The sequence below is a fragment of the Manis pentadactyla genome, chromosome 1, assembly GCF_030020395.1.
Source record: "Manis pentadactyla isolate mManPen7 chromosome 1, mManPen7.hap1, whole genome shotgun sequence".
Taxonomy (NCBI): domain Eukaryota; kingdom Metazoa; phylum Chordata; class Mammalia; order Pholidota; family Manidae; genus Manis; species Manis pentadactyla.
In genome coordinates this window covers 112,008,618-112,070,800 of record NC_080019.1, presented here as the reverse complement: position 1 = coordinate 112,070,800, position 62,183 = coordinate 112,008,618, and the positions used below count along the sequence as shown (strand labels likewise).

General features: G+C 37.1%; 1 long non-coding RNA gene across 1 annotated transcript; it reads left to right on the top strand.

Moving 5' to 3' along the window:
- Positions 1–24,951: 24,951 nt before the first annotated feature.
- LOC118932891 (uncharacterized) lies at positions 24,952–33,416 on the top strand. The gene is made up of 4 exons (XR_005032941.2): positions 24,952–25,041; positions 31,547–31,605; positions 31,895–32,060; positions 32,844–33,416. It is a non-coding gene; the product is annotated as an uncharacterized LOC118932891 (long non-coding RNA).
- The last annotated feature ends 28,767 nt before the right edge of the window (positions 33,417–62,183 follow it).

The following is a 62,183-nucleotide window of genomic DNA, read 5'->3' as shown; positions in this document are numbered from 1 at the left end:
CCAGCTGCCCGGCCGGGCTCCGGCAGGAGCGGCCGGCGCCTGCTCCGGAGGGGCGACTGCTTCCCCAGCGGCGAGGCTTGGAGCTACGAGCGCTAGTAAATTCATCACGGGACTGTGGCCATGTTGCGCCCCTCGAGTCGCCCAATACGATCCAGTTATTCACTTAGACAAAACAGCACCACGCAACCCCGCCACTTGGTGCACACTTCCAGGCGACGGGGAAGCGCGGCTCCTGTGCGGGACACGACCCGGGGAGGTGAGGTTTACATTCAAACTCTTCAGATTCTAAACTCTAACCCGAGAGTGCGCGCGCGCGCGTGAAGAGCCTGGAAACCTTGTTTTTCAAAGCCTCTGGAATAAACTTGTAATCAGAGCCTGCACCCTCCAGCCTCCCCCACCCATCCTTCCCTGGGCCGGGGGTACCCAGCGGCAACCGGGCCGGAGCACGAGCGAGTCTTCTCAGGCCGGGCTGGCAGGGTGGAATTCCGGGCCCTGCGGGACGGGTCCGCCCTATCCGGGTCCGCTCGCGTCCGAGGACGGAGGCCCGGCCGGCCCGGCTGGTTCCCGGGCCGCGGAGGAGCCGTTCCCGCACCCGCCCTCCGGCCCTCGCGCGCTGCCGGGTTTCCCGCGCTCTCCGCGCCCACGTCTCAGGGCAGCTAGGGCTCCAGCCCCCGCGAGGCCTGCACGGCCCAGAGCCGAGAGGAACCGCTGAGGCCCCTGCACTGCGGGCCGGGCGGCGCCGGCCGCGGGAGTCGAAGCCTGGGGGCCCGGGTCGCCTGCAGGCTCCGGCTTTCCAGACCACGCTTCCCCACGCGCCTTCGCGGGCCCCTGGGCGGCTCCGAGGCGCGGGCGGGCGGGCACGATCTATTGACTCTGGACACAGACGTCGAAGTAACCGGGAGCCGCTGGCTCCGCACAGTGTGGCCAGTTTGGGCTGTTCCCTGCAGGGCCGCTGCGTGGGGAATTGCGCGCCTGGGAGAGCGCGGGGAGCGCCGGGAGGCGTGCCTTCTCCCCGCCGGCTGGAAGGTGGTCGCCTGGAAGGGTTCAGAGATGGGGCAGCAGGCCCACCAGGCAGCGCGCACACGCGCTCTCACGGGTCAGCCAGCCCTGACTTGGAAAGCCGACGGGCGTAGGTGGGAGTTCAGGCTTTCTTAGTGGCCAAATCCCCAGCATGGTCTACCTTCCCACCCATGTTCAAACTTCTAGAACTCTCTGAGAGTCCCTCAGTCGTTGTTTCATGCTAAGACTGATATCAGGGGCTAGAAAAGGGTGTGCTTTTCTAACTACGAGCAAAGTTGGAGGGTAGCAGCAAGGCCTATGGGGCATTCTTCAATGGCTTCTTTTAAGTTTTGCTATATATAAAATGAAGTTACACATGCAATCACATGCTTTGTGTTTATATATTAGCAGTATTAATTTTAAAATATTAAACACTTCAGATATGCCCCACATTCTGTGATAATCTATCCCCTTCTCCCTCTGACTTTTTACTCTGTCAATATTTTAGAATTTCAGTAAATGGAAATGTCTCTAGTCTCTGAGTAGTAGGGTAGTGGAGTGAGGGGGAAGGGTCCATGGAATATTTGTGTTCCTCCTTACCAGTACCATGCTCTCAAAATTGCTTCTTGCATCAATCTAAGATAACTTGCATTTTGGATAAAATATTGTTATCTACTGGACTTCAAGATTAACCTAAACAGAGGATATTTTCCAAACGTACACCTATACAATATGGTAACTATCACTACACAGTTGGTTTCAACAGGCTTGTTTTCCCACCGGAATTCACATAGCACACCCATAAATACACTTACAGACCGAGTGCAAAAGCTGTATGTACATAAAAGTTTGAAAAGGTACTCAAAATGTGGTTTTATTTTTTGTTTCTCTATTTCAGAGGCCCAAGAATAGACAGTTGGTCTGGGTGGCTGACTGATACATTAAAGAGAAGAGAATATTGTGGTGACTTAGGGGAGAAAAGGAACATACTATTTAGGGGTGTGCCTGTGGAAAGAAGTCAATAAACCAAGGAAACTGATTCTAGGGAGAATTTCTATTTACACCTCCCCTTACAATTCTTCCTCTGAAGATTCCCCCTTTAACCTTAAAGAGTAATATTCTATTTGTTTGAAGGTAAAAAGAGGAAAGGAACTAACCTTTAATGAGCATCTTTTATGTACCAGATACTTTATATGATCTAATTCTCATAATAATCCTATATAATTCAAATTATTATGCCCCCCCCCCCTTTTAACTGAATAAGGGAAGATCCAGCTGTGTTAAATATCTGTGGTCACACAGCTGGGAAACAGTAGAGCTGGATTTCGAATCTAGCTGTATAATTCTAAAATCCAGCCTGGTCTTCAGAGTCCAGTGGATTGAGTCCAAATGGACTCAGGCAAGCATCATTGTTTACTGAATATTGTGGGTACAGGAGGAAATTGGTTGTGAACAGTGTGTGGTCTTGTCTTTTTCTTCTCTCCTTTTCTCTGGAAAGCAGCCTCTTAATTCTGGTTTTCCTTAGAATATTTTGGCTATGAAGAGATTGACTTGGGGCAGGGATAGTATTTATCTATGTATTTTTCCTGTGCCACACCAACATTGGACCTACAGTTTAAACTCAATTTTTTGAATATGTCTCAACTGGCATCAGGTTTAAGGCTACCAATAAGCTGACTTGATCAAGGTAATGATTTCAGGAGGACATACTTATGTGTTAAACTCTGTATCATTCTTAAAACTACAGCTACAGAAACCAAAAGGGTGGGAGGGAAATACAGTAATAACAGAATACATGACTGCTAATTAACCTTATTAACAACTGCAAACCAGTGAACATTTATATTTTTATTTTCTCAGAAAGGCAATTCATTATTTTTCCTTCTATTAACTACCTTTCCCCCCCAGATAATCACCTATATCAAAACCACCCTTTAAAAGGTCAGTAGGAATTATTTTAAGACATTCAAATATAAAAAAATGTTGTTATTTTAATAGGCACTGTGGATAGTTTAATTTGTATCTTGTATTAAATTAAACATATGGTGAACAGGGTATAATAGATTTTCTGTAATTTAGCTGCCAATGTGGCAACAGCAGCCAGTTACTCTCACCAGCAGACTTGTCAGTGGTTTGTTTACTAGCTTATTTGAATTAAAATAAAGCTTCGCTTCTGCTGACTGCACATCATTATCTATGAGACCATAATCCCGCTAGCAAATCCTATATCTTCCAGAACTGGCTCTTTTGTTTGGGATTACTGAGAGCTTAGCCTATAACAAAGAGGAATAAGGCATCCCTCTCATCCTCATAATTAAGTGTGGGGACTAATTTAGAAACAAACCCAGAAAGATGTACTATTTGGAGTTATATTTCTATTCAGAATGGAGGGGAAACAGGATAGGCCAAACACCTGATTGTTAACAGAATGTTTATACTATTAAGAAGTGTACTACAGGAATCCAACTTGTTAAAATTAAGAACAATAGCAAAAAAGGCACTGATGGCCTCTGCATGGGGCAGTAATTCTGTATGAAGGATCTGAAGGTATGTTTGAGAAGAGGAAGTATTAGGGTGTTAGGTGGGAGATGTGCTGTATGCTTTGTGCATACTATTTATTTTGCTCTTCAACTATCCTAATAGGTTGCACAATTAATAGTTGTTATGAGCAGAGTTATTAAATATTGAATAAAAATAATAACAAAACACTTTTTTATTCGCTAGAAAAATATGACTGTCACTGGAAATTGTTAACATTTTACTTCCATGGTGCATAAAATTTAGTCAAAAGTAAAGAGTATGTACTTTCCTGGGTCTTTCCATATACCCAGCTCAAAACAAATCCCTGTGAGTTCTGGTAGCCCAACGTTATCTGTGTTTAAGGAAAAAATTTCATAACTAGGATGTATATAAGCACAGCTTTTATAAACCACAATCCATTTAAAACTGATGTCTGTTAAAGAAGAGGGAAAACACAAGGGTTAATTTATCAATGTCTTTAACATTAATTGTCACAGATGGGAATTCTGAGGACCTCTGTGAAACCAAACCAGACCCTGGTGAATTATAAAGCAGGTCCTTAGACTTTAAAAAACATTTAAGCAAAGTGACAGTTCAGAACATCTGTTAGCCTTCTGTCTGAGTATAAACTAGATGTCATGGAGTGCACAGCTGTAGGCATTTTAGGCTTTTTTGCCAACATCTGTCACAGCAGTACAATAATATAGGTAATTATCAACACCTTATATAAACTGTTTGCTATTTTAATTTTTAGAAAGAGTAAAATTAGTGTTACAGTCCTTGGCAAAAATAACTGTGATGAATATAATCATTTTTCTCTAAAAAAGATGAATAAATGATCTGATCATTCTTTGAAAAACACACATTTAAATATTTTCTGTAGCCAATATGGGGTATTCTACCATTTTAAAAAGCAAAAATTCTAAATACTTTTTTAAAAACTAAAGACAGAAGTACACGTAAAATAGGGGGAAAGGTAGAAAGAGGCCAATAATTTGCTATTCAGAGCAACCAAAGATATACTTTGTAATATAAAGATAGGGGTTGTTAATACCACACAATTGTGGTGTTAATCAATTTCATATTCATAAAGATTAAAAATTCATTTTATAATGTCAGTATAACAAAATTTGAAGTGATGCATTATAAAAAATTGCCTTCCTCCCCTCTCCTTGCTCCTCTCAGTCTTAGAATTTTGCCAAGAAATGGCATATGGAACCATAATTCACATTCGGCATTTTAGTAACTAAAGTTAATTTCAAAGGGGTTAGCACATCACATAAATCCAAGGAATCTTCACTCTTTTAGGACCACCTGGATACGGATCATCTACAGTGCTCTTCCTAAGATACTGGGCATTATTCTCATATCTGATTCCCTTGACCTATACTATAGTTGTTTTTCAGTCTAAAGAATTTGAAGCAGCAAGACTATATTCCAAAGTACCTGTTCTGGGGAAGATGCCAGTCAATAATGTCTTATTGAAAGACCAGGCCCAGCTAGAGGAAATAAAGGAAGTGAGCTACAGCTGGATTTCATCATCTAAACATGCAATGTAATCTTAACCAATTCATTACACACTCCTTTTGTTTCCACTACAAAAGGGATGTTACCTTTGTCAGAGGTTGTAATTCCAGTATGTTCAAGGAAAGACAAGGGAGAAATTGAAAAAGTGCTATCAATTCTACTCACAGCCAGAAAGAACTGTAGGGTCAGAAGGTCATTATCACTGTTCCATGTACAGTTCAGACTAGACCACAGATAGCTAAACTTTCCCCATTGCAATAAGAAGGTATAATAAAAGAGACTCAGAAAATACTGAATAGGAATAGCATAGGAAATCATATTCTTGAACACACTTGATTTAACACATGTGAAGAAGTAAATGAAATGAATCTTGGGGCAGTAGTTGTGGATTCTTAACATTATGCTTTCTTAGAACAATCTTGTGGAGGAGGAAAATTTTATTAATGGGAGGCCATGATAGCAAAAAAAAAGTCACAAATGTCAAAGTTCGTACTCTCAATGTCTAGAAAGGGTCAAATGAGAAAGCTAGGGAGGAAGAAAATATGGATGTAAAAGGCAGACAACTGGACCCAAAAGGATTAAAAATGAAAGCAAGAGACTAAAGAAAAAGAAAAATGTGATAGATACCAACAGAGAATAATGCTATCGGGATTGTGGGGAGAAGCAAAAGATGATACTGATCATCAAGTGCAATATTAGGGACCAAATGGATATTGAGGGCCTGTGAGTCTTAGCACTTCATAAAGACAGTGATCAGCTGTAATAAATGAGTCTTGGAAAGATAAACAATTAAAAATAATAGCATAGAAGTATCAGTTTGAAATCTGTTAAAGTGGATTCATTTGATCATTCTCAATGCCATATTTCTTTACCAGCAAGGGAAAACCACTCTAGTCTGACATCTAGAAAAGGGAGAAAAAAGAGCAACCCATGTCCCAAGCAACCTGACAATACTTTATTTTTAACAATGGATTCATCTCCCTAAGGATATTACTTTTTCTATCTGGTTTTAAATGTTTGGAACAGAATAGCAGAACAAGGATATCTGTGACATCAGATATTAAACTTCAAAAATGATTGGACTAAAACAATCTTCACTACAGTGGTGGCTTATAAGGAAATAATACTATTTCAGCATTTTATTGTGAATTTGAACACACATTTGTCTATAAATATTCTTCATTGATTACTTGGCATTCCTTGATTGATAGCAATAATATTTTGTTAGGGTCCATTTTATATGTTGAAAATTATTTCCTAGAAGTCAGAGCCAGCTCTGATAAGCCCTCTGACGCAGACACAGTTTGCAGTCAGCATGCTCTCTTCCCTTTTTCGTGCTATCGCCTCTCCCCACTTGTGCCCACTGCCCTCGTCTTTCTTCATTAAGTATCTTAATCCAGGCTCATCTTCCCTAGGTAGTGTCCCAGGCTTGCCCCATCCTTTCCCTTTTCAAAATCTGAAACAAATGGCTATAAATGGAGTCACCAAAATCATTCATCATGTACTAATGACTGATAATAACAATGTGTTCTTTCTTCAAAGTTACTAGCTTTATGCGAAAAGCTCTTTGAAGGTAGGCAGGGCACAGATCTTGGTCATTTTTGTAGCCTCTGTATCACCCAGCACAGTGTTTTTCCCATAACAAATACACATTCACTTGAAAATGAATATTTGCTGAGTTTTATGTCTTCCTCCCTAAATTTAGTTGTATTTATACATATATCTGAGAGTACTTCTATTTTTTATTTAAAAGTTTTATTTTTATTTTTTAGGTTTCAGTAGCTAGAGAGATACAGTGGTCAAACAGAATTAGAGTCTTTGAAAGCAATACTAATTTTTTTCCCTCCTTACTGATGTTTATTACAAGCCCATTAAAGAGAAATTTTAAAAGAAAAATGTAATCTATAATACTACCACCTTAACACCATAAGTAACTTAAGTTTTCTATATTTCCTTCTGGTCTTTGGCCCACAGATATTTAAAAATTATATTTATAGCACACATAGTTTTGGGTTTTTGTGTCTTGTTAATTTTGCTGTGTTTTGAAACTGAATTTGTCATTAAGGGACAAAGACTTAACTCTCAATATTAAAATTTCTAATGGCAGAAATTTAGACCCCCACAAAATGTTTGGATTGGGAAGACTTTTCCAGAGCTTTCTAAGGCCAGCTTTCCTGAAAGTAGCTTATCTTTCATGTCTAAGTCACAGGATCCTCTGTTTTAGAAGGAGACATCTAGGAATTGAGGGCCTTAGAGAAAGAGCAGATCCAAAATGAGATTTAATAGTAGGCACTAGCTTCCATTTTGATTGTTGATAATTGAAGGCATTTATCTATCCTTCCTGGAGTCTGTCTAGTAAAAAGTCTTAGATCTCTGAATTTTTCTATCCTTATTCCAAATACATATGTCACAATAGTGTATGGTCAAAAGGCTTTGGATGTATAGGCCATATTCACTAGTGTAAAGAAAAATCAAATTAATTTTCCTATTAATCTGATCAGTCACTCTCTTGCAACGCAAGCCAAAAACCCTTCACAGAAGAAACACTAGAATGTTTTGTTAGTCAAAGAATCATACTGAATACTTTTAAGTGTTATATAATTAGTATTTTTACCACTATAAGTCAAAAAGATTTGGAGTTTAGCCTTGAGTGTCCATTACCAGCAAATGGAAGGATTAGAAGAATATGATAAAGTGGTTCATTAGAAATATGCACTTAAATGCAGTCCATTTCTCTCCTTTCCCCTACTCTGTTATGACCTTACTATCTGCTATGGTACTTACATATTCAGTGCAAGTAGTGTTCTCTTTCTCCTCAGACACATACACGCAGACACACACACACATATATGCAGGCTCACCCCTTGACATCCGATCACAGGAGGCTGATTAATTGTGCTGTGCAGTTCAATCCACCATTTCTGATTTAAGTGGGATGGCATCTAGAGTATTTTTCTTTCCTAACATGAAACTAAAGTCTTACAATAAGTAATATTATCAGTCTAAACATAGAAGGGGATTGCTTCCTTTTTAAAGGTTAGAGTTCTTAGGATCAAGACCCTCTGAAATTCTCCCCCTTATAACTCAGCTTGTCCTGAAGGGACCAGAAAATCAGGCCACAGAACAGACAGAGAAAATTGTGCTACATAAAAAATGCAGAACTGATTCCCATCTTGCACCTGCAGAATCTGCTGTCAGCTGTTAATTCTAAGTTCTGTGGCATTTCTTGATTCCTGACTGTTGGGCTAATTTATTAACTCCTTAATATCTTCAGCAAAGACTACATAGCCAAATATTTATGAGATCAAGAAAAACACAAGAAAGAAAGGGTGATTGAGCAGGCTGACTGAGTTTTGTGTTTACTTCACTATCATTGCCAAGAGTTGTCTTAATAGTGGCATGTCATCCAGAGCAGCATCTCAAAATTCAGCCTTGACTTCCTAGCCTAGCTTCCATTCATTGCACCTTCAGCAGCCAGCTAGCCATTCAGTACACCATCCTTATTTTAAGTTGCAGGCAAAAAAGCCAACAAAAATATGGTCACATTTTAAAGCCTTTTAAGCAGTGAGCACCTCCATCCTTTCCCAATTGTTTTCTGCATTTTCACATTCCTAGTTAATAGGTTTTTAAAGCAGTTTCCCCAACTCTTTTCCTGCCACATACTGTCTTGCCTGGCATCTGTGCAGCAAAAGGCTGTTCTTCAAGAGGCTTTTAAATCCATTGTACCACTTTGTGCCTTTCAGCTGCTAACTCTTCAGGTATGGGCTGTGTTTCTTGTTAGCATATTTTGCATGTTCCAAGCCATTCATAGCAACCACAGCCCATAGAAGATAAAAATAAAAATAATAAATACAATCACTGTAAGTGAAGTTTAAGGCTATGTTTGCATTTTTCTATTTGCTCAAGGTATCCATAGACATCTAACAAGAGGAACATTTTCAGGAAGTGTACAGTTTTGAGGTGAAATATAAGTACAAGGTTCCTTCCCTTCCTTTTCTTTCTTTTTTTTTTTTTTTTTTAGAATTAAAATTCCCTGGTAAGTCTTGAGGCTTCAGTTTGTTGAAACATTGGTATGCTATGTATTAAGCTGTTAGGAAATCCTCCCCATCTCCTTGTTCTTATTAGTAGAATGAGGGTAAGAAAAAGATGCAAATGATGAGCATTGGAAAACTTGAATATTGAGAGCTCATAAGGTTCTAAAGGTCTGTATTTACATTTTTCGTTTAACAAATATTTATTATCTACTATGTGCCAGTGATTGTGCTTAGGCATTAGATGTAAAGATGAACAGGAAATAATCTTTGTCCTAGAAGAAGCATGATCTAGTGAGGAGAAAGCCAAGCAAATAATCAATTAATTAGATGTGTGTTTTGAGAAAGAATCCTTTGTGACCTTGCTTGGAATTAATTTGTTTACCTCAGAGAAAATAAATTTAAGGTAAATATACTGTTACAATTTGAAGTAAATAAGCATTTTCCCTCCTGATGACAGAAAATAGTGATGACTAGCAATTGGTTTTAAATACTTACAATTGTATGTTCTTTTCAGGCTCTGCAATGATGTATGCTTTTTTTTCAACTTTGTGACTAGTGATCTCATCATATTGCCAAAATGAATTGAAGTTTTCTAAGCAAAGCAGCCATTATAAATTATTCAAATATTTAAGTCTATAGTATGTTCTTTTATCCTGATTTTGTCCAGCAGGTGATATTTTATAGTACATTACAGAAAACTAGATTAGCAAAGGCTTTCAAGGATGAAACTGTTTGTAACAACCACTTTTTCTTTTTCTGTGCTACTGTTCTCCCTATAAACTATATAGGCACAAATTATATTTCAATTATTTTCTCATCATCTCTTTATAATCCTCTCTCTTCCTTAAAGAAGGGTTCATGTCTTTTTCCTACTTGGTAGTCCCAGTGCCTATAATTACTGGCACAAAGGATATGTTTAGGAAGGAATGAACAAAGGAAGATGTTCAATTTTTTCTTCAAACTGAAGTAGTAAACAGATTTATTCACCCATCTGAGTCACTCTGTCTTTGAAACTATAAGTTATTCTTTTATTTCACACACTAAATAACACTACATAGTTGAGCTTTTAAGATGAACTGGTCACTCAATACATTCAATTCCTGACAGCCAGAAGTACCATATTTATTTTTTGCACTGAATATTTACAATAACACAACAAAGATACTTCCGTTCAATTACATTTGGATAGTGGTGTTGCTAAAAAGAAAGTATTTCACTTAAAGGTTCAACAGAATGAGAACTTTTATTCTACTTTCTCTAAAGAAAGATTGGCCTGTGTCAAAGTCACAATTACTTTTGATTAGAGATCTTACAATTATGGGTCATGTTGTGATCAATCATATCTTGCATTGGATTGTCTGCTGTATGTATTTTATAGTATTTGCAATCTTTTAAAAGTCTGAAACAAACAACTAATACAGAGTATAGGTGTGCATGCATTTAAAAAGAAAAAGAAAAACTTTTAAAACAGCCAATAGGCAAATGGTTTCTAAGTCTTTATTAAAGGAAAGAAAATTTGAAACTTTCTTATGATTTGTTTGCATTGATTAATTTATTCAATGTGTATTTACTGACTACCAGTTTTGTGAAAAAGGTTATGTAGTTGCTGTGAGGGCAACAAAAATGAACAAGAAATAGTCCTTGCCCTCAGGGGCCTTTTAATCTGGTGAACAAGATGACAGTATGCATATAATATGATTAATGTCTCAAGGGAGGCACATTAGGAAAGTAGGGTTTGAGCTGGATCTTGGAGAATTTAAGCCAGCAGAGATGTGAGGAAGCATTTAGAAGGAGAAAAAATGGCATATGCTAAGGCTTCATAACTGGAGGAGGATGGATGTATTGCGATAAAGGCTTAAATAGGTTAAGTATATATAGTAGAGACCTTTGGATACAAACCATAAAATTCAGTCTTAAATTCAGGTAATACTGAGCAGTTATTTAAGAAAACTTAAACAAATTTATTTAGGTATAATTGAAATAGAAAAAGCTGTACATATGCAATGTATACAAAAAGGTAAGTTAGGGGATAAACATACACACATAAAACCATCACGACAATATATGCTATGAAAATATCCATCATCTCCAAATGTTTCCTCTTGGTTTTTATTTTTATGTGGTAAGAATATTTATCATAAGATACATCAACTCAGCAAATTTTAAAGAATACCATGCAGTATTGCTAAATGTGAATTATTTAATATACAGTCAATTTGTATATACCATATTCATGTTGTATAAGTGAATAATTATACCCAGTTTAATACTTACTCCTAGCCCCTGGCAACTAGTATTCTGCTCTCTGAGCAGTTATTTTTTAATTCAGGAAATAGAAATGCCTTTTTTTTAGGAAAGTTAGGCTTTTATCTATTGGATGACTAGGTCTGAGAGAAGGAAAACTAGTGGGGGGAGCTGAGATGGGAGAGTTGTGAGATTCTAGGGTAGGAGTATCATATTAGGGTTTGGCTGGTCTCTCAAAAGAAGTAGATGAATACTGGATGAATATCCTAGCTATAGGAACTGCTAAAACTTGTCCTAAGTAGGAGTGATAGAAAGCAATAAAAAGGAATCAAGTACAGCACCAAAATTTTGAGCTAGGAAGACAAGGAAATTGGTGGTATTAGGAATACCTAAGAAGAAAGTCAGATGGAGGAACTGGTTTAGTGAGAAAGATATGACTTTGATTTTGGTTCTGTTGTATTTGAATTGCTGTTAGTATGTTCAAGTTGGTTATTATCAGAGAGTAATGAAAATGGAGGAACCTGGGAGAGAAGTCAGGGCTAGAGACAGAGATTTTGGAATAATTTGCATTGTAATGATAACTGAAGCTCTGCAAGGGAAAAGTCTTAAAAGAGACACAGGGTGGTGTGAGAACTATGGACCAAATCTAGCCACTTAGATTTGAGAAGATAAGCTGATAAGCAGGGACTGAGATAGAGTGTTATCAAAAAGATGTAAGGAGTACCAGAATTGGAAGGGTGATAGGGACAAAAAAGGAAGGAATTTAAAAAATGGGGTGAGGTCAGTAACACCCAAAAATACTTGCTTAAAAAAAAGTTCTCATTTAAAAAACATTGGCTATATTTTATTCACATAGTTTTGGTGTTATATATCTGACAGATATGTTCTGTATTTAGAAGGATACACACCAAACTCCTTGTTTGTTTGTTTTTAATAGTATTTTTTTGTTGACATATGTTGATATACAATATTATATTGGTTTCAAGAATACAACACAGTGGCTCAACAGTTATCTGTATTATTAAATCCTCACCCCCACTAGTGTGGTTACTATCTATCAACAGAGAAAGATGTTATGGAATCACTGACTACATTCTTCATGCTGCACTTCCATCCCCGTGCTGACTTCTATTATGACTGAGATTTTTGTGCCCTTTGTCCCACTCAATCACCTCAACCCCTCCCCCAACTCCTCCCCCATGATAACCACCAGTACAAACTACTTATAGTTATTAATCTGGAGGCATAGGGGGGATAGGTTTTCCTTTATATAAGTATACAAAAGTGTATCAGTCAGGATCCCAGGAGGGGACAGATGGCACATTCAAATTAGGATAATCAAGAAGGGTTTAATACAGAGATTATTTACAAACATGTGGGCAAGGTGTTGGAACACCACAAAGATTAGTTAGTTAGCAGGAGCTGCTAACATCCCTAGGCCCAAAAGGCTAAGGAGAAGGAGCAATTTCTGGAACTCAGGAAGAGTGGTAGAGTGAGGACTGTGACTCAAGGAAGTAACAAGGCGGAAGGGATCCCCAGGAAGGAGACTAGGAAAATAAATAGCCTGGCCACACTCTCCTTCCATGGCTTTCTTACTGTAGATTGGTCTAACTCAGTCAGAAGCTATATGTCCAAGGAGCATGTCTACACAAGGCAGCCTCCTGAGGTTGGGCAAGGGTCTGGATGGGCAAATGGAAGATAGTTGGTACAAACTGCATTGTGTGAATTTAAAAACAGAATTGTATTACTTCTCTGGTTTTATAAAGGTATGTGTAATTTTCTGCACAGTGTATGAATTCATATACTATAAAATGTATAAAGTACATCAGTGTATAATGATTAAAGAAAAAGAATCTAAAACCCCCACCAAAAATAGCCCCTAGCTTAGATGGTTTTCCAGTGGGATTTTACAAAACTTTCAAGGGATAAACAGTAATATTTTATGTAAATAGCTCCAGAAAATGAAAAATAAAAACAAAATAACAAAAAAGAGAAGTTGCCCGGTTGGCCAGCAAATTTTATAAAGCTTGTATAATCTTGATTATCAAATCAAGATAAGGATGAGGAAGAGATAAGACAGATAAAGAACATACAAGACAAGAAAAGCATAAACTTATATCACTTATGGATGCAGGTATAATAATCCTAAGTACTATATTAACCAATTCAACAGTTTATTAATAAACATTACATATTGATAAAGTATTATTTATCCTAAGAATGAAAGGATAGTGTAATATGAAAAAAATGTATCAATGTATTTCACTTTAATATGAGACCAGAGAAGAATTATCCTATGATTTAAAGAGACGCAAAAAGTATCCTATTTCTGATAAAAGTTGTGTGATAAAGTATTAAACTAATTTATGATAAAATTTACAGAATATTAGAAGCATCATGAAAATTCCTCATGAAAGTTCCTGGATTATTTACAAAAATTTTATGCTAAACTCACTAGAATAAATCAGAAACATTTCCATTAAAACAAAGAACAAGAAAAGGATGTTTACAATTTCCACTACCACTCAAACTTACCATTGGAAGTCTTGCCTATCTTTTAAGGTAGGATCAAGGCATATGGCATGTTAGGATTGGAAGAGATGAAACAGTTATTAGCAGATGATAGGATTGTCTATATAGAAAATCCAATTAAATCAATATACTATGAGTGCTAACAAAAGTTTAGCAAGACCAATAGAAATACATAAATCAACTTAAAAAAGGCACTCCTTTTAGACAAATTTTTCTTATAATAATACAAATAAGATATTATTTTAAGAAATATAAATCTTTACTTTTTTGGTTTTCTTTAGTAGAAAAACAGGAAAGGCCATAAATAAGACTTGAATAAATGAAGAGAGAGGCTGTTTTCATGGTTGGTATGACTTAATGTAGTAAACAATTTTCTTCTAGTACACATGCAAAGTAAATGAAATTCCAACCAAACTTCCAACTGGATTTTTGAGGAACACAACAAATTCTAAAATTCATATGATGGCTGAAGGCCTCAAACTTTCTAAAGAAGTACATAGAAAAGATGACCCAAATATACAGTAGTCATTTGTATTCATCAGATATCAAGACATACTATAAATGATGATGTTGATGATGATGTTGATGATGTTATTATTATAGCAATATTGTTATAATTAGACCAATGAAACAGCATTGAGATTGCTGTATATGTAAGGATTTCTTATGATAAAAGTTTATATCACAAAGCAATTGAAGAAGGACATTGTTTAGTAGATGGTGTCAGGATAACTATCTCATTATATGGAGAGATATAGAGACTTCTAATTTATACAAAGCTTGGCTACAGATAAGTTAAAGATCTAAATGTAAAGAGATAAATCTACAAAGATAATAGAAGAAAATGTGAAATAAAATCTTTGTGTCCAAGAGGAAGGGAAAAGCTTTTTAAACAAAAAAAAAGTACCAACTATAAGTAAAAAAAGAGTGGCTGAATTTGCCTACATTGAAAATTAAGAATTTTGTTAAATGTGGTGTACCATAGGTAAAGTTAACAAACAGGTGTTTGATTGGGAAAGTATGTTTGCAGTGTTTAAAACCAGCAAGAGTTAATATCCAAAATATGCAAGAATTCTTTTAACTCAAACAGAAAACGGAGGAAATCCAAGGGAAAATTCATAAGAGGGTAAATGGGTAGCTCACAGAAAAGGTCTGAATGAATAACAAACATATGAAGAGTTGTTAAAGTTCATTATGAAGAAGTGAAATGCAAATTAAAGCATCCATGAATTATCACTTTACAAGTATTTGCATGGGAGCAGGTAGAAAAATGGATAATACCAAGTGCTGGAGAGGACAAAGGGTAGTGGAGATTTTTGCACTGCTGGTGGGGTATAAAATGCACCATCACTCTGGAAAGCAATTATATGTATAGCAATCCCACTCATGGGTATACTTTTCCAGAGAACTAGAACAATTTTGATTGGCAACATGATCATAGATGCTATAGTATTACTAATGGAGGTAGAGTTAGATGCATCTGAGGTGTCCAATCATTAAAATATAGTGGATGCATACTATGAAGTGTTATGCAGCAGTAAGAAGCAATGACTTCATTGATTATGGAGAAATTTAAAAACCATAATTATGAAAGAAACAATAGAAAACATGGGAGTCATAGCACCTATCCTAATTATTTAAACAGAATACACATAATTCTTTAAAAAAAATTTACACTATGTTAAAAAAGAAAGTAAAAAGCTAATGATTTCCAGTAAGGAAGGTTTGCTCTACGAAGCATGGTATTTAGCTCAGTCTTGCTGCTTTGTCTTCTTTTTATTTTTTATTGAAGTATAATTGACATACAATATCTTATTAGTTTCAGGTATACACCACAGTGATTTGATCTTTTTATACATCACAAAATGATCCCCATGTTAAGTCTGGTTACCATCTGTCACCATACAGTGACTATAGTATTACAACTATACCTATTTTATAATGCTACACGTATTTAAAGACACATATCAATCTTTTTAAATTGGGTGAGTATTCAGAAAAGGGAAATGAGAGTGGTAACTGAAGATAGAGGGAAATAGTGAAAGAAGGAATCTTGTGTGTACCAATGACAATATACTGAGAACTTATGACCACAATTAAATCACCCTGCTGTTTGCTCATCTGAGGTTCAAAAACTAACAACTACAAACCAAATGTTTAGGTGGTTTTCAAACTTGTATGACAGTGGCTCTTTCTCATATGTCATTTTTTAATAAAAAGAATAATTTTCTGTGCATCTCTGGAGTGTCTTCTCTACTCCTATTTTTTCATAAGAGAGACTCACATTATTCTAGTCAGAAATAAAATTATAATTATGTGCTTAGCAAACATCCAGGATGTTTATATGGCCTCATGACTAATGTGAAGTTTCAGTGATCTGAGAGATAAACTTTACTTCAGTGACTTTCAAACATTTTGGTCTCAGGACCCCTTTATACTCTTAAAATTATTGAGGATGCCAAAGAGCCTTTGTTATTTACCATATTACACATAAAAATTTAATATTTAATAATTTTGAAATAATAATAATAAAAGCATGAAATGTTAATATAATAACATTTAAAATTTTAAAAATTTTATTTTGCAACAAACATTCATTGAACAGAGTGGCATCATTTTACATGTGCACAAATCTCTTTAATGTCTGACTTAATAGAAGACAGCTGGATTTTCATATTTGCTTCTGCATTCATCTTTTGTGAAATGGTGTTTTGATTGAAGTATGTCTAGAAAACCCAATTTCATACAGACATATAGTTGTAAAAGTGAGGAGTATTTCAACAGACATTTCAAATAGCTGTGGATATTTTTCTTTGATATTGCACCAAAGCTCGACAAGTGGTAGTTTCCTTATTGTGTGTGTTACCTTTAATTCTTACAAAAAATTTTTTCTAATTTGCTGGATATAGTTGAAATAAGGTGGTAGTTTCTTAAAGGTTATTTTCAATGTGAAATCTGAAACTATTATCAATGAATTTTTTATAGTTCATTGCATTAAAATCCAGTGGATTTTCCTGTACTTTAATAAATCTTTTACTTATGCATGGATTTTGCAATTTTATGCACTGATCATTTGGAAAATATTGGTTCATTGAGTTATGTGTATCGTTATATAATATTAAAAAATCATGTTTGTTAATTATAACACTGATCTCAACAGAAAAATATTTAAGTATTGGGAAGCTGTGAAGCTCACAGTGGTGGATACGTTTTCCAAAATTTTAATTTTCACTTGAAACAAGCTCAAATTTCATCATCAGCAACAATAGTGTCATTTTTTTCCATTGGAGGTTAGTGATTTACTTTGCTTATTTTTGAGAAAATACTGAATTGTCAAGTCTGAATAAACCATAGTTTGTTGCCAATTGTTCTTTCAAATAAAAATGGTGTTCCATGAAAAATGGAACTTAATTGTAATTCAAAGGAAGGTGAGGTATCCACTGTCCTTTGTTCAGTATGCAGCAGAAGTGCTTCATACATACTTCCCATTTTGTAATGCAGAATATTAATAAGACATGTACTCAGGGGTTGAGACTTTATCAAATTAATCATTTCTACGAATTCATCAAAGACATTCTTAAATGGAAGTGGCTTTCCTCCCTGCACAGTGGTGAACAACAATGCTGGAATGGCGTTCTGCCCCTGTTTTCACATGTGCTGGGGTGGCAGCTGTATTGACAACTGTTTCTTGACTTCACATACCCTTCCTCAGATCCCATCTCTTCGCACTTTCTCAGTTTGAAGAAGGGCTCATGAGTTAGGATAGGGCAACTTCTCCCAGGAACTCAGAACAGTACTTAGGAGGACCGAGAAGTTACCTGAGAAAGAGGCGAAGGAAGAGTAAGAAAGTGCGGAAAGGGAGAGGGAGATGGGGGAGAGAGAAATAGGTAGATAGAATGGTAGGTATAGATAGATGATACAGATAAATAGATGATATATAGAGATGATAGATATACAGATAGATGATATAGATAAATGATATGTAGATATAGATACCAGGGATAGATGGATAGATGATAGATAATAGATATTTGAATCTAGTCTGACTGTAATGCAGTTTTAGAAATCTCCGTGTCAGAACTTATTTTTAACCTTTTGAGTATTAGAGTGGGCAAAGTATTTCTGACAATGACCTCAGAAATTACACAAGAAGGGAAATACTGAAAGGTTTTTAAAAGCACTTCTGCATGGCAAAAAAGCCATAATGTCAAGAGACAGATATTTGTAACCACCTTAACATGCAGAGAACTCCTAGATACAAGAGTATAATGAATGGAACATACAAACACATTGCGCAGAAAAGGAAATAACAAATGGCTCTTTAACATATGAAAAGATGCTCAACCTCACTCTTCATATGTGCAAATTGCTGCTACCATGAAATACCATTTCTCACTTAGCATACTGATGAAATCCTTAATTCTGACAACATATTGGCAAGACCGTAGGGAAAAAGATACTCTTACACACTGTAAGAGTATACATTGGTGTATGTCCCTTACAGAGGGCAATTTGGAAATATCAAGATTACAAATTACCCTTTGCACCAACAGTTCCACTTCCACTGTTCCTACAGATGGACTTGCACATACATAGGTATGAAATGACATTTAAACGAAGTTTTGTGTCTTCTTGTTATTGGTTGTATTTGTAAAAGTTTAGAAACAACAAACTGTCCATCAGAAGGCAAATAATAACAATGGTTACATGCTGAAGGAGTTAATAGTAATGAGGAGTATTAGACCAGGAATAGGAAGACACTTTTCACTGTGTATCTATCATCATACACTTATTTTGAAAAATTTTGAATATGTTATGCATTCCATTTTTTTGAGAGATGAAAAAAATTTCTCTCTACTACCGGGCAAATTTCTCCTCTATGGTTACTAAGACAGAAAATGGGAAGAAAGAGAATCCACCTGTTTTCTGAGGTGAAATTAACATTATGTACCTAATGGTTGTCTTATTTTCAGTAGCTGCCTAATACATATTGAGTGAGTGAAACAAATGGACAATGACATTGCATTGCTGTTAGGCAGATCTTATGATGATCATACACACAAGAGATAAAATTCACTTCTAGTTCTGTGTCTTTCTTCCTTAGGAGATTACCTTTCCTTCCTCCTTCTTGTCATTTTCATAAACACAAGCTTCCACTCATGTACCACTTCTCAGACCTGAATAAAAACACATTTGAAGGAAGGATACTCCATGTGAATAGGCGGATATCAATGAGATCCTGGTGGTTCTGAATTACGCACATTTTCTTTTACAAACGTTAAAACAGGATCTATATCAAGCCAAATAAACTGGTTGAAAATGGAATAATTTTATTTAAAACATCATGTACATGTAGACAGAAGCTGGAATGCTGAGTTCTGGGACCAGTCCCAGAGTTTGAGATTTTATAATTGATTCATTGAATGTGCATACCTTTTCCATACTGGTCAATTGTTTGGTGAGATGGAAAATATTTCCTACAAGAACTTTATGAATTGAGTAAATTAAAATATATATATTTACTGTAATATAATGTAAGATATCTAATATATGTGAATAAAAACAGAATACATCTGTTTTCTCAATTAAGCTCTCATGAATTATCATACAAATACAAATTATTATTAGAAAATCCTTTTATTATATACTGTATTTGCCAAAAATTTTCATCTATTTTATTTTAAATTATCAGCAACAGAAGTTCAGAATACAACACAGTGTCAAACTTCTGTCCTATAATTGGAAAACAAAGATACAATTCAGTTTGTTTGAAGCTTTATAGTTTTATGTATATCTTTCTGGGTATATGTGGATGTTGATACAAAGTAGTCTATTTGCCATTTTTTAAAAAAAGCCTGTCATTGATGAAAAAAATGTATACTTACAAATAACATAATTGTAAGCATTTGCTTCTGATATTGCGCCTGCATTATTAAATTATTCCTTTCTAAGTAAAAATTATCCTATAGTCTCTAAACTTCAATAACTAACAAAATTAAAGTCAACATTCTCTTAACTTTATTCCACGAGATCAAATTACTTCACTTTTATTATAAATTAAATTTTATTGTTTGAAAACTAGGGGATAAGCCTTTACATTTAGAAGATAAGTCAGAAATAATTCAAATGGGGGCAGAAACCATTTCTATCTTTACTGTGTTGCATGAAAATTTCTGAGAATGGCATCAGGTCAGACTTGCAGGCATCATGCTCTCTTTTCAGATATGGCTGAAATGAAGATTTCCTTGCAGCAACTGCCTCCACTCACACATGAGAGGAGCTGGGACACAGCTATGGAGTTGTCTGTCAAAGGGTTTTTTCATTATTAATGGAAAAGTTATATTGTCTGCCTGCCTGAAAATGTTTGTGGTAACTTATGATTTCTACATCTGGAATTCAACTTTGAGAGTGTATGCAAATCAAACTTTTCAATAGGTAGCAGATATTTTACTCTCCTACAGACCTAACTTGAGGTCTTAGATACAACTGTAAGGTCTTCAAAGTTCTCTAACGCAGCTGAAAAACTCCCAAGAGGTTTATCTTGACAAGTGTTGGAAGCTCTTAGAAATTGCTTGCTAAGAACAGAATAGATTCCTTTACTTCTAAAATGGCTTTATTTAAACCTTGCCTAGAAGCAGAAGTAAGATTTTTTTGTATATGTCTTAAGAACTTATAGTTACTTTGGTCAGGAATGCCTAATAGTAATTTATTTAATACAAAAGTTAAAATAAAGGCAGCAAAATATCTTTCAAATGCAATTGCTAAAATAATTGGTATGTCTACACTTGGCATTTATTTATATTAACAGTTCCTAAGTAGTGGTCCATGATTAAATTTTAACCCATCTGTGAAAAATTAGAAATATTAGGACAACATAGTGAGTTTTTCACCATTAAATTAATCCAGTTTAAATTAGGACTATCCTTTACCTTGAAATTATGTCATTTCCTACGTTTAAATGTTAAAATGTTCATTCCTTTATTATGCAACAGTGGTGATAGATAATAGTTTGTCCTTATTATCTTTTTGGTGGCAGTTTTATGTAGATTTTTAAAGTTTTTTTTGTTTTGATATCCAGAAATGTAGGTATGGTATCTTATACATATTAAAACATCCACATAAAGAATGAAAATTCAGGTATTATTGCCAAAAAACATTTAATTTACTAATTTTTTTTCATTAGGACATTGAGACAGATGTTTTAAATTGACAGCTTAATATAGCCTACTATGTACGCAAAAATTAAGTAATGAATAAATCTATTCAAATGGTCAACATATAAGATGGAGTGAATTCTAAAGGAAGTTTAAAAAGTGTGAAAAGTGACCCTGACCAGGGATGGATGGGCTAAGGAAGAAGCTAGCAAACTGAAAGGTCACACTTGTCATGACTCTGAAATTATTTTATGGGCTCAGCTTTATGTTTAGTCAACTAAGTCTAGGCTTAAAGAAAGGGAAATTTTCACTTTTACAAACCTGATGAGTTAAGAATGGTACAAGAAGCTGGTGATTAATGAAAGCCCAAAGGCAATTAAACCTGGGCTACAAAATCTTTGCCTGTCTTATTTGCTGCTCTGATTTTAGGGCTTAACAGGTGCTCCATAAATTTTGGTGACTGAAGAATATGAAAGAAGAGAGAGAAGGCAGCTGCTGGGAGAGCAGCAGTGGGGTGCTGAACACCAAGGACATGAATTTTAGGAATAGCTAATGAAGTCAGGGTTTTTTGAAAACCTCTTTTAATCCAGGCAATATAATCTTATTTGCTATCAATTGCTCTACCAAGTACAATATGTATAGTGATACTTAAAATTATTCATTTGAAATGAATTTGTACTGGCCATCAGTTGCTACTACTAGAATTTACCTAGTGATTAGAAGTCTACAAAATTTGTTGTTTAAGAAGGTCCTAAATCTCTTACTAATTATAAAACTTTAGATAACTTTTTCTTTCTGCAAGTAATTTCATTTGTAGCTACATATTTACAAACCTAAAATCATTACCAACTCCTTAAAAAATCACCAAATATAGAATTGGAAAGTGATTCCAAAGATAATCTATATCATCTTTCCTGTTAATAAGAACTAATATTTAAAGATCTTACTGACATTTTATGCTAATATGCATCAGGTCCACTTTTACATTGCTTACACTTATTAAACAGACTGCTTTCTGCTGTTTCTTAATTTTTTGGGCAGTCAAAATGTGGTAAGGAACAAGCATGAATAGGATTTATGAAAATTTACCATTTTGGTTAGATTAGTTTATTGAAGTATGATTCAATATAAGACCTATGTTTCATTTCTCTTCACTTTACAGAGCTTAAATTTCCCCATAAACCAAAAGAGATAGCACTTTGTGTACTATTACAATAAAAGAATTGCATCAGCATCTTGAGGATTTATTCCTCAAATATATAAAAGGCCATATGGTTTTAATAAATAAAAATGGTGTCCAACATATAGGTGATAAATAGACAACACAGGACTATTTCTGTGGGATGTTAGAATTTTGAACAGTAAATTTGCTCTCACCAGTTCATCTCATGTTAGCATATTCATGCTCCTCCCCCACTTATCTCAATGCATGAGGTACAGCATTCACTAATGATTTCTATCGTGTGTACGTTAGACATTTGAAAGTGTGTAGTCTTGCAAACTATGAGACATTGAAATTCTTGGAGTAAAACGTTGGTGATGTACAGTTGCTTCAAATATCCACTATTCTGGTAGCCAAAAGAAAGGCAATGACATATTAGAGGCTGTTTCCTTTCCTGAGTGAAGTTTCCCAAAAAAATCCTTAGAAAATGATCTCTCTCATTCACCAGAGGAATTTCGGTTTGCAAAGTATACATTGTTTTCCTGAAGCCTTACTGCTTGTGAATCTTGTACATGCCTGCCTAAATGTGTATGTCCAGCAACTGTTAAAAAGAATTGTGGAAGCAAAGACAGAAATTCACATTATGAAACTCTCCATGATGGGACCGATTTAGCTATTCAACATATTCTTATTTGTGGTTATGCCGTTCTTCCATCTTTACAGTCCAGGTATTTCCGAGGCAGGGAAACTCACTGATGTCCCCTTCCTGTAATGCACTCAGCCGTTCATGCCTTCTGTTTATTCCCTCATTTGGGGACTACTCTCCTCCCAACTCTAGCTGGAAAAACATTTTATCTCTGAAGTATAATGTGTCTCATGTGCAAAGGAGGCACTGAAGTCACTCTCATCAGATTTTCCCTATTCTCCCTTTACTGCTGTTGCTTTTGTTGAAAACCATCCCCTCTGTCACCTTTCACCGAAGTATGCTTTGTTAGTTTGGGGACATTTATGATTGTAAGTCTAAACTCAAATAAAAGCAGCAAGTATGTTATGTTAATGAACCCTAATAGGGACCATGCAATCATTGTCTCAAGTTTTAAGCAACAAGTTTCCCAGACTCTTGAAAAATAGAGCACATAGCACACAAACAGCTTATATGCAGCAAACTATTACTTAATCCAACCATAAATTATAGAACCTCATTAAAAGCACTCCTCCTGTGTTGTCCTCCTTCTGGGCTAAGGAAGGTGTACATGTACAAGAAGAAGAGAGATGCCTGAGGAAGAGGGGAGTGTCTCCTACTCTGTCCTCAAACGTTGAGTCTCCGGGAACAGGAGTACTTGCATGTGGAGAGAATAAGCAATCTGTCTGAGGATTTTTTTCATGTAAAGTTAAATTGTACCCAGCTGCTCCAGCTGCTTTCATTTTACATTTGAATGTTTACTATTTTACTGAGCTGGGAAAGCAACTATTGAGTGTTGTGTCTATCATGCTAAAAAAGGAACTTTTTTCTGTCCTTAATAGCTAAAGTACCAGAACTGTCCAGGAGACCAGAGACCATGTCTCTCTTATTCAAAACTGAATTCCCAGAATCCAAATGGATCCTTGGTGCCTTGTAGTTGGTTTAATACATATTTAAGAGAACGAAGAATGGTTATTGCTCTCCTAATTGAAAAAATAAATAATGATGCCTAGGTGGTATTGACTGTAACTATGTGAAAGGCAAAAAATTAAGTTGCCTTTCATTTTGTTTGTACATATACATATATTATAAACTATATAATTAAAACCTTTTTATTGGGTTTTTGCTTAATTTGTTTACTTTTTTAAACAATCTTAGGGTCTGAGAGCATTTATAAGAGGAATATTACAGCAGTTTTCTTGTTGCATGTTTGGGCCTTGTCCACATTAATTGTTTTGATCTAACTAACTAGACTATTTTCTATAGTTCAAAATTCAAAACATAGAAAGTTTTCTCTCCCATTCTTGACTACCTAATTACCCTCTTCATAGTTGTTATTATTAGTTTTTTGTGTAGTTTTCCAGAAGTAACTTATATTTTTATAATTTAAAAGCTAATTTAAATTTAGCTCCTGTAGAGCTTTCTGTATCAATTCATATAGCTTCTTCATTCTTTCTTATGGCTTCTTTATGGATCTTTGCTGCATGGATCTACTATAATTTATTAAATAATTCCTTATTAATGAACACTTAAATTACTTTTAATATTTTACTATTACAGTAATGCCATGAATAGCTGTATATATGTCATTCTGTACACATACGTCATTAAAATAAATTGCTAGATTATATTAAAGATACATGCACTTATAATTTTGATAGATATTTTCTAAAAGGCCTGATGGAGAGGTTTCAATGCTTTTTTTCTTAACAACTGGTTTGACTCAACTATTCTACAAGCTTATTTTTAAAATTCTGTAGTCCCACCCTGGAAAATTGAACCCTACAATCTGTAGGTGGAATAAGCATGTTGGGGGAGTCATTTAAGGAGCGCTGAGTAAGTGTGCTATGGTGTAAATATCGTGACTTATGGAACATTCAAGTTACATAGAATATTGATATCACTATGGAGTAGGGGTAAGAGAAGCCAGGAAAGAGAAACGTTAACTCTTAGTTTTCTTTGTTATAATGCCCTGGAAGATTCTAGATTCTAGTGGGGATTTCATTGTGAATTTGCACATTGTTTTGTGAACTTGTTCCTGCTGATGTTGTTCGTTTTGTCCTGGCAGAGGAATATCATTCTGAAAAAAAAGAGTATTGTGCTCTGTGTACACACACTGATTCTCGCCCAAAAGCACTGAGCATGACACAGGAGTGGGGAACTCTGAGCCCACTGGAAAGTTGAAAGGTAACTTAAAATTGATCACTTCACTTTAGACTAAATAGGAGGGTGGTCAGTTGTCATCCAGGAAGGGCTTTTTTCCCCTAAGGTTTGTGGTATTTGCTAGCTCTTTTTCTTCCTCCTTGAAGAAGACTAGTAATACCTCTGGAAAACTGCACACTGCCTCAGAAAGTATGGGTAGAATGGGAGCAAGGGGTGCAAGGAAAGTAAGGTAAGAGCAGAAAGGGACCTCTGTATAAAAATGTTAGGAACAAAGAAGCTAAGAAGTAAGGAATATACAACCTACCTAATATGAATTATTCAGAAGTTTAGTGGCTTCCAATATCAGTGAATTACAAGAAATTCCTACAGCCCAGCTGAATTAGTGTCAGGGAAATTGAACTCAGCAGCCACAACACACTAATCCATTCAAGGCTGGTTGGATGAGGGAACCATGTTCATAAGACAGCTGGTTCCTATTCAATATTAGCATTTTGCTTCAAATGTGCTTTAGCACAGTGCTGGGGCATCCATAACTGCATGCATGACTTTCTAACCCTTCTCAAATCAAAGGGCTCTATAAATATGATTTCATATGCTTCAGAGTCACTGATTTTAATTATTCCTGTATTGCAAGTGAAAAATAAAGCATGGTGGAAAACTTAAGAATATGAGCAAAAAAAAAAAAATGCTTTGGATAGAAAGAGATGATGAACACAAAAAGTCTACCTTCCACTGCTAATTTCTATCACTAAATTCCAGTGACTCTTCCTATGAAAAACATTTTTTCCCTTTCTTCTTGATAGTCTGTGAATGTTTGTTATAAAAAAAAAACTGTGATAGAAGAGGAGAGAAAGCTTTGAGATCTGTGATTTTTGTTTATGTAAAGCAGCTCTGCAAGCAGTTTCTTGTTGAGTCAACAAGCTTGTGTGTGTTTTGGCATAGAACTGAGAGTCCTAATGCCTAATCCATTCAGAATAACCCTTTCAGGGACATTAAGATATCCAGGATGTAAACTGATAGCAATAGAGGAGGATGAAATGTTCTGAGAGCTGTATTAACTATTAAGAAAAGCTGCAAAAACTGGATTCCCTGCTGTGTAGACATGTGATTCTCTGTGTAGATCATCACTGGAATTTCTACTATAACTTTCAGAGAATCTTTTTCTCTTAGGATAGTATTACACAATTATATGTAGAACAGCATGGAACTTGGGAAATCAGGTAGATCTGAGTTTAAGTCCCATGTCTGCCACTTTTTAGATGTGTAAATGTAGACAGATTACTTTACATCAACAAACTTTAAGTCTCCTCATCTGTAATGTAGAGGACAAGAATTAGTAGAGCACTAATGCCTTCTACAATATCCATCTTCTACAATATCTGCACTCTAGAAAGGATTAGCTGGTAGTTGTATTTTGGTGCTTGAACCCAATTGTGTCCTAATGAAATCTGAGAATGAGGAAGTTACTTCTCCTTTTTTAAAGAGATATTTTAAGCGTAATATCGTTTACTTTTTCTTTCTTTCATTCTATGCATTATATCTGACTAGCTTTGGGATAAATGGCCTGAAAACATATCAGCAAACTGCACAACATTGTGAATGTACTACATGTCAGTAATGGTAAACTTTATGTGTATTATATCACAAGGAAAAGAAAGAGGAAAGGAAACAATAGAAATAGATGCTGTTCTTCCTTTGAAAAAATATTGGCAAAGCCAGTGGTTCCAGATATTCACCCATGGCTTTATAGCTAAAGTAAACAGCTGAAACAAATTTTAAAAATTAATGGCTGAACCTCTTCAATAACCAGTATTGGGAAAACTGGACAGATAAGTGCAAGAGAATGAAACTGGATTATTGTCTAACCCCACACACAAAAGTAAACTCAAAATGGATCAAAGACCTGAATGTAAGCCATGAAACCATAAAACTTTTAGAAGAAAACATAGGCAAAAATCTCTTGAACATAATAAGCATGAGCCACTTTTCCCTGAACACATCTTCTTGGGCAAGGGAAACAAAATAAAAAATGAACAAATGGGACTACATCAAGCTAAAAACCTTCTGTAGCAAAGGACACCATCAGTAGAACAAAAAGGTGGTCTACAGTATGGGAGAATATATTCATAAATGATTCATTTGATAAGGGGTTAACATCCAAAATATATGCCTCAACATCAAAGAAACAAATAACCCAACTGAAAAATAGGCAGAGAATCAAACAGACATTTCTCCAAAGAAGAAATACAGTTGGCTAACAGATACATGAAAAGATGCTCCACATTGCTAATCATCAGGAAAATGCAAATCAAAACCACAATGAGATATCACCTCATACCAGTTAGAATGGCCACCATCCAAAAGACAAGAAATAACAGGTGTGGGGGAGCATGTAGAGAAAAGGGAACCCTCCTACACTGTTGATGCGAATGTCAATTGGTGCAGCCACTGTAGAAAGCAGTACGGAGGTTCTTCAGAAAACACTAAAAACAGAAATACCCTTTGACCCAGTAATTCCACTTCTAGGAATTTACCTAAAGAAAACAAAATCCCTGATTCAAAAAGTTATATGCACTCTTAAGTTTATTGCCTCATTATTTACAATAGCCAAGTTGTGGAAGCAACCTGTGTCCATCAATAGATGAATGGATAAAGATAATGTGGTACATATACACTATGGAATACTATTCAGCCATAAAAAAGTTATCCTGCCATTTGAAGTAACATGGATGGACTAGAGGATATTATGCTCAGTGAAATACCAGGTAGATAAAGACAGATGCCATATGATTTCACTTATTTGTAAAGTCTAAAAACAAAGCAAAACAGAATGAACAAAATAGCAGTAGACTCATTGACACTGAGAAGTGACTTGTGTTTACCATGGGGGTGGGAACTGTGGTGGGTAAGTGGGGAGAGTGAGGGGAATAAAGGGGCATAAAAATTCTCAATCATAGTATAAGTTGGTCATGGGGATAGTAGGGCAGCATGGAGAATATAGTCATAGATTCTGTAACATCTTCCTATGTTGACAGATAGTAACCGCACTAGTGGGGGTAAGGATTTAATAATATGGGTAACTGTTGAAACACTGTGTTGTATACTTGAAACCAATATAAGATTGTATATCAGTGATGACTTCAATAAAAAAATTAATGTCTGAAGAATTTGGATTGTGAAGAATATAATTTTCTACGGCGATATTTATCACAGAATTATTTATAATAATGAAAAGTTGAAAGCAATCTAAATGACTTATATTAGGTAAATGATTAACAATAGTAATAATTAAGATTTTTTGAATACTTACTATATACCAAACATGCTTTTAAGTATTTTACATGTATTAACTCATTTAATACTTCTAATAAACTATGAGGTAGGTAGTATATTATTCACAGTTTAGAGATGAGGGAACAAACACAGGGGTGCTAGTAAATTGCCCAAAGTCATACAGCTGGTAAATGTAAGGACATGATTCCTATGTAGACATGTGACTTTGGAGCCCAAATTTGATGTACTGAGAAATTGTAATATTTTTCAACTTTAAAATGCCACTCAAAACATATTTTGGTGACACAAAAATAATTATAATACAACAAAGCAAAAATGTACTTTGGAAAAAAATCTGTGGAAGAAAGACTGTTTATGATGGTTATATTTGGAGCAATAGAATCATGATTATTTTCTCTTGTATATATTTTTTGATACTTTGTGAATTTCTTCAGTTAACTTACATCCATTTTATATTCAGAAGAAACAATTTACAATAGCATCTTACTTACTCTGCATTTTTATCAACCTCTAAATTATTTCACATAAGTGAAATAATTGTTTTCATTTTGGAAAGGACCATCAAAAGGTGATTTAATTCAGCTTTCTAGACAATGCTTAAATCTATACATCAATGCCCATATCAAGAGGCTTTAAGTTATATTTGAATACTCTTTTGTTGATGGAAAACTCAATACTTCTCAAGGGAGTGCAATCCATTTATAAACATTTTTTACTCTAAGAATGTCCAAGGCCTAATATTTTATGACAAAAAACTATCCTTTTTATTTTTTATAAGTTTTATGCATGCTGGTCGAATCATCTGCCACCAGGTTCTACACCCTAACTCTGGAATTCTCTGAAGTATTCTAATTCCTGAACCCAGCTCTTGAGATATCACCCTCTATCATGCTTCCAACCGCTTCCTGGTATGCCAATCTATGAGGATCTACTATTTGTATTCTTCTGGCTTACATGACCATGCCTGGTGCCTAAGCAACCCAGGATATCTGCCGTCCTATACTGGCTCAGTTAGCACCCCATCAGGAGAGAGCCCCAGTAGTGCTAATCTTGCACTGTTTCTTGCCACTCAGGATAATGTTCTTCTTAAATAGAACATACAGAACTTTTTATGGTTATGAACAATAACTTCCACTGATGGAGCAGCTCCCATATGGCAAGCACAGTGCTGGACCTTTTAAAAGCATGATCACACTTCATCATTATTATCATCCTTAGGTAGGTATTCTTTCTATTTTGCAGATGATGCTAATGCTAATGCTGCTAATGCTAATGATGTTTAGAGAGATTAAATAAATTTCCCATGGTCACAAAGCTAGTGAATGGCAGAATTAGAACTACAATCTAGGTCTTTCTGGCTTCATTGTTTTCTCTATGTCATTACACTGCTTCTCTACTTAAACTGTAACTATCTTCTCAATAACTCAAGATGATAATGATGAGCATTAGTTACTGTGCTGTGCTGTAGAACAGTGGCATATTCAGAGGCCAGAGGTTTACAGGCCACAGAGATTATGCTTTGGGATTCTTCAGGCTGTCTGTGCTCTCATAATGAGACTATCATGTCTCCCACTGCTCATGAGGGTGCCAGACCCATTGTGTTTTCTGATATGCAACTTTTTACTTCTATGCACTATGTCTGGCATTAGTTAACCAAATGTGTTAATGAATTGCATTTCAAGGAGGATTCAATCAGCATTGAGGGCATGTGTGAGGAGCTTCTCTTTTGTATCTTCTCCAGCATGTGAATGTTAATGTTTTGCCCAGAGAGACTCATTTCTAGGCTATGTTCTATATTGCTGAGCTTGCAGGATAAGTGAGATAAGGTATGTTTCTAAACACACAGTTTACCAAAGTCCTATGAAGCTATAGCCCAGTGGACAGATTTTATAAATATACTTATCTAACCAAACACTGTCTGTTAAATGCAGAAAAGTATTTGTCTATATGTCCTTACCTACCACTACCTCTCCTCCAAATCTTATTCTTATCCTTGCTTGCCTTTAGGTAGAATGGCTGTACACCCCTGTTTCTTGGGACAATCCTGGGTTAATAACTATTATAATTAAATAACATAAATGATTATTAATAGCATCCTTTTGTTAAAAGAGAAATGGTAAGGTATATGATCACCCTAACTTCATGGCAATGCTGTCTGTGTGGGGCTCCCTCTGTGTGGGTCTGTCCCCTGGAGGGCCAGACAATTTGAACTTTAGGACCTTGGTATTCAAGAGTAATTGTCAAGATTTTTTTCTTGCCATCTTGTTCCTTAGAACCTACTGGGCTGTGAGACACTTTTTTTTTTCTTTGGAGAAATAGGAAGGTACAGGATAAAATAAAGACTATTTTATGAGTCTTTAACATTTAAAAACCATTGTCAGGTTTCCCTTATAGATGAGGAAGACCTCTTAAGGACTATGAGATCGGCACTAGACAACCACTCTCTTGAACATCTACTCTGACTGCCTTATCACCTATATAAGATGTTAAACTCATGTAGTTATTTATTTAGCAGCACAGGGTTAGAGCAAGGCCTAGTTCTTAAGGGAAGTGAATGAAAACTTCAGTAGTTTTGAAAGAGAGTGTAGGAGAGAGAAGAAGGAGGAGGAGAAAGGAGGAGGCAGGAAAGACGGGGAGTGCAGAGGAGATTTTGTTCCCAAGTTCTGTGGCCTGATGGTTTCCAGCATACCAGATGAGCTCAGGTTCACACTGGTCCAGGAATGAGAAGAATGGAGACCCCAAACCATAACTGATACCGATAACAGTTATTCTAATGAAAATTCACTTCTTCAGTCCAGACTCAAACTATTTCAAAATAACCAGATCTATACTATTGTATAAACACAAATTAACTTGAGGTTATCTTCTTTTTTTTTGTGGAGATCAATTAGTGATTTTTTCACAGAAATGCACATAATTTTCAGGTTTCATGTACCACGCAAGAGCAAAATATGAAGAAAGTGCTGCATAAGATGACGAAGAAGGATGACTGAGAACTGGTGGCTGGAACCTCAGTAGGCTGAGTGTGGCCACATTGAAGCAGCTCCTGCCATGTTCCGAGATCAAGGAAGGCAGGGCACAGGTCACAAGGAATGTTGGAAACAGGAACAGAATCAGGAACATTACTACCACTACTGAATGCCTGCTATGTGCCAGAAGCTGCTCTAGGAGCTGTATATGCACTTCTGCGAATCCTCCGAACAACCCAAAACATAGATATTACATTCTTTTGCAGGTGAGGAGGTTAGCTGAAGAGTCTAAGTAACATTTCCAAGATACTGGATGTGAACTCAGGTGCAGTATAATGACTCATAAGAAATACATATTTGGTCATGCATATGACCAAATATATATTTCCCACGTATATTTGTTTTTCATCCACAGTTCCTAAAGATACTGAGTCTTAAAGGGAAAATGGGTGTCTTGTCATGTTAATGAGAGACTTTTGGACCCCACCCCAGGGTGGGGGCAGGAGGTTGAATCAACCAATGGCCAATAATTTAGTCAATTGTGACTATGCAGTGAAACCCTCACAAAAACCCCTGAGAAGAGCTTATCGCCCTTTTGGATCCTGCTTCTCCAGATCCTGCTTCTCCGTGGGAGAGAGCTTCCATGCTTGGGGAACCAGGACGCCTCCACGTGCCCCTGCGCCAGGCCCCCAGCTCCACGAGGACAGACGCTCCTTTATTCGGGACCTTGCCCTGTGTGTCTCTTCATCTGGCTGTTAACTGGCATCCTTTATTAAACTGGTAAACGTATGTGTTTTCCTAAGTTCTGTGAGCCACTCTAGCATATTAATCAAACCTAAGAGGGAGGTCGTGGGAATCTCCAGTCTGTAGCCAGTAGATGAGAAGCACAGGGAACTGCCTGCATCTTGTGATCGGGAGTCTGGAGAGAGAGGTGAAGGGCAGTCCTGTAGGATGGAGCCTTTAACCTGGGGAATCTGGTGCTGCGTACGGGCGGATGGCATCAGAATTGAGTTGAGCCCTGCTGGTGTTCAAGAATTGCTTGTTGGTGTGTGCGTGTGAAGACCCTCTTCTACACACTTACACACATTGGAATCAGGTCCGGGAACCCAGAAGGAGTTATAATACTGTTACACTGCTGTAATATACTATTGTTGCTGTATATCAAAGAACACTGTCACATCAGGCTTCTCTGACCTCAAAGGAGAAGCTCTTTCTACTATGTTCCACCATGTTACTAGAGAGATATGCTTATTTTTATTTTATTTTATTTATTTATTTTATTCATATTTTCTGTAATACCACTGATATCAGGAAAAAAACAAGAAGGTGTCAATTGCTAATCCATCTTTCTCTTTTTTATAGAATGGAAGTATACTTGATATACAATCTTTTTTTTATACAAATATTAAAAAAAAAAAACAAGGATCTTCCATAGTGAGATTTCTTTAGTGTATGAGGAAGTATTGAGGTTATGTTTCATCATATACAGATTAGAATCACTGCTAAAGGATAAATGTTCTGAAATGATTTTTTTCTTCTTTTTCTTGTGTGTTTTTTTTGTAGAAATCTTGGTTGCAATCTAATTACAAAACTGAGCTTTGTAACATTTCAGGCCTGGCATGGAATGCAGTTTTTACACACATAGTAAGTGAAATAGAAGATGAATATGTGTAAAAAGAACGATGTGTAAAAACATGATACAGTTACTGGTTAGCTGGGGGTAAGCTCTTTATGAGCTCTGAAAAATTTGTCTTAAGATCCATTTTTTTCTCAAATGAGGAAACTAAGATACAAAGAGACCAGGAGACATGTCTGAGTCATATATGGCAGGCTCCGCTTTCCTGATCTTTCACACAGGTAACAAACCACACTCCAGCATGTAACACCCATGCCAGCATTGTCATGGTATCCATGGCTGTCACGGTGATAAGCTTATTTTTATGCTGTAATCAAACTTGCAAATTAAATGACTTACTTATCCTTTTCTATCCTAGAAGGAAGTGTTCTCTGTTGTCTATGAGAGCCAGTATCTAAAACCACTTAAAAAACTTACCACATCCTGCTTGGTATTGTAGCTATTTGTGTTCACTGTCTATCTCCCTTATTAGCTATACATTCTTCAGAGTCTGAGACCATGTCTTCATTTTTGTACTGTTATAACACCTATCTTTGCACAAACAGGTGCTCAAGAAATGCTGTTGAATGATCCACTGAGTGAATGTGTCACATGGTGTTAATACTGAAATTAACTTGTATAAAAATTCACCCTAGAATAGTGCTTCTCAAATGTTAATGTATAAATGCGTGATCTTATAAAAATACAGGCAGGTCTGGGGTGCAACCCAAGAGTCTACATTGCCAATGAGGTGACAGGTGACGCCCCCGCGGCTGGTCTGCTGTCTATCTTAGTAAGTGCAGAGTAGTAACTTACCTAGAATGGGGAAAATTAAGGAAAAAAACTCTGTGGTACTGAGTTTTCTTGGTAGGACTGAAAGGGAATTCCAGAGAAGTGAAAGGAATGTTTACTTCAAGGGCAAGTGTAGGTGGTCTCTGTCCAAAGGGTATGAGAAAAGGGCTAGAAATTTGGGAGAACTTAGGAGACAGTTCTTTCAGTCAACAAGAATTTATTAAGTGTCTGCTCTGTGCAAGTCAGTATGTGAACCGCACGAGGCACCATCAAACACGTGATTCCTACGCCTGGCTGTGGATTTGTGACTATTATTAGCTAGCTGTGGGATGGCCAGCACTGGTTCTCAAACTTGAATGTGTACCAGACTCACCTAGAGAGCTTGTTAAACCTTTTTCCTGGGGTCTTTTCTTAGGTTCACATGCAGCATCAGGGTGCAGGGTCCATGATTTTGCATTTCTAACCAACTCACAGGTGAAGCCAGACCTGCTGGTCTGAGGGCCACACTTTGAGAGCCACTGTCCTAGGGCAATGAACTTAATCCCTGAGGTTCCTTTCAGCTCAAAACCTGGAATCTGTTACCCTGAAAATAAACACAAAATTGAAGGTTCGCAGGACTGAAACCTAGGTCAGTTAACACTGCCACTGCGTTTTGTGGTCAGAGGGGGTCACCTGATGGTATCCATTAATAAATAGTGAGCTCAGTTTTAATGAAATGATCAGTTAAAATATACACAATTAGAAGGACACAGCTGTTAGCTGTGGTCAACTGGTTGATGATTCTCCTTCATATTTTTCTGTACCTTATAAATTTGATATAAAAATAGATAATGGTTTTCTAAGTAGAATACAAATTTTTTGTGTTAAGTCAAGGTCCAGAATGCCTGCCATGATCTTCACATGTGTCTTTTTCCAAAAAAATAATCTTTCAACTAAATGACACATGAACCAAAGTCATTATATTTAAGCTTCTCTGTTCACATCAAAGGAGTCCCTTGTGTGCTTGTATTTTAATCAATAAAGTCTTTGAAAGACAGCACTAGCTAAAATACAGACACATTGTAATTAAGTATTATGTAGCAAATCTTTCGTCTAAGGGCAATCTATGTATACTTAGGGTGCATTGTGGTCTGCAAGCATTAGATGTGAATATGTGTGTGTGTGTGTTTGATCAGATCAGCCGGACATGCTGTGAAATAATCAAGTTTGCCTTCAGAGTTCTCATTGGTTCATCCAACTGTATCCCCAAGAGCCTGACCATGCAGGTCCCTTTCCTCCCAGACACCCTCCCTCCCAACACCCATCCCCTGCTCTGAATCACCCTTTCAGCAAATTTTCTTTTTTTAACCAGACCGGTATCTTTTCCCACCAGAGAACTAAACTGAAGGCCCTTGAGAACAGGTCATTTCTACTTATTTATCCTTTATCCATCAAAAGCACTTGGCACAGCGCTTGGTTAATGTTTCCTGAATGAATGTCACCAGCCTTTGTTGATTTGAAGCACAAACTAGCCCCTCCCCGAGTCCCAAGCAAACACTTGCTCTCACTCTGTCCCCAGCAAGTCTCCCCCAACCTCTTCATAAGGTCTTTTGAATCTGCTTCTGTCTCCTCTCTGGAGCTTGCCTTTCTCTGAGCCATACTGCTGCACTGAAATCCCACCCCTAGAGGTTAACATATGCAATACTCAAACATTCTGACTTACTAAGTAGATTACAAATTCTGGCAATATTTTAAGACTTTCCCATAGTTTTAGAGCAAGAATGTAATTCTGAGATTAATTCCTGAATGCTCCCTCTCTCCCCACACTTATTCTCCAGAACAAATTCTTAATGTATGTTAATGATTGCTAATGACATGATGCATTCTTCTGTTATGCTATATAAACATAAATATAATACACTTGGTCTCATCTTTTCCCCACCCTCACCCACCACCCTCCCTTGCCAGCTTAAACTCCTTCAATGGCTCTCCTCCTCTTCAGGATAAAGAGGGCCCTTGACACCTGGCTGGTGTTAACTCTCTGTCTTCATGTCTTCCCAGTTCTGGGATGCAGCATGCCTGCCCCTGTGTGGTGGAGCTCACCTTCCCTTTCCCTGTTCCTGCTTTGCTTGCTACTTGCCCTTCAGGTCTTCTGAGTGCTTGGCAAATATCCTAACCCTGTGCCAACATCATTTTTTATTTAAATTACCTTGTTTCTTGTCTGAGTCCCATCTAGATTTTAAGTGCCTTTAGAATACAGACTATCATTCATTCATTGCTTTTTCTGGGCATGGGGAGTGGCGGGGAAGCACCAAGAACAGTGTTTGGCCCATAAGTTCTTAACACAGGCTTCTTCAGTATTGACTACACAACTTCCTTTGGCCCAAAGGAATGACTCTTTAATGTGGGTAAATCAAGCACATTAGTAAGTCACCAGATACACCCTTTAGAGGTAGGAAGACAGTTTTTTCCTCAGCTCTTAGCAGGAGGTGGCTATTTATGACTTGATCAAATCTTAGATGTCTTTCAGTCAAATTGAAAATAAGAGGAAGAAAGAAAACATCTATTGCTCTTTCTCTCCCAGTCCTTGCCTTCTCACTAATGGATATGAACCTTCCTTAGGGTATGGAATCTACAACACTGGAACTGTTGACTTGCCATTTTCTAGGAAATGTGGCTAAGGGAAAAGAAAATGTCTCTGACTGCTGTTGAAACTCACATCTATAATCAGCCCACATCTCTGTCTCTTTACCCTATGCTCACCTTTACTGGACACTGTCCCCAAGGCAAGACCTGAGTATCATTATACACCAGCCTCCTCGAATGAATGTTATACTTACTGTTGTCCAGAGATCTCTGTCAGGAGGAATCAAGAGACCTGGGATGCAGTTCTAGCATCAGTTCTAGCTATAGGATTAAGGGCATCATTTGATACTTTGGGTCCTATTTAACACATCTGCCAGTGGAGAGTATAGGACTTTGTTACCTTGCTACAATGCCTTCAAGTTTTCCTCCTGATACCATTTTAACCTGATTGCACACACACAAAAAAAGAACAAAAAAGGAAGGAAGAAAGGGAAGGGAGGAAGGGAAGGAAGAGAGGAAGGAAGGGAGGGAGGAAGGGAGGCAAAGAAAAGCATAGGAGAGAGAAACAGTGTCAGGGGCATTTGATAGGATCTTGGTGTGGTGGACCGTCTGTGTCTGAGGGTGACTGTCTCAGGAACTATACCCCTGGAGTGACAAGTGCAGATTCCATTGTATTGATCTGGCAGACTCAGCCCATGGACTAGGGATCCCCTATATCAGCACATGGCCTGGAAAAAGTGTATCTGCTCTCAGAGGATGGTTTTCCCAGGTTTCTCTCCAACTGGGAGAGAAAGAGCAATAGATATTTCCCGTAGGTTTAAAGCAACTTGCTTTGTTTATCCCTTTCGTCAAGAAACTCACAATTCATGCTAGCCTGCCTCAAAATTATTATTGCAATGTACTGTAAAATGGACCAGAACTTCTCAGTAATTAGATCATAGAAAGAGATTATTTTTCTCTCTCCACTGGTATATCAATTTTGATCATTTAAAAAGGCCAGCTGTCTTTTCATATTCTAACTTACACAGCATCTACCAATGCATATATCTCCTCCAGGCAAAACCATAGGAAGTCTCAAAACACTGCATTTTAAATAATCACCTTTGCTAGAATAATGTTCATTGTTCTAAAGCACTATTGGTTTTTTCCTAGAATTACTTACTTAATTTTAAAAAGTGCAATATGTGTTTCTTGCTGAAACAAGTTAGAAAATACAGTTCAGTAAAAAGAAGGTAGAAAACACCCATAAACCCATCTATCTAGAGACTGCCACTTTAGCAAATTTCTCTCTCCCCACCAGACTTTTGCATTTATTTACATAAATGTGATCACACTATATATGCTATTCTTCAATATCTCCATATCGTTGTCTCACTAATATCTTTCTATGTTGGTACACACAGATCTTCCAAAAGTTCCAGATTGGGAGTGAGACTGTTATGTTTTGGGGCCTCTTAACCTCCTTAAGTCGCAGCCCTTCATCTTTAAAATGAGAATTCTAATCATACCTACCTCAAAGCATTGCTGAAAAGATTGGGTGAGATAATGCACTTAATTCAGAGTTTTGCCAGTGGAACTCAATAAAAGTTAATATTAATACCCATTTTAACAGCTACATAGTATTCTACTACATGGAAACACTATAATCTATTCAATCAGTTCCTTACTGATGGACATTCAGTGCCCCTCCCTCTTTTATGTGCAATTACAGACACAAAATACTGCACTGACCACCCTTCAACACACATAATTGATTATATATACAGTCATTTCTGAGCATAACTTGTAAATGGAATTGCTGGGCTATACAAGGTATGTGGATTTTAAATGTCTATGTTGATGGATTTCTCCCTGAGAGATGTGGTAGCCATTTAAATGCTCTCCAACAACTTTTCTTTTAATTTTCCTTGGAGTTATTTAATATACAGAAGTTTGTTGCTATTATTTTGTCATAAAATTAAAGCTGGCAGAAAGTTCCTTTATAGTTTCTGGACTTAATTTATCCTCAGCAAGGTTAAATAAATACTCTAATATAATTCCTTTTAGTAATTTTATAGTTTTTAAAAAATGTCACATCTAAGTTGTTGATCCATGAGAAATACATTTTTGTGTATGATTTGAGGTAGATAAGGATTAATGGAAATGTATGTGTCTTTTCTTCATGGGGATTAATATGGTGTGCATGTATGAGAGGCATATATACCTCTGTATACAATACCTAGTGTGTTAATATTCTGAGCATTGCTTTTCTTTCTTCACTCAGTGATATGTGCTGGCTATCTTTTTGTACCAATACAGAGAAATTTATCTCATTCTTTCCTTTTTATGCATCATTTTCATACTATGATTCTTGAATAGTTTACTTAGCCATCCCCTCTTCATGGTCATTTATAGTACCCAATTTTTCACTATTCAATTGCTACAATCCCGTAGTGCTACATTCTTGTACCTTTCTTGTTATGCCCATGTGCCAATGTTTCTCAGGAAGATATGGAGAAGTGGAATTGTTGTGGCATAGGTGGGCTATGCATGCTTTCATTTTAACAGACATTGCAAAATTGGTTTAACATTCATATCAATAGTATATCAGAGCAACCCTTACCTATTTAAAATCTTACTTTTATCAATAACAAATTCCCAGAGTTTGTTTCCAGACTCTATTCTATTCTACTGCTTTGTCTGTTTCACTAACATCTCACTGTTTGGGTAGAAGTTGGGAAATCCATGAACCAGGGCCAGGCCTAACACACATGTAATAGTTTCTCCTTTGCAAATCATAGAAGACATATTTTTTCCTATACAGCACCAAAAATGCTTGAGTAAGCTTTGGTGTAGAGTATCTTTCCTTTTTTTCCTGCATAGGTGTTACAATTTTAAAATACCTATTTGGGGGAGCATTTTTAAACTCCTCATTTAAAGGCACAACTACTGTAACTTTGATTAATACAATGGAGATAGGAATTGGGGAGAGTGTAAAATATGTCTCTATGTGCCCTTTTGAAATGAATCCTACCCCTCTGTAAGATGGAAACATAGATAGGGTATCAAGAAGGTTTCTCAGTTATTTACATGCTCCTATGATAGCTGTCACTTCCCCCTTGGTTATCTGCTGCTTGTCAAATCAGAAATACTGTAGGAAGAAAAGGTCTCTCATCATTGCTGCCCCTGCTTTGCTTATATTCTCCCCCTGGAGGTTTGGAGAGTGCTTTAGGCTATAGGACACTATAATTAAAGAGTGAACATAATCAGAACTGGGGACCCAGGGGATATAAATTCCTAGAACACACATTGTTTAATTTTTGCAGCTTTACAATAAACTTGGCCACCTGGTAGAACAAGTCTTCTCTCAGATTTCTTTCTTAACAATTTTTAGGCTGTGATCATATATTTATTATATACAAATAAACTTTAGAGTTAGTCTATGAAATTAAAAATGGCATTAAGGTTTTAATTTAGCTTGTATTACATCTATACATTTACATGGAAAGAAAGAATCTACTTATCATATTGAGTGTTCTCAATCAGAAAAATGGTATGTCTTCCTGTTTTCTTCACATCTTCATTTGTGTTTCTTAGTAGAGTCTCAGAGTTGTCTTTATACATGTTTATTTTCTTAATCTTATTCCCTTCTATTTAAAGAAAGGTGTAATTGAATATATTTACTACAAAAAATGTTCCCAGAGTCAAATGGTTTTACACACACACACATGTGCGCGTGTGCACACACAACACACACACATGGTTTTGTGCTAAGTAGTGCTAGTAGAAGCCATTTTTCTCACAGTCATTGGGAAAGAGCTATTTCTAGACCTTTTACCATGGAGGAAGTAGAGTTCAACATTCTTTGTTGGGAGAGAAAAAATATCATTTAATATCTTGGATACCTTTAACATTCCTTTATATGAAAAGAAACTGGTTCCATGTCAGTTCTAAATAATAGAATTTCTATTAATGATTTTTCCTTAATCAGAGGACATTTGCAATAGGGTTATTAATATGGAATTAGCCACATTAAAAATGTTCCCAAGAGATCAATTGATTAATCTGTCCCTCAATATTTCATTGTATCATGTGTGATATATTGTAAAAACTCAACAAATGCCACTTGTGGGTGATGATATTATGAATGGCTTCATTTTTTTCCTTACAATAGTCTGTATTTTGTAAAATATTTCAAAAATAGTCTCAAAAGGCTGCTTTTATACCACATTTCATCCTTCTCTCTTAGGCATTTCTGCGTGAGAGGAGACCTAATATGGCCAAATCTCAAACTGATTCCTTGTATTCTTGATGTTACTGTAGTTTCTCATCATCCTGAGTAAAATCACAAAGTCCATATTCTACCGGAGAAACACTCTGGAACTAAGGTCACCCCAGATTCAATAAATCCTTATTCTAAGGGTAGGTAGAGATTAGGTTATAATTCTTCCCATAACCCAGGATGTGGCTATCCAGTGTGATTGGAACAACCTCAGAATTTTTCTGGGTAGGGGCTGAATTGCTTCTCTCCGCTAGGATTATTTGGAGCCTCATAGGTAATGTCTGTCTGGGAGAGGCCGCCACGGGGATAACCATGGACTCCCTGAACCCTTGCTCAAACCCTTATGGTGGCTTCAGATACTTTATTTAAATGGGATCAAAATTCACAGCAGCATAAAAATCACTGCAATGTGGGGTCAACCTACAGCAATTTAGAAACCCAAAAGCACAGTCAACAGAAACAGCATTTTGGAACTTCTAGTGACCCTCAAAGGTTCAGCTGGCTCACATTCGCTGGTTCTCAGGCCTTCCCAGGAAGTCTTTAAGAATTAACATACATTTGAAGAGGTGGGGAAGTTAAGACAAAATGTAAATAAGAGAAGCAAACATAAGGCGAAGAAAATTATGCATCAAACTTGATTTAATGTTTTTGTTTCCCACCATGAATTCAGAATTGGGAGCTACCATTGAGTTAATTTCAAGATTTGAAGGAGATAGTTTCTCATCTTGCTTTATTATGGGTTCAATTCCAGTTCTGTTAAATCTATAAAAATCAATATGAAGAATATGTATTATGTGACAGTTCCATCTAAAGTATCTTGGATAGAATATAGGGCAGATACAATGGAGCAGCCAAGCACATGTAATTTACCCCACAAATCTAAAGCACTCCCACATTGATTTTTTGCAGTTGTCTAGCCCCCAGTCACTGGACAGAGAAAAAATGGTTTTCATAGCGCAGTGCTACTTATGGCTATAAAATGTTCATCTTAGTGCCCTCTAATTCAGGACTCTCTCTTTATTACCTTTCTTGATGGGCTTTTCTAGGTCATTTAAAAAAATACTTGTCTTCTCTAAAATGTTATGACAAGGAAATAAAATGGTTTTTAAAATGTTCTGATTTGTTGATTAATTTTGGCCCCCAAATTATATTATACTAGTGTTGTTTTTAATGTTTTAACCATTTCCAAATGCAATTATCTTGAAATAACTATGAATAGAAAATTGTATATAACTGAAAAGACAGGCTTTCATAATGTATTAAAGTACCTAATTTAGTAACTAGAATAAAAGGGACACACAGAAACCATTTTTGAGACTGTAATTATCAGTTAAGTCGCTATTAAATGACATGCATATATATTTCCAGTTTAAAATAATTAAATGCTTTTTCCCCTCTAAATGCTTTCACTCATGAGAGGAGACAGTTGTGAACTTCTGAGTTCATACATACATAGAAATATCCCTAGGATTTACTTACCATACCTAATAGAAAAGGATTTGTCTTTATTGTCCAGAGCAGTGTAACAAGTGTTCTTTGATTCCCTGTACCCTACCACCCTCACCAATTGCACATTTGCTTGCATTTTAACCAGGGTAGCCAACTGTGAAATATGGTCCGATTAATATTTGAAAATCCAAATAATACAGCAATAATACTTACACATAATCAAGCTTTAGGGATGTTGTGTGTTTCTAGCTGCCCCTGCCCCCTCCCATTTTATTTACTCATAAGTATCATTAATACGAAAGATACATAACCTTTGGTGCCAATATGTCACTTTCTTCAAGTCTTTAGTAGTTGCATGCTTATCTATTTCAGTCAAATGTATTTCTTATCAAAAAAGAGTGAGAGACCTGACAATACAGTGTTATCGAATTTTTTCAGCTGAGACCCACATGTCATTCAGCATTCAGACATGCTTGCGCTTGATTGATGGATGGGTTTGTGACAAATAGAACTAGGATCAACAGCTTTGTACCTTTTCCCCCATCAGAGACCAGAGTAAAGCATAACTCTGTAACAATAGTGGGATTAGGGATGCATTAGCTCTCCATCGACCAAACCATCCATTCCCATCAATACTTTGCACGTAATAACCTGAAGCTATGATAAGGAAACAAAAGAAGGAGAAAAGGGACAGGAGAAAACAAATCAATAAAAGAAGGGAATGTCTGAAAGATGTACTGTCCGAATGAAGATTTTTTTTCCTGCATTGCTGGGCTAATGTCCCTGAATGTGGAAACAACGCCTCAACCAGAGTTTTGATGGGGGAAACAGACAGGCACATTGTTTAAACACAGGTCTGGCATCTGCAGATTGATATTTAGAGTAGGTTTATTTTCTGCAAGCCAAGAGAATTGTAACAGTATTCACTGTTAGCCTGCATCCCTAAAATTGCTCTTAAAGAAAAAGGGTATTTTCACCTGAATTATTCAGACTCTGTGGGGCTGACTCTTCACTAATTAGAACACTCTCCTGTGTAGACATGGTTTTAGTGTCCAAATCTTTACCAGTCACAAACATTTCCTTACATACGGGTTCACTGAAGAATCTTAATTGACCAATGTACTAAGATCCACACAAAGCATATTTTTTTGTCTCTTCTCAGACTCAAATTAATGCCTCTTTTATGAAAACACATACCTGTCCTACAAGAGTCTTACTTTTCTAGGTAGACTTTTTTTTTTTTTTTTGGTAAAATCTTTCTACATAAAAAGGTACCTTCATTCTCAATTCATAGAATATTTTGATGATAATTTCATCATTTTCCCTACAAACAATGGACCGTTAAGCTTATTTATTCAGGTTTTTTGTTCCTTTTCTTTAGAGAGCTTTTGATTTTTATATTATCTATCCTATTTGTCCTAATTTACAATTTATTCTAATTGGCCATTGAGTGGGCCAGTGAGGTTTTCTCCTGGTGAGGATGTAACATTAGTGATATTTGTTCTTCTCTGAAGAAGAGGTGTGAAGGGAGGAAAAGCCCAAGTTCTAATTGTGGAGCCACTGATCTTGGGAAAGGCACTTCATCATTTTGCTTCAGTTTTTAGACTTAGAATAAGAAGAGAATTATATTGTCTAATTCATCATTCTCATCATCACCACCATCATTATTAATATTATCATTATTCTGCATTGATGTGCTGTAGTGCTTCGTTTCTTAAAGTTTGCGAAGTGTTGAGAAGAAAAAAGTCATTTACTTCCATGCTTTTTCAATTTCTGTGGGAAAATGGGAGTTCCTTCCCTTTATTTCAGTAAAAGGAGAAGGAAAAGACACAAACTGGCCCACACCCAAACAAATGTGTAGAAGTCTTAGGGTAAAAAGTGGCTTCTAAACTATCAACCAGGGAATGCAAGAGATTAGAAGCATTTCCAGATTTTTAAAAATGTAGGAATGCCTTACTGTTTTATTTGTGGAATAAATTCTAGTTTTATTTCGTGAGCTCAAATCTTATTTTAGGCAATAGAAAGTCAATTATACATGGTTATGAAATCAACTGTACGTGAAAAGGTAGATTTTGCCTTGTACTAGTGAAGTTATGGTGTAAGATTCAAGAAATACAGCACTGTTTCTATAATTATAAAGAGAATGATTGCATTTTAATTATGATTTTATGGGATTTCTTTGGGCTTAAAAATGGTTAAAATTATTGAAGCCACACACATTTGACATTTCAGGTCTTACAGCATTTTATATATATCATCACAGCTGATACTTCTTCTGAAAAATCTCTGTCTGAACTGAAAACCTTTTAGGTAACAAACCTGATTAAAGGCGTATGGTCCACTTTTTTGGCCCCCAAATTTGACCTATTTTATAATTGGTACAATCTAGCAGGTACTTTCTTTCAGATCCTAAATACAAGGCCAGTTGGGGCACTCCAAGTAAGTGGTTTTGTGGGGCACCTCTGCAGCAGATGAATGAGCCCCCAACATCCTGTTACCTGTGAGTAGGTTCATGTCCTTCTCAGTAAGACCACTCACTACTTGTACATCTGTTCCCATAGAATTTAAAGCAGATGCTGGCCTCTGACTCTGGCCACTTTTATAACCAAATGGAGGAAGAGTTCCAGGGTTTTATAGAGGCCTAGTGTTTTAATATAAAAGGATGTTAACAAGCTTAGTCTATGTTTTAATATAAGTGGGAGCATGAACTCTGCTACCTTTGCAAAATATATAGTTATGTGCCCAATTGATATCTTTTCTATACTGCATAGTCAACTTTCAAGCTTTCAGTGAAAGTTTTTTTAAGCGCTCTTACATCTATGACCCTATAGAGAACTCTCTAATTTGGTTCCATGAGTTTCCATAAGTGAAGATGCAAGGTTCACATATACAGGCAAGTATATGGACCCAAGTGGGACAAAGCAATTCCCCTACATGGCAGGTATATATGTAAATCTCTGGATGATAGTTGAGTACCTATTACTATATTATCTCTTTCCTTTGTATATACCCTCCAGGACAGAGTAAATCCCTGGAAACAATCTTGTATCTTATTCAGGATTCACTGTATGTAACCTAAAAACATTAATTATATGGAAAGTAATTTGCATATTTATTTTTGAGGATAAATATACATACATTTATAAAGGGATTAAAAAATCATAAATAATTATTAATGTTTTGGATACATTCACACTAACAATCAAAGCGTGTAACATGATGTTAAAAGGAAAAGTCTGTTTCTCTGTCATTCTAGAACTTAGTAACATCCCAAAGTATATGATAACTAGTCACCATTATATCAGTTTGCTTAATTGAAACTGTATATACTAATTCAGATTAGATCTGAATATAAACATAGAAAGTAATATAAAGCTAAATGTAAAACATTGTGACTAGAATATAAAATATGAAGTAAGTATTCCCAAAACTTGCAAAGTTTTTTCTTCTCTTTTCGCCAAGTGCCGAATCTCTTCCTGTTTTCTTTCCTATTCAGAAAGGATCAAACCATACTCTGAGACTGGAATCTGCAAACTACAGCCTGGGGGCCTGCCACCCTTTTTTCTAAGTATAACTTATTGTAACAGCCATGCCCATTTGTTTTTGCATTTTCTGACTGCTTTTGCACTACAAGAGCTGAGTTGCGTAGCTGGGACAGATACTCTATGTTATAGGTTGAATTGTATCCTCCCCCCTCCAATCCATTGTTGATGTCCTAACCCCCGGGACTCAGAATGGGACCTTATTTGGGGATACAGAGTCACTGCAGATGTCGTGAAGTTAGGATGAAGTCCTAGCGGAGTACGACTAACCCACTGTGACTGATACCCTTGGACAGAGGGGAACTTCGGACAGATGCATGGGGAGGACACCAAGGGAAGGAGCAAGGCAGAGCTGGGTGATGCGTCCAGGGAGCCCCAGAGAGTGCCCGCAAGCTGCCAGAAGCCAGGAGCAAAGCACACAACTGATTCTTGCAACCTCGGAAGGAACCAAGCCTGCAGACACCTTGATCTCAGACTTACAGCCACCAGAGCTGTGAGACAATAAATTTCTGTTGCTTCAGCCACCCAGTCTGTGGTGCTCTGTTACAGCTGCCCTGTCAAACCAATACAGTGTATGACTGATAAAGCCTATAGTATATATTAATGGCTATTTACAGAAAAAGCTTGCTAACTCTTGCTTTAAGGCTCTGGTTTAATCTTGGTGGAGTTAGAAGTGAGAATTAGTCACAGGCGCCTTGATGGTGGGGTATGGATCACTTTCCTAGGGTCTTTCTGCTTTAGAAAAGCACAAAGGAGATGCTTACTGATACTGCTTATGGACGTACTTTAAAACACACACACAAACATACAGTTCAAGTCTCTGCATATCCTGAGTTTCTATGAGGAGGGAGCTATAGAAGATAGTGAAGAAACTGACTAAATGATTGAAGTTAATTCAGCCTGAATCTGTGAAATCGAAGGTCACAAACGGTCATTTGTTTGGATTCAGACTTTTCAAATCTGAATGCAGGGTCAGCTGGCTGTTTGCTAAGGCCTGACTTTGGTCTTAGCAAAACCCTGCCTGGTACTTTGTAGCTCCTTAATAATCAAAAACATTTTTTATGAGAAACGCCAATGGTTTATGTGTCAGTGGATCACAAACGCATGCTGTGCAGTTCTCTTTAAATGTACCTGAGGCTAGAATGAATGGACTGGTTGCTGGGAAAGGTCCTCATTTGGCAAGAGGATGTCTGGTTTTGTTGATCGCATCCTACTTGGAAAGCAAGTGGAGATATTTTGCCTACCTCAAGAAAAACCTCAATCTTTTAGTTTATAATTAATGAGCAGAAAGGAGAAGCCAAAAATTTGGGTTCTAAGGGAAAATAATCATCCAATACTTCAGGATTAGGAGCATTTTATGTAATTCAAGATAGAATATCTATGCCTTTTACCTCTGAAGCAATTCCGTTTCGGGGGCATTTTCTTGCCCCATGATCAAAATGACAAGAGCGGCCAGGTAAAAGGAAAGATCCCTGGAGAGTTTTCTCATCTTGGAGAAAGAGCCCCTCTAGCATAACGTTTCCTAGATCCCTTATTCCTCAAAGTTGGGTTTGCAGGTCAGCAACAGCAGTTCACTGGGAAGCCTGTTAGAAATGCCTAATCTCAAGCTGCACCTTGGATAGCAGATAAAAATCCACATTTAAACTAGACTTCTAGGTGATTTATAAGCACATTAACCATGAGAAGCCCTGGTCTTTGTTTCTCAGCTGCTGAGGTGCAGACCAGTCAGACAAACATTAGCCTCCTCATGGCAGCGCTTCCCTGCCCCGCAGTGTGGTGACAGTGCTTACAGCTTGGTCCTCTTCCCTTGGCCCCTCCCCCTCATTCTTGAGGTCCCTGCTAGAAAACTGGGCTCTTACCATGTATCTGTCACTTTTCTAAGTGCTTTACATGTATTGAATTACTAAATCTGTGAAACAAACTTACGAGGAAGCATTTTTAACTTCTGAATTTGACATGAAGAAACTGAGGCACACAGGAGTGACTTGCCCCAAGGTAGACAGCTTGGACATGAAGAAACCTAGTTCAGACAGAGGTACTCTGGCTCCTGAGCTTATATGTTTCAGCCCTAACCACTACACTGTACTGCCTCTGAGTATCATGTGGATTATGAAGATCCTGTTCTGAGTGGCATCCATGCATTAATGGCAAGGAAGACACCACTTCACAGAAAAAGCAAAGGAGTCCCAACATACATTGGAAGTATGAGAGGCATGTTAGGTCATGTACTATTTCTTATACTTGTCCAATTCAGTAGGTGAAATCTTAACATGCGTTAGAAATAGAGGCAGAGACTGGAACTCAGAGAGTTTACACTGCTCACAATTCCAAGTAAATTTATTTTGACAGACTGGAAAAACCTAGTCTTATATTCATTTCAGTTCTGCTCTTGCTGTTTTAATACTGTTCCTGTAAAACGCCAAGCCCCAAATCCCTTGGTTTTTCTGGATTTATTTGGATACCCTGAGGGTGTGCTGTGGCATGGTACTCAGGGCTCATTTCATGAGACTCTCCTGCGGGACTCATTCCCACCATACTCCAGGGCTGCATGGCTACAGAGAACTCAAAACTTTTTCTGGATCATTTATTGGTGCATAGGCTATCAGATCATGAAATCAAGGAGCTGTGACCTGGGTTTGATTAGCTTTCTCCATCCAAATCCTTGCTCTCCTCTGTAAAATCATCCTCTCTTCTTGTGCTCCCAAAAGAAAATGCTCTCACATACATGTTAATGGAAACCCAGCCACACACTCATTGCCTCATTCAGTGAAATGCATTTCAAACATCAGCAAGCAGAGTGGGGCCTATTTGTGCGTGTTTCCAAGGGCTCTACTGAAAATGCATTGTACCCTAGGCTAGCCCCCAGCTAAACTGTTTTGGTCAGGTGGGAAGTGGGAGCACGGAGCAGGGCTTGAGGCAGTAAGTGGATCTGCTTCCTGCTTTCCAAACTTCTTGTCTACAGCTCAGGGTCATGGGGGATGCAGAATGGTGGTGCGGTACAAAGAACACTACACTAGTACTTTAAAGATCCAATCTCAACTGTGTCACTTATGAGCTATGTAAGCTTGGGTGAGTTACTCTAACTACTGGAAACGGTTAATGATTCTAGTTTGTGAGAATTAAATGAGGTCTCTTTTGTGGAAAGCCCAGCATGATGCCTGTATTGTAAGTACACAACAGGTGCTCACTTCTCCCTCTTCAGCAGCTGTTATCTCAGGACCTGGGGTCCACTTTAAGCATAAGTTCACACAACTGCTACCTCTGTCCTCCACTGTTTTAATTTATCCCTTCAAAATCCTCCAGAGACTCCTGGAGAACTTGGAGCTCATTCTCAATGCCCTGCCCTGGCTTGGGTTTCTCCTTCCACAGCCCCTTTAGCAGGATGCTTACACTGCTATCAGTCCCATGGCCAAGAGATCAGGAGTGAGCTACATTGGGACACCGGAGAACTCAGCTGCTAATAACTTGAGTCCTATTTATGTGTGTGTGTTTTTTACGGGAGAAACTACTTATTATTAGTAATGAAACATAACAATTTTATGAAGTACTTACCATATACTAAGGGTTTTCCATTCCTTTCCTTACTTAATCTCACAGCAGCTCTGCAATATAGGTATTATTATTGCCACTTTGCAAGTAGACAACTGAAGTTCTGGTAAGTTAAGGAACTTGCTCAAAGTTATACAATTAGTAAGGGGCTATGGCAGAGAAAATGCTACACTCACCACACTATTTTATCTTCCGGGGCAAGTAGGAAGACGGTATTTCCCAGCTTCCCTTGTAATTTGGTTAGGGCCAGGTGACTGTGTTTTAGATAATGGAACTGGAGGAAACTGACATAGTCATTTCCAGTACGGTCTTTTAAAATACTCCCTCCAGGTTTTGCTGTCCCTACCAGGATGACCTTGGAAGGCATAATTGGATGGCAGAGCTACAGAAAAGGAAGGCCACCCAGCCTGTAGTAGACTTATGACATGAGCAAGAATCTTATTAGAGGTTTTGGGGTTACCTGAATGACAGACCTGTTCCAACACCAATATTCCAACACACTGTGGTACAGTCTTTTGATACTGACATTGATGATTGATATTAGGGGACAAAATACAAAGAGAAGAAAAAAGCTAAGATTTTGCTAAGGAAAAATAACACTGATTACAATTATTCAAGTGAATTACCAAGTAATTATAAAAAGTGACAATTAACTATTGGTAAGCTTTACTTCATTTCAGAGTTGATTCTTTTTAAAAGGTGTGATCAGTAAGTTAAAAGCCACATTCAACCTCAATGCTTATAGATATATATTTGATGGCTATAGTTGTTTTAGGCACAACAGACATGTCTACAATGTCAAAAAAATTAATGTAAGTAAACAAATGTCAGGAGGTCATTCTAAAATTCCTAGTCATAATGACACTGTCTTGGGCATACAGGGTGACCTATATGATGCCGCACTTGAAGCTGTAACATAATATTATACAGACACTTCAGAGACCATTGGAAGCAGCCTCAGACTTATCTGACTAGTTTTCAGTCACATGCTTACTGCTAGATAGACTCAGTCAATGGGTCAACTTTGGTTACATTGGCAACATTTAAATAATCAGGTAGGTCACATGATCATAATTACCTCAAAGACACTGTAGCTTATATATTTTTCATGTTGCAGGCCTCTTACAGAATTATAACAGTCACCTGCTTGAAAAGTAAATTGAGTGGAATATTCCTTTTCAGTTTTAGAATACTCAGACCTTCTTCAGGAAACTTTAACACAAGAAGGGTGTACTTTCAATAATAACAGCAAACTTATACACCACCTCCTATGAACATTGCTTATTTAATTTTTACAACAGCCCTAGCAGGAAATGGAGGCTCCAGAGAGGTCATGTGACTTGTACGAGGCACTCACTACTGACTCCTCTTGTCTGCACGCAACTCGATCTGACAGGTCAGTGTGGACTTTCACAAATTTATATTTTGACCATGTTTCAGATTTAACCTCTGAGGGCCAATATCTCACTGCCAGAGAAATTAGATGAACGATTCAGTAGGCAGGCTTTTCAATACAAAAATTTTGCAAAGAAATTAATTTCTAGTTTTGGCAAACACAAATTATGACAAAAAAGATAGGAGAATGCCAGAGTTTCCAAAAATCATACTGTATGACACCAATTGGTTTCGTTTACTGGGATCTTCTGTGGGCCAGGTGCTACGGCACATGGTTTTACATCATTATTTATATCTCAAAGCAATTTCATGAAATATGCATTAATTATTTAATTGAATATCAGATGCCATAGACTGTAGATTGCACAATTAATTTATATACTAGTAGGAAAGGAAAAAGGTTGCTAACTAAGCCAAGGCACACCATCTGGTAAAAGAAGTGTTTGGATTTCAGAGATGTTAAAATGTGAAAGAATGTGCATCCTAACCCTGATGAAGTATGAAAAAATTATGCCATATTTCATCATATTATAGATGCAGAAGCAGACTTGATAAGGTTAAGATGCTAAAGGCCACTTGGTTAGCAAGTGGTCGACCCAGGGCACATTCAGGTTAGTCTTACTAAGAGCCTGTGCTCTTACTCACTTGATACAGTGTGTCTCAAGCTGTCTTTATGCTGCATGAATAAAATGAAGTATCTCTTTATTGTTCTTGTTTCATTATCGATATGCTATAAACTGATCATTTAAATCTCATGGTGACTTTTCAAGATTTGATTACCCAGGAAGATGCTTTACACTGGCCAAATAGGCCAAGAAAAAGAAACCAACCTCTACTTCATTTGCAGCTTTGTAGACAGCTTCAACCCTATAGCACTACAGCTTTCAAATGACAATTTCTGTCTTTGTCCTGAAGTCATTTCTTACTCCAGCTTGTAATGAAAAAGGACACACAAAATAAAATCTTTGTTTCTGAAGACATTGGTTGGTTTGTTGTTCAGTTCACAAACAAAATACGATTTCTCTACTTTTAACAACTCAAGATGTTTCCTAACTATGTCATGGTTTGAGATTTGAGAATAAGCAAACAAGACCACACGAAGCTTAAAGAGGCACAGAACAATTTCATAAAAATATTTTTAGCCATAAGACCCACAAGACAGAAAAACAGAAAATGCATACATACTTGACTCAGAATCCCAGTTTTCTTTCTTTCTTTTTTTTCTCCCAGGAGGGTGACAGCAGCTTTTAACATTGCTTTCCTCCTACATAGGACTGTACATCCATGCACAGTACACAACCTCTGTTCCTTTTCTAAAAGCGCTATGAGCCATTGTGTTATGATTGTCTCTTGAGGCTATGGGAAATGTTATTGGTAGTCTGAAAGAATAGGTTTTAATATAGTCACTTAATTTTCTTTTCTTTCCATATACTCCCTGATTAAAACAAGGTTTGCCCCATTTTCTACATTTCTTCTAAAAACCCTCTTTATCCACATTAACAAAACATACGAACTGTAACTGTGACTTTGGCTTTGGCTGCCCTAAATTTAGATGTGACTTGGGTGCATCTCCTGCACTATGTCCAGACAATGGGTCAACTTTGGTTACATTGGCAACATTTAAATTCTAATTAAAAAAAAATTAGTCTGTTCTCCAAAAGGTTAAACTGAGTGATGATACAGTTTATTGACATATTTAGTTGTTTAAAATTAGTTGATAAAAATGAAAGAAATGTACTGCTCCTTAGCAATTACTGAAAATAAACAAAACACTTAAGTCCACACAAGGTCACTGAATGGTCAAGTACAATATTTGTCAATATATAAATTCAACTTACAAAAGTGAAGATTTGGAGCACTGAAAGTGATTGCTATCACCCACAATAATGTTATTATTGTTTCTGGACTGTAGAGATAATCCGCTATTTATTTTAAATAATCCAAGAAGTGTGGGTAACTATAAAAAAGTGAGAAACATCCCAACTTCTGAGATTGTGGTAGTTTGGAGAGGTTAGGGAAACTGCTAGAAAGCAGCAGTTCAGATTCAAACCCTAGTTTAACTGTAAACCACATACTATTTTTAAAAACTATATTATGTTACTTTTCCTTTATCACTTTAGACTATATTTACTGGAGCTAGATCAACAATGTACTTTGATTTGAAGAGGGCAGGAATATGGCATATTCTGATAAGACTTAACACTGACATAAACATAGCCAGGAAAGAAAATGTTAAAATGTTCACACGAATTGGAAGCCTGGGCTTGGGTCCAGTTGTTCATCCACTAGAGTGAATGTCTGAGCTGTGTTGGGATTATACCGTCAGCTCTAATCTATTCAATTTCCCTGACATGAGCCCTTGGCAGGTGCTGGAGAGTGTGTGAGACGCTTTATGTACAACATTTCTTCCCAGTAACACTGTAAGTTAGGTATCACTGGCCTCTACTTTAAAGATGAGAAAACTCGAGCTCAGGTTAGAAGGCTTGTCCTGATAAATGTTGGGGCTGAAGTACACACCCAGGCCAATGTGCCCCAAAGCTGTGCTCTTACCACTGTGACATCTGAATAATACCTATTCCCCAGCATCAGGGAACTTAGACTCTAACAGAAGAGGAGATAATTAGAGAATCAACTCAAACATAAGATAGAATACTAAAGAAACCACCCGAAGATATAAACAGTGTTATAAGAATTCAAATGCCAGAGAGACATAACTAGAGGGAGTTGGGAGTGAGAGAGGAGGGATAGCAGAAAAACCGCTTCCAGTAAGAAAGGACCTAACAGGAAAGATAGAATTTCTATTGACATGATGAGGGTTGGGTGGGGCAAAGGTGAATCAGGAAGAGGAAATAGGAACTCTGACGTGTTAGCTACATGCAAGATATGGGTGGGAAGTAGGGAGAGATCAAGTTAGAAAGGTGACTTTGGCTATCACAGTGAAATTTTACCTATATCTCTAGGTGGTGAGGCTCGCTGGAACATTTCTTAGTGGATGGAGGGAGACCTTAGGAGGATCAATCAGATAGTACTCTGATGGGGAGCAGGACAATTCACTAGAAGTCCAGCCCATGGGCTTTCAGTGAGAAAAAATACATATCATCATCTTCATTTTAAAGAGACTCACAGGGGCTAAGCAGCTTCTCCAAGGTCGTAGTAAGCAGAAGAGCCAGGACTTGAATCAAGTCTCTCCTACTCCCGGCCTTGCTCAGCTCACTAAGTCCTAACTGCTCAAGTGAGCACTGTGGGCTGGCAGCATTGGCTCCCACAGCCCACAGCTTACAGGAGAGCTCATTAGAAATGCAAACCTACAGAATCAGAATTTGCATTTTTACAGGGTGCTATATGCACATTAAAGTAAGAGACCACACTTTCTTCCTTATAACAATCTACATACTTACTGGAAAAATCATTCAGCTTACTACAAATCCAGCTGTTTGGGGAGTACATTAGGTCTTTTCCTCCCACCAAAGGTAAGAAGCATCTAAAAAAAGGGACCTTCTGGATTTTGTTCTCACAGGCAAACAAGCCAAGAATTGAAAAACTGAACTTGTAACTAGCTGTGTGGTCTTAGACAAGTCACTTAACCTCTATGAATTCTGGTTTCCTCATGTGCATAATATTTAGCCTGTAAGAATTAAATGAGATGGTATGTGTGAATAGGACATGTGCACTGGGAAATCATCAAACATATGAAGTACTGTTATTCAGAGATAAAGCTGTAAGATACTTTATTTCAAACAACAAAAAGGAAGAAAATGGAAGGAAGAAGGAAGGGAAGGGAAAAATGAAAGGAAAGGACAATATACAAAGTTAGCTGTAGAAAAACCAGCTTCACTGAAGCAGGGGCATCAGGAACTGATGCCTAAAGCGCTGAGGGGCCAAGGAGCCCAGGAAAGCTAATTTCTGTTTCACATAGGTGTTTCTGAAAATACAGAGACCACACCACACATGAAATTGGGAAAAGCACCAAGGGTCTGTGTGGTCTTGTCCCAAAGTAACAAACTCGAGGTTGGTAAAGTGATTTTAAAAAAACCAAAAAGTTGAATAATAATTAAAGGAATGAAAAACAGTTCATCTGAGGAAAAATTAGTATAGATTTAAAATCTTGGAGCAGAGAAGCCTACATAACGAATCAATAATGGAACATTTGTTCCCAATTTATTGCAGTTACCACAGAAAATTAGGATACATTAACTGATTTCAAGCATGAGATTCTTTAGTTCGACTAGACAGTGACGGAAGTTAGACACTGAACATGTTAAAAAGAGAGTATGGAGACTTCATTCCCCATTCTTCGACACATACCTATGGAGGGCCTGCTACTTGCCAGGCATTGTGCTGAGTGCTGGGGCTCTGAAGTGTATAAAGTACAGTTACTTCCTCAATTAGGTAATAATTCAGCAGACAAAAAGACACAAGTTATTAAAAAGCAGAGTAGAAAAGGAGAAGTTTTGTGAAGCAGCTGTAGGGAAAAGGGTAATAGAATGTGAGAGGCGAGGGTGTTGACTTCAGATACAGGAGGTACCGAGAAAGGCTTCCTAAAGAAGGTGCATCACACATTTTTAAACTTTTCCCTTAGGTCTTTCAAGAATCAAGGACCTGGACTCATCAACCTGCTGAGCTTCTCTCTCATTTTATAATGCTGTAAAATAATTGGTTAAATGTTAATACATTTGGTCCAAAATTGAAAAGTAAGGCACCAGTAACCCTGACATTGTATTAGCATCACTTAACTATCTGTGTCCACATGATATTAAAAAAAGGAAAAGAAAAATAAATAATGTAACTCAAATCGGTTTTAATTCAAACAATCAGCTAATTTATTGAGACATTAGTGTCAATTGAATCTGGTGATTAGTTGGTCCTGGGTTGACACCAACATATGAGGAGAATATAGATGCACATAAAAATTAACCAATCACCAATCCCCTTCCCTCCTGTTAAATTAACAAAACATTTCTGAGGCAGGAAAGGGTAAGTAATGGACATAGCATGTACTGTGCAAGTAGTTTGTATGGATGAAGCAGTTATAATTTTTTATACTGGTTTCCCGGACAATCTGGGGAAAAAACTGCCTTTTCACATGTTATAAAGTTTTGGTGTATTCAATAAAAATCAAGTAGAACATATTTTAAAGGGTCCTTGTATATGAGATCTGTTACTCAGTAATCCTATTTCAAGAATTAAAAGCATGAGAGCTTGGGAAAAGGGAATATTGAAAACCAGAAAACAAGAAAAATTCCTTCTACTTTTGTAATTGTTCTAAGCTAAGTATTACTTCTTGAGAAAATTTTTGAAGCATTTAGAAATATTAGACATATTAAAAATACTTGGATGGGGGAAAACTTTTAGAATTTATTGATGGGTAGAACAGAATAGAGAGTTAGCCAGCATTTTGTAATGCAGTTTCACACATTTGATATATAAACTGAAAATTTTTTCTGGGAAGTGTCAATAAATGTGTAAGCTCTGGGTCTGCTGAACTTCTGAAGGACATGTGCCTGTAATTGGCCTTTCTCATTTCTGTCTTGTTAACAAGTATATAAATAAGAGAAGGCTTCAGTAATTGGCTCAGAGTTACTAATGAATTAATTAACTTCAGTCTATTTTACCTAACCTTTAATAATAAGAGTCTTCTTTTTTTTCTTTTGGTCCAGCAATAGGTCTGACAGACTGAAAACACAGACATGCAGCAAAGCTCTTGAAAATTAATGAGAAACGAGGAAAGAATCAATGTACATTCTGCTTGCAGAGAACTGACACAAAAAAGACACAATAAACCCTGAACAAACACAGTCAGTTTAAAAAATAGGTTAGAAAAAGTGGGCAAATTCAATTACAGAAGTAATTAGAAGATATAGGGCAAGGCTGCCTTTTGGGACTGTGCCAGAAAACATGAATTAATATGAGTGAATAGAAAGAGCCCATGTAGTAATTAAGAAGCAATCACCTATGGCAATGAGTACCTGAAAACAGGCTGCAAACTATTAATTCAGTGATCAAAAATATTTTTAGATGATTAATATGGCAGATTTATTTTAAAAGACTAATTTCTGGAAAGATATCAAGACAAGGGCACACTATTTGTTCCTCTGGCATTTATATAGCTAATTAAATTTTATAATTTGCAACAACAGTTATTATTGTCTGAAAACAGTAAAAGCAATATTTCACCTCTTTTTTTTTTTAAACAGTGTTTCTAAAATCAATAAGTTAAATCCAGCTCCTGCTGTCCTCCTGAAAGTGCCTAAGGTCTTGATGGTTACATTCTTTTGATGTGTCTTTTTCTTATATGTCTGTGTTTCTGCAATATTAAACGTTTGAAATAATGTACTTATTCTCAAAGGTTTTGTATGTTCCCATACCTGGGCAGGGATTCCACACACTGTTTAATTTCAACACTATCAAATAAAAGCAGTTTAATGTACTTTTTGTGCATCAAAGACTTTCTTACTTGGTCAACAGAAATCTGTACTTCAGTACACACCATTCCTCCTCTAGAATACAAAGGCATAGACACGTTATAGTGAAGAGTGCTTTACAATACACAGAAGGCTAATGGCTTCTGAAATAGGTGATTATCAGAGCCCTGTAGAGCAAGATGAGGGTCTGGCTGGTAATAAATAACCTTGCAATATGAATTATTCTATTTCCACAGCTTTAAGAAAATGTATGTTTCATTTGTTGATCAGAAAAGTCCGGAAAATGATGTTCTTTTGGAAATAACAGGGAGCTACTAAAACTAGTAAGTGTGTCAGCAGGGAGTTATTGAGCACCTACTAAGGGCCTAAGCATATAAAAGCCAATCCTAAAATGCTAACCGTGTAACAAATATTTGTGTGTGTGTTTAATTTCCTTTTGGAAGCCAATAAACAGAAATCCTTGTATGTTGTGCTTTAGAGATGCTAGATTTTTAGTGACTCGTTTGCTTATCGATTATTGCTTTTTTTGAGGTGAAGGTACAAATTGCTGACCTACAAAACAAGATTGAGATAGAAACTCATTGGGAGTTACTGCTGCAGAGGGTATGGAGGTGAGAGATGTATAGGTATTTGAGAAAAATAAAAAATGAGAGATTTTTAACAAGATACCAAATTAAGCAGATATTAGATCTGTCTAGTTTTTTCAGTATCTGTATTACTCTAATTTTCTTAAAATAAACTGGATGCTTTCAAAAGGAACACATGAGTGATTGCCTCCAGCAGAGATCTCTCATTCTCTGAGTTTGCTTCCATTGTTAATTATCGAAACTTAGGCATGGCAAGAGCAAACGAACATCTCCTCTGGCTGTATGAGGGTGATGCCAGAGCTCCCTGAGAGGCAGGCGATTGGGAGCTAGTGAAGTGAGGAAGGCTCAAAGGTGTGGGGGCTGAGAGGGGCTGCCAGCTGAACAGGACCCACTCACCATGAAATGTTAATGTGACAATGAAGGGGAAAAGCATGAATGAACCACAAAGACACTGAAAATGACTCTGCCGGTTGGAGATGGAATTTGGGCTTTTTGCCAAAGTAAGGTGTTCGAAGGCACATACCCTAATACCCAGGGGGAAAAAAGGCTGTCCCCTGATTTTAGAAAGATAAATTGTTTAGAAGAAAGAGCACAAATGGTCTTCCTTCTTTTTCTTCTTTCCTTCTTCCCTTGCTTCTAGCCAACAAATATTTCAGAGTTCCTACTTTTTGCCAGGCTCTGAGTCAGAAATGAAGGAAGAAGAGAGGGAAAATGAAGTACTGAGATGGATGAGACACAACTCTCTTTCAAAGCTCCTAGTCTAAAGGGTTAGGCAACTATTATAAAAGATCATGAAATAAATGCAAGGGAGGGGAAGAGGTCTTGGAGAATATTATCTGGAAGAACAGGTAGAGAAGGGAGGAGGAGAATTTTATTTGGAAGAAACTTTTGCTTATTTGCTATTATCTTTAACTTTTCCAAATCAAAGTTATTTCAGGAAGAGCAAGTAGACAAGACTGCCATGATATGTGTTTGTGAAGATGGTGGCTGTGTGTGTTGCAGGGCGGGGTCTGCACCCTCATACAGTGAGGAGAAGCATTGGGTGGTATGGGGATTTCTCTAGAATTTATAATATGTTCTCTTTGTATATCAAACTTTTGTCTCCTCCAGGCTACTTTTATTTACTTTTTAAACACATTCTTCCATGTCACTTTTTGAATGGTATTTGAATCCTGATATGGATCCAATGACATGGTTGGAAAAATGTGATTGTCCAACAGCTTTTATTTATGTTTGATGGCTTTGCCATTTTTGCCTATGACAAGTTCCTTATTCTAACTTATGGTTTGATGATTCTTGTGGATTGTACTACATTTATACAGGGGTTCAATTGTTCCTTTATTAATGTATTTTTCCCTTTCTCATTAAATAAGTATCTAAGTACCTACTACTTGACAAATATACTGCTAGGTATAATTTATTCTTTCCTTGTTTCTAGCTTGGAAATTATACCATTCCTAATATGAAACATGGAAATTATTTGAAAGATCAGACTTATGTATATGGCCATAACTTGTTCAGTGCTGAACATCAAAACCAATCTTGCTCTTAACTGATGTATTGTTCAATGGGACCATGTATACTGGTCTGTTTAGTTCTGACAGTGTTTTCAAAAGAAGGCCATAGAGAGACAGTCTAGTTAAGGTAACTGCTACAGGCTTATCTGTAAACGAAGAAGCATTTCAGACTGGGATGGTTCAAAAGTTTCTTACATACAAAATCAAGCTTGTTGACTAGATAAGCAAAATTGAAGTCTCTGTGTCTCTCCAGAGGCTAAGAAAGGAAAAAGTAACTATCATGCATGAACATTAATTCATTCAGTGAGTTTCTTTTTAAGTACTCTGCTAGGGACTAGGGATACCAAAATGATTAAAACATGAGTCTTGCCGTTAAGGAACTTACTCCCTCAAGAAGCAAAAGAGTCAGATAAGTAAATCAATTATTATAATACAGCTGTGATAAGGTATGAAAGTGTGGCATGCTGTGGGAGCACAAAGGAGGGATATCTAAATTAGATTGGGATGGGAGGTAAGAGGATAAGATGCCAGAACTGAGTTTTTAGGAACAAGAATTTAATTAGCCAAAGAAAGGGGCCAAGGGAAGGGAGGATATAAAATAGCATGATGAATTTGGGAATGTCTTTGTGCAAACTTACAAAGTACTGGCTTCATGTTAAAAGAAAGGTAGGCGGGACAGTAAAAGTTTCCCTTACACAGACCAGGCTCACTGTGAGGTTTTCAGCTCCTTGACTCATCTCCTTTTTCCAAACTCCTTTTTAATTTTAATTTTAATTTTGCCAAGGTTTCTGGGCAGAGCCCTATAAGAAAGTCTAGTTTGTGGACATTTCAGACTTTGAAAGCTGCAGGCCTAGAGCATACTGGCGGGATATGTGGAATGGCCATTAGTGTTAATGGCCTCAGTGAGAGCACAGGGAAACAGTAATGGATGAGATCACAGTATGCCTGAGTGTGCCTCATGAAGTCGTTGACATCTGTGGTAATGATTTCTTCTCTCTGTCAGTGTTTTCTTTTGTCTGAATTTAGAGTCTTGCATAGGCAGCTTGTTGGGAAGACCTCAAAATGTTTTCTATATGAACAACATCAAGAAAAGGAATCAAGACAATTCTCAGGATCAGCTCTGGTGTATCACAGATTACAGGTGCTTATTAGAAATGTCCACTCCTTTTATGAATTCTTTGGCAGCTCTTAATCAGCTTAAGTAACTTTTTTTTCCTGAGAAGCTTTGCCTGACCTTCTATATTAGGCCGTGTCCCTCTGTTATATGGTTTCTTACTACCTGCAGTTTTCCTTTGCAGCACTTACTATGACTCCCATTAAAAACTGAATGATATGATTAATATTTTCACATCAGACTCTTTAAGTAGAGTGTTAGCTTCATGAGGACAGGAGCTGGGTTTTATAGTGCTGTATCTACAATACTTAGCAGCATTTCTGGTTCATAGTAGGTGCTCAATAAATATTTTTTGAATGACTGATTTAGTTGTTAGCTCAATTTCAGACTCAAATGCAATAAACTGAAATGTAGCAGAGATGCTAAGTGAAAGGTGATGTGTAGATCCCAGCACTAACTGAATTCCCAGAGTCTCCCCAAACCGACACCAGCTTCTGGGAGAGTTCAGATGATGGGCTAGGTTATCTCCTCTCATTGCTTTACCTGGCCTTCCCCCCATGGTGTTCTGGCTCAAAATGAATGCGGCGTCATCCCACTCATCTGTGTCAGGGCATTTTTGTTGTTGCAACTTGTTTTCCTCAGGCCAGTTTCCTTCATTATTGACTGCCAAATATTTCCCACTGTGCCAAGCACTTGGGCAAAAAACATGAAAAGGCATGGATCAGACCTCAGGAGAACAGCAGGCTGCCCTGGGAGCGGCAAGGCTAGAGCAGCCTTCATCAGTCTCCAGAGGATCCCTGCCTGTAATTGTCACAAGAGCTTTGCCCTTTTAGCTTAAAAGACTTGATCTCTGTTAAAATGCTCACCCTGGATATCATAACTCTTTCTAGCTGTCATCAGCCACTTTTACCTTCACATGAATGAAAGATTGGAGAGTAGATTTTGGCCCGGAGGGTAGAGGAACAGGAACTAAGGCTGTTGGGAGTGTGAGAGGAAAAGGAACAAAGAGTCCCAGCAGGTTGAAGAGGAGTAATAGTGAAACAGCTATAGGGCAGTGCACCCAGGATGTAACAGACACAAGGCAATGCGTGACGAGTAAATAGAAAACAGTCCTCTTTCTTCAAACAGGTTGAGGGTGGTCCTACCTTAGGCTGTTTCTTTAGATACCTAGCAATTTCTGGTTGAGAAAAAGTTTACAAAATAGGAAACAGATGGCTCCAGCTGTTCAGGGTAGATACCCAATCCCATTTACACTATCACACTCTAGGACTTCATAGGGAGAACATACTGAATGTACCTTTTCTTTTTCTTTTCTACCACTACAGATTCCAGAGGAATTCCAATTTCAGAAATGTTATAAGAAGGAGTCTTACCCTGTTTTCAAAAGGTTCCATGTAAGCTTGAGCTTAGATGCGTGTGCTGGGTTCTCTAAGGTATTCTAAACATTTTTTTTTGTAATCAAAGAAACTCCAATAGACTTAAATTGGTCATGAGAACTAGTGATGAGGTTTCAAAAGAAGACAAACACCATACTGGTGTCTGAATACTAAGATTCTTTTCTATGCCTGTGAGCATAATGCTTGCTTACACATACTAGCAAAGAACACAATTAGCATACTAATTTGATTCTCCACCTAAAGAATGGAAGATTCTTTTGACACAGACAGCTGTCCATGAATAGCTGGGATGACCCTTGGTCAGTTTTCCATCTGTCTTAGAGTAAATGTCCAGACTTAGGCATACATTAGCTAGGTGACCTTCGGCAGCCTTCCTATGCAGCTGTTTCTCACTATCTTCATCTGTAAATGGAGGTATATCTAATACCTGCCTCACAGGGTTGTAGTAAGGATTAAGTTAGCACCTTTTTCTATAGACATTAATAGACAATAATAATAGACGTTCCGTAATATTTTTAAAATTCTGGTCCGATTCTGTCTTTTCTGAGGACTTTTGTAGTAGACCTAGGACTCTACTTCTACCTGTCTCTAAAGAGAGAGAAGCAGAGAAAAGTTTAACTGAATCAATTTTGAGAGACTTCTGCAGCTGCAAAGTTACCACTTTCTTTTCACCCTTGGCTCAAAGAATATAGAGCTCA